The sequence below is a fragment of the Spinacia oleracea genome, chromosome 5 (genome assembly GCF_020520425.1).
Source record: "Spinacia oleracea cultivar Varoflay chromosome 5, BTI_SOV_V1, whole genome shotgun sequence".
Classification (NCBI taxonomy): domain Eukaryota; kingdom Viridiplantae; phylum Streptophyta; class Magnoliopsida; order Caryophyllales; family Amaranthaceae; genus Spinacia; species Spinacia oleracea.
The window spans coordinates 86,863,084-86,935,172 of NC_079491.1; the positions used below are offsets into that span (position 1 = coordinate 86,863,084).

General features: G+C 35.5%; 1 protein-coding gene and 4 long non-coding RNA genes across 11 annotated transcripts; 3 read left to right on the plus strand and 2 right to left on the minus strand.

Moving 5' to 3' along the window:
• Positions 1-5,594: 5,594 nt before the first annotated feature.
• On the minus strand, positions 5,595-36,481 carry LOC110800937 (potassium channel AKT2/3). 3 transcript variants are annotated; one of them, XM_022006256.2, is made up of 11 exons: positions 36,139-36,481; positions 15,831-16,049; positions 8,689-8,847; positions 8,539-8,596; positions 8,112-8,429; positions 7,772-8,011; positions 7,244-7,564; positions 6,963-7,151; positions 6,687-6,762; positions 6,079-6,612; positions 5,595-5,810 (listed from the first exon to the last, which is right to left on the minus strand). In XM_022006256.2, the coding sequence occupies exons 1-11, from the start codon at positions 36,351-36,353 to the stop codon at positions 5,692-5,694; spliced, it is 2,448 nt and encodes an 815-aa protein (XP_021861948.2). In that variant the 5' UTR covers positions 36,354-36,481; the 3' UTR covers positions 5,595-5,691. The 3 variants fall into 3 exon arrangements, with proteins under 3 accessions (XP_021861948.2, XP_056684371.1, XP_056684370.1); XM_056828393.1 differs by lacking the exon at positions 36,139-36,481 and adding an exon at positions 27,391-27,516; XM_056828392.1 differs by lacking the exon at positions 15,831-16,049.
• On the plus strand, positions 24,791-29,384 carry LOC110800938 (uncharacterized). 5 transcript variants are annotated; one of them, XR_002536801.2, is made up of 5 exons: positions 24,791-25,053; positions 26,522-26,853; positions 26,937-27,524; positions 28,825-28,875; positions 28,955-29,384. It is a non-coding gene; the product is annotated as an uncharacterized lncRNA (long non-coding RNA). The 5 variants fall into 5 exon arrangements; XR_002536800.2 differs by having other exon boundaries at positions 24,792-25,053; positions 26,522-26,657; positions 26,808-27,524; XR_002536799.2 differs by having other exon boundaries at positions 24,793-25,053; positions 26,522-27,203; positions 27,408-27,524.
• LOC110800939 (uncharacterized) lies at positions 36,325-37,246 on the plus strand. The gene is made up of 2 exons (XR_002536803.2): positions 36,325-36,906; positions 37,048-37,246. It is a non-coding gene; the product is annotated as an uncharacterized lncRNA (long non-coding RNA).
• Positions 37,247-65,105: 27,859 nt separating this feature from the next.
• Positions 65,106-70,783, minus strand: LOC110778984 (uncharacterized). Its single transcript, XR_002531002.2, has 3 exons — positions 70,448-70,783; positions 66,597-66,765; positions 65,106-66,030 (listed from the first exon to the last, which is right to left on the minus strand). It is a non-coding gene; the product is annotated as an uncharacterized lncRNA (long non-coding RNA).
• Positions 68,484-69,724, plus strand: LOC110778985 (uncharacterized). The gene is made up of 2 exons (XR_002531003.2): positions 68,484-69,350; positions 69,576-69,724. It is a non-coding gene; the product is annotated as an uncharacterized lncRNA (long non-coding RNA).
• Positions 70,784-72,089: the final 1,306 nt, after the last annotated feature.

The following is a 72,089-nucleotide window of genomic DNA, read 5'->3' on the forward strand; positions in this document are numbered from 1 at the left end:
AGCGCTCCCATTTAAACCAATAAATTCATATGCTTTACTAATTTTAAACATAAAAATGTATTTCTAGTCTAACCGGAAACATACAAATTTAATTAAAATTTAAAGCTCATATAAATTTATAATTGAATCCAAAAAGTTTAATTTAATTTCAGTCGTATTTAAATTAATTCATGATTTTAATTTTAGTAAAATAATTAGAATAAATAAAATTTATTATAATTACAATATTCAAAATTAAAATCCAAGAAAATAATTTAAATTATTAATTTTAAAATTAATTAAAATTACGTAAACTGAAAATTTCAAATTAAAATTTCAAAACGATCTAATCGCAAAGCAGCAACCCTACGCGATGTACGCCCATGGGCCACACGCACACAGCCATCGCTGGCCATGTGCGCGCCGCCCATGCGCTGCGTCGCATCGCTGCTGCTGCTTTCCTTCGCAAGCCATCGCGCGAGCTGGTGCTCGCTGCGCGCGCGCCAGTGCTCGATGCACGCGAGCCATCGCTCGCTGCGTTCGCTCGCCAGCGCTCGCTTGATGCGAGCCAGCGCTCGCTGCGCGCGCTCGCCAGCGCTCGCTTGATGCGAGCCAGCGCTCGCTGCGCGCGCTCGCTGCGCGAGGCATCGACGCTGGGCGCAGCACTCGTGGCACGCGAGCTTGCGCTCGCTGCGCGCGAGGCTGCGCGCGCTTGCGCGAGGCAGTGCGTGTTGTGGCGCAGCTCGCTTGCTGCCCACACGCGACTTCTGTGCCTTGCATTCGCCCTCGCCCATTCGTCCATTGCATATAGCCCACGACACAAGGCAGGGCTGCTGCCTTGTGCTCGTGCACCATGGCCTTGCTCATTGCATTCGTGCCGCATGGGCGACGAGCTCCCTTGCTCGTCGTCACATGCCCGCACTATACAACACCCCTTAAGGGTAACACGTAGCGTCCATTGCTTTGTGCGTGCAAGTTATATGAACGAATCGCATAAAATTTAAAAAATTTATATTTAAAATTAATGAAAAATTAATAAATAATATTAATTTCATAATTTTAGGGCGAAAAAATCGAAAATTTATTATTCAATTGATTTCCGATTAACATGGATTCAAGTCTAGGTCATAAAAATTTAAAATTTTATCATAAATTTACAATTTTTATGGTGGTTTTTAATCATAGGTATCTAATTAAATTATAATTAATTATGAAAATCAAATTAATTCTAAATTATTCTAATTTTCAACAAATTAATCATAATTACAAATTAGATTGCATAATTAACAAGGCTAGGCATTCAAACTTGTTAAACATATACAGTAGGTCAATCAAAAATTCAAGATTTATCAACAAGAATCGCAAATATTTAATTTAACATCTTAAATTTACGAAATTTTGCATTCGAAAAACTAAAACCTCCGAAAAGTCATAGTTAGGCTTCGAATTTGAGAATTCTGGGTTCGGCAGAAAAATACTAATTTTGTCAAAATTTTAGAATGCCTTTTACATGCGGAATTGACACAAAAATCATTCGATTTGGATGAGTAACGAAGAAACTGCCGAAAAACTGCGTACGTATAATTAAATAAACGCAATTTGCAATTAATTAACAATTACGAAAATTAATCACCCCTTTTAATTCTTGCAAATTTGTAATATTTAACCATGTTCATGCAATTTAGATTATGAAAATAATAAGAGGCTCGTGATACCACTGTTAGGTTATGATACATATGACAATTCATAAATCATGCGGAAAAACCATAAAGCCAGGAAAACATATTATTTACACATAATCATTTAGCATAGTTTAGATGCATACTCTTTGTTGCGTGCCTTCCCTAGCTGCGCCCGAACCGAACAAGAACAAGTCTTTAGGACTCCAAGTGTCGTCCCTCCGTAGATAGTCCACAGCACGTCCGGATCCGCCTTAAGATTGACCAACTAGAATCGCCCTTAAGGTACTATTATTTTCGGCGCTTTTAGGCAATTGTGTGACTGAATTTTTCTCTCAAAAACTCACTTTGAATACTTGAAAACTCGTTGTAAATATGTGACCCTAGGCACCTATTTATAGAGTTATGGAAAAGGATTTGGAATCCTATTAGGATACTAATTTATTTAATTATAATCCTACTAGGACTCTAATTAAATAAACTAAATCTTTTAGGATTAGATTTAATCATATGACGAATCCCGGTAGCCTTAGGATTCGAGTAACACACTTCGAGTAATACGCTAGCACCGCACGCAGGCCTTGCGGCCCACACAACAGCGCCAGCCCACTCGTCGCAGCCCCGCGCGCGCGCCCAAGCTTCGGCTGGGCCTGGCTTTTGCGCTGGGCCTGGTCGCATGCTTGGCGTGTGGTTGTTGCGCTTGGCTTGCTGGGCGATGGCCCGGCTTCGTGCTGGGCCTTCGTCTGGCAGGCCTCGTCCGATGCTAATTCGTACGATGCGCTTCCGATTAAATTCTCGATTCCGAAATTCATTTCCGATACGAACAATATTTAATATTTCCGATTCCGGAATTAATTTCCGTTTCGAACAAATATTTAATATTTCCGTTTCCGGAACTATTTTCCGATTCGAATAATATTTCCGATTCTGACAATATTTCCGTTTCCGGCAATATTTCCGATTCCGGTAATATTTCCATTTCCGATAATATTTTCCGATACGTACCATGTTTCCGTTTCCGGCAACATCTACGACTTGGATAATATTTATATTTCCGATACGATCCATATTTCCGTTTCCGGAAATATCATCGTTTCCGGAGTATTCATTTCTTGCCTGTGACGATCTCAGCTCCCACTGAAACCAAGATCCGTCGATTCCGAATATCCATAGATGGAGTATTTAATGCCATTAAATACTTGATCCGTTTACGTACTATTTGTGTGACCCTACGGGTTCAGTCAAGAGTAAGCTGTGGATTAATATCATTAATTCCACTTGAACTGAAGCGGCCTCTAGCTAGGCATTCAGCTCACTTGATCTCACTGAATTATTAACTTGTTAATTAATACTGAACCGCATTTATTAGACTTAACATTGAATGCATACTTGGACCAAGGGCATTATTTCCTTCAGCTCGTGCCCTCACTCACTCGCACACAGCACACACTGCTCAGGCCCATGGCCCTCGCGCGCGCGCTTGTGCCTTGCTCGCTGCCATAGCACCGCATGGGCGACGAGCTCCCTTGCTCGTCGTCGCATGCCCGCACCATTGCAACACCCCTTAAGGGTAACACTTAGCTTTCCATTTCTTCGTGCGTGCAAGATTGTGAACGATTTATATAAAAATCGAAACTTTTATATTAAGTTTAACAACAAATTAATAATCTATATTAATTTCATAAATTTAGGCGAAAAATCAAAAATTTATTAATCAAATCAATTTCCTATTACATGATTCCTAGGGATTAAAATCTAGGTCATAAAATTTTAAAATTTACAAACTTTAACAAATTTTATGGTTGTTTTAATCATAGGATCCCAATTAAATTATCAATTAATTATGAAAATCAAAACAAATTCTAAATTATTTGAAATTCAACAAATTAATTATAATTACAAATTAGGTTGTATAATTAACAAATTTAGACCTTAAATTGTTAAACATACACAGTAGGTCAATTATAAATTTAAGATTTACATACAAGATTCGCAAATATTTAATTTAACATCATAAAGATTACAAATTTTGTATTCGAAAAACTAAAACCTCAGAAAAGTCATAGTTAGGCTTCAAATTTGGGAATTCTGGTTTTGGCAACAAATCTTGGATTTTTGCCAAAATTTTAAAACGTCGTGTACATGCCAAATTCACTATAAAACATAAGATTTCGACCATTATTGACAAAACTGCCGAAAATCCTGCGAACATATAATCAAACAATCACAGAAATTTGCAATTAATTACAATCACGAAATTAATCACCCCTTTAATTCATTGTAAATTCAAAAAAAATTATCCATGTTAACTATAATTGATTATGGAATTAATTAGAGGCTCGTGATACTATTGTAAGGTTATGAACAATATAATTCATGTGGAAAAACCATAAAAGCCATGAGTCCAAATTAATTGTCATATAGTCAATTAGCATAATTTAATATAAATACTATGTGATGCGTGCCTTCCCTAGCTGCTCCCGAACCGAACAAGAACAAGTAAATGACTCCAAGTGTCGTCCCTCCGTAGCAAGTCCACAACACGTCCAGATCCGTCTTAGATTCAACCGACTAGAATATTATCTAAGGTTTTTATGTGCACTCGGGAAACTCACAATGGTGATAGGCAATTGTAATTGTGATGATATAAATTGTGATCATGAACCACATATTTATAGGGTGGAAATAGGGAATTAGAATTCTACTAGGAATCAATTAACTAATCCTATTAGGACTCTAGTTATTTAATAATATTAGAATTCTAGGGATAATCAAATACTAAGTATTTCCGATTACCCTTAGCATCTAATTATAGTAGATTTAGGAAACTAATAACTTGAGGCGCAAACTACTTGCCACGCAAGTAGCTTGGCGCCCAAGCTTTCTTAGCGTGCAAGCAACCGGCCGGCCAAGGCCTTGTGGCGTGTGGATCAAGCCCATATTGTTGCCCAAGCCTTGGTGCCAAGGCCCACAACACGCGGCCCATGAGTTGGGCGTTGCTGCACTTGGCTCGGCCCAAGCGAGCTGCTCTTGTGGGGGCTACTTGGTGCATGGCCTGGCGCTAGCGCTTGGCCTTGCGTCTCGCAGGTTCATTCGTCGAGCACTCGCACCTCGCGCTTCCATTTCCGGAATTTTTTTTCTGTTTCGAACAATATTTACGTTTCTGTTAATATTTCCGATTCCGATAATTTTTCCGATTTCGACAATATTTCCGATTCCGGTAAGATTTCCATTTCCGGCAATATTTCCGATTCCGGCAATATTTCTATTTTCGGTAATATTTTCCGATACGAACCATATTTCCGTTTCCAGAAATATCTTCGACTTGGATAATATTTATATTTCCGTCATGAACCATATTTCCATTTCCGACAATATCTTCATTTCCGGCAAATATTCCCTTTTGCCTTTTTGATGATTTCAGCTCTCAAACTGGAACCTAGATCCATCATTTTCGAATGACCATAAATATAGTACTTATGAATATTATATTCACTTAAATACTTGTCGTTCACGCACTATTTGTGTGATCCTACGGGATCAGTCAAGAGTAAGTTGTGGATGAATTCATTAAATCCACTTGAACTGAAGCGGCCTCTAGCTAGACATTCAGTTCACTTGATCTCACTGAATTATTAACTTGTTAATTAATATTGAACCACATTTGTTAGGCTTAGCATTAAATGCATTAAATGCAAACTTGCACCAATGACATTATTTCCTTCATTTTGTTCAAGGGTTCTGCTTGGGAGGTGGGTTCTTGAATGTCTATTTTGGTAGGTAAGGATAAATGGGTTAATGGTAAAACATCGGTGTTTAAGTCGAATGTTCGTTTGTCATATGCGAAAACTTAGAAGGTTAATAAGTTTATTTTACCTGGTACAGGCCTTTGGATACCTAGTTCAATACGGAAAAGTTCGAGCATGAGGATGCGTGTAATATCTTTGCGACAAATTGCCACAAACCTTTGAATTAGAAATACTTATATTTGGCAGGACACAAGTCTAGTATACGATTAAATCAGAGATTGATATCATTTTATTTCAACTACATATAATTTATCGTTGTCTCTAATCACTTGAAGGGAATCAATCTCTGCCCCTTCTTCATTAACAATTGTGATGTTATCTGCATCAACTTCAAACTTCAAGCCTGTCGATTATATGACAAAATTCAAATCACTTATTACAAATCAATTAAATTACATAAATTGTAGCATAACAATAATATATACTTCGTGTGTATATATATATATATATATATATATATATATATATATATATATATATATATATATATATATATATATATATATATATATATATATATATATATATATATATATATATATATATATATATATATAAAAGGTAAGAATAAAAAGGAACGGAGGGAGTGATATGTTAGTTAGATACCATACCTGCAATTCTTTTGAGTTCCTGGAATGAACTAGGCAACATAATAAGTCTTCCAGTTGCATTCTTATGAAATGCCTTGCTTAAAATTGGATGTCCCTTATATAAATTTATCCTTGCACAAAATTGCTCATTCTTCCAATTTGGTACGCTTACTTGTTTATTCCCAGGAAATATTTTTAGCATCTTATTTGCTTGTAACAAGTATTGATCACCAGCGGCGAAAATGGACGAAAAAGTATGACCATTAAGATGACTAGTTTTTGCACCATGGGCTATTAGTAGCTGTGCTACCTCAAGATGATTAGTTGCTAAGGCAACCTGGAGAGCTCTTAATCCATGAAGATTTTTTGAATCCGGGTTCAACCCAGATTGTAACATATCCTTGATCATTTCAATCTCGTTTCTTTGTATGGCTGTGGTTAGAAGATCGCCTGCTACATGTGGATCATAAATAGTAGCATAATTGTGTAGCATTTGGAAAATCTTGTAGTGTTTAGCAGTTATAGAATCCCATAAAGCAGTGTTTCCATTTACATCTGTAAAATAAAATCATGATATGTTAGATAAATTACCATGCTTTGGTTCATATACGTAATATGAATTACTGTACCTTGTAACAGTACATTGCATCCATGGTTTAGAAGCACTACAACACATTCTTCATGTCCTCTTGAAGCGGCTTCGTGCTAAGTAAACCCACAGTAATAAGGAACATGAAAAATACCATCAAGAATAGCATGAGTTCATATTTTCACTGGCTTATCATGGATCGATATTAAAGTTTATCTAAGACTTTATATTCATAGTGTTAAGATTTCGTACATACAATCCTTAAAACAAATGTTTGAGGGATAAAAATGAAGGAAACAATAAATAAATTAAATACCAATGGTGTTCTTCCTCGTGAGTCGCAAACATTTGGATCAAAGTTTGCATTGAGAAGCTTGTCAAGAAAAATGCTATTACCAGCAGCAGCAACATTCATTAAAATCAATGCTTTGACTAGTTCACCATCGCGTTCTGCATTCTCAATCAACCATTCTCCCACGCTCAGTATGTTAAGCTTCCTATTATGCTGTCAACATTCATTATAAAATCATGTACGTATAGAGATATTATATATACATATATCATATATGTCAATCACATAACAACATTATCGATCACCTGAAGAAAGTTGTTAACCATGACAATATTATCTTCTTGATGGATCTTGATTGCTTCAATAAGATTACAAGTTTTTAATCTGAGAAGTTGTGCAAGTGTTTTTGTGCGAAAAGTGAAGGCTTGTGGAGTAGAACAGATAGCAGCAACCTCTCCAAACATGTCTCCGGCTTGCAAATTTCCAACAATAATCTCTTTCTGATCACTTTCATAATCTATCTTTTCCACTTCCCCAGAAACTATTATGTATATGTCATCTGCTGCTTCGTTCTGCATTATTATGTCTTCTCTTGGAGGTAAGTATTCTGCCTTTGTTCTTGATACCTTTTTTTTTATAAAGCACACATGCATATTGTAAAATTATTAGTCGATTAGAGGAATCAAGTCCTTGAAAGTTGAAACACAATTTAGTGGTTGATCTTGTATTTGACTAGTACATACAATATCGACCAAAATCCAAATGCAAAAACGTACTCGATCGTGTTGGATATAAAAGTGTAGAATTGAAGCTAATATGAAAGAAATAGATACCAGTAGTAAGAGAGTTTTCCTTGTGACAGCGCGAAATAAATAGACATTTTCAACAGTTGGTAGAAATAAATGTTGGCAAATGCTCTTATAGATGGAGTTTGGTAATTGCTCAATGAGTTGGAATTGATTCAAATTTTCAGCCTTGAATCTCAAGCACATATAACCTAGTATTTGCTCCTTCAACCTTGTTGGTAAGCGGTTTCTACTTACGAAGTTAGACGCTGCTTCAATGCTACTTCTCTGCATATATTGAACAAGCTTAAGGAACAATAATATGTGTGTATAATATGTGTGCGTGTGTGTTTGGATGGATGGAAATTAAAAAGTAGATGAGACTTACGAATTCCATGGTACGACGAGTTCCTTCAACGACTAAATTGGTCATATTACCAATGAGATAGGCAGTGAGGCTTAAGTTAAAGAGCATATAAAAGATGATGAATATCATTTCAATAGTGTTATTGGCATGCAAGTCACCATAACCAACAGTTGTCATAGTGGTGATTGACCAATAAATGGCAGAAATGTAACGAACCCAAAGGCTTGTTTCCCTGAAGTTTGGATTCATTGCTCCTATCCATGTCTTCCCTTCGTGTGGGTATCGGTCTGCTAGCAAGTAGTATAGACATCCCGCGCAATGCACTAGAAACAACGTCACCTACATAACATAACATAACATAACATAACATAACATCCATCACTTTGGATTCATTTTAAATTGAAATTGACTTACAAACAGAAACCTCCAAATCAGCTAGCTGACTTACAAAGAGAAGCCTTGCACATCTGACCCAAAAGTAGCTGAACCTGATATCTTTCTCAAGCCTAAAATTTTCATTTTTATTTAAATTTCAATCAATAAATTATTAAAGCATTTGCCTGGGACTGGGTAACATTAAAGTCATCAGTGAGATTACCTTGTGAAGAATTGTTTGACTCGTCGGAGTCGCCAGAAACGAAACAATCCTAAAAGTGAATAAGAAAGTCCGACTTTGTATTTCCCAGTAAACATCAAACCTAATGCTTCATATGGTATTGTTGATGCCACATCCATTATCAACCATGTTGATATATACCTGCACTCATTTTTACTTTTTCTTTAGTCCTCATTTATTCTACTACCACATTTTTTTTAGTGTTACATTACTTTATACTTCGTCGTGATTTTTTACAAAAATTAAATTAAATTAAAATACTTCATTCCACAACTAACAAGTGTAAGAAAAGATAACTTGATAAGGTACAGTTGACAGTTGTATATGCTTTTAGTTATGAGAAGTTTGTTCGAGCACGTAACAATTTCAGTGGACCTTGTCTCTCGCTAATCCTTAATTACTCCACTCTTTACATGCTTTATTTTGTCTATTTCACCAAAGTGGGTGGACTAAGAAAACAACATCAAATAATCAACTAAGAATACATGTTGATTCAATATGAGCTTAATTAATAATGTGAATTATGTTTGATTTTTGAAAATAGCTCTAACTTAAAGTCACTATAAGAAATTGTACTATTAAGGACGGGAAATCCCGTCGCTAAAGGCCAATAATCATTGATTAATGACGGGATTTTCTGTCGCGAATCCCTCATAAAAGGAGGCCGTCGTAAATGGAAAATCTCGTCGTTAACCGTCGTAAAATATATTTGCGACGGTTGTTCCCGTAGTCGGCTTTTGCGACGGAATTTTTAACCCGTCGTTATTAGGTTGTCAATAAAAATACAAATTTTTGTAGTGAGTATTTACAAAAAATTACAAATGAAACCTAAGTTTCGATTTTGGAATTGATGAAAACCCGATCATCTATCTATATATTATACTAAAAGAGAGGAAATCAATGTGGTGATGACAAATGTCACTCATTGATTGGCCTCTCTTTTAGATATAAAAAAATTAAAAAAATAAAATAATTGATTGTAAATTATTTTGTTACCTTTTTACCCAATAAAGATTTGATTCTATTTTCCTAAAAAAAAGATATCATTCTATACATGAGGAATACTATATAAAATCTGTTTTTATATTTTGGTAACAAATATAACAATATATGCTTATGTTTTATTAAAAAAATTAATCCATTTTACGGATTACGTAATAGGATATTTACAAAAAATAATTAATGTAATCTACCGATTTGTACTTACATAATTAGAATACAAATAAATTAGAAAAACAACGAAGTATGAATATAGTATAAAAAAGATTACTATAATACTATATAATATTTTAACAACTAAATTTGATAATTATAAGTAATATTTTATTACTTTAAAAAAGAAAGTACGGAGTATTGTAACTTCCTTAAACACGAGAAAAACTTGCGTAACCTTATCTATCTACTACTCTACTATGTAACTCCTCAATTTTTAAAATTTTGCAACTCTTTTGTTTTTACACTAACTACTAAATTCACACATCTCTGTAATTTTAATGTTATTTGGTGAATTTTAATATAGATGATGAACGTAGTCATGTAATCCGTATCATTTTGTTGGATTTGTCTAAATATTTACATAATACTTTAATACCCATATCATAATAAAAATTTAATAAAATGACTAACTGTATGTATATATTGTCAATTTTTATTTAAAATATGTGTCTTATATTGACCGTGGATATGTATAACGAATATTTATCTTTGCTTTAATATTCAAAGTAGTATTTATCAAGGTTTTGTAAAAGATGCTTATTGAAAAAAGAAATTGTTCTATATAAAAATGTCTCTCTCTCTAACTCCCTATCTTATACTTTATTCTATATAAAAAATATTCACTATATCCCATCATACCTATTTTCCTATTAGATTATATAATATAATCTTACAATAACTTATCGCATAAAACTCCGTGAATATACTATTACAACAATTAAATCCGGACGGAGAGAGTATATATTATAATGTTTTGTTTATTTAATCAATTATTCTAATAAGATGCTGCAATTGAAGAAGACTCAGTAGTAGAATTTTAAAAATCAAAACTCTCTTACCAAAAAAAATTGAGTTATGGAGTGGGTTTGAGGCAAGTGTGGATACACGTGTAGGTGATAGATTGGGGATGAGTTTTACTTTTAACCCGTTAGAAGGAGATTGGGAGGGGTGAGTACTTTTCCCATCGTGGGTGACGGGAATAGAGATAAGAATTTTGGACGAGTACGAGTGTGGAGACTCCGACCAGCTTCAAAGTCATGAGTAGCTGAATAAATAAAATAGTGGAGTAGTTGTTAAGTGCTCGGATAATGATATAAATATGACTATCAAAGTAAAGATGGATGAGAATAACACTATGATTGACACATGTGACCATCAAAGTAAAGGATGGATGGGAATAACACTATGATTGACACATGTGATGAATAAAGATGAAAATAACTTTGTTTATGTACCTTTATTTGACTTTATTTTTATGATAAACAAGATACCGAATGGGGAAATAGAAAAAAATTTCATCATTATTTTTAATTAAGAGAATATCTATAAGGTTGTGTCCAAAGTATAGTGTAACCAGATAACTAAATTGAGATTTGAGTTTTAAAATTCAAAACTCTCTTACCAAAACATAATGTTGAGTTCAGCCGTTTAGGGCTAGGTTTGACACATGTGATGAGTGGGGATGAAAATAATTTGTTCTATGTACCTTTATTTGTTTTTATTTTTTAATAAGTAAGACCAAATGGGCAATAAAAATTTATCCATCATTAGTTTTAATTAGGAGAATGTCCATAAGCTATATGTGTCCAAATTATAATGTAATCAGACAACAATATTGTCAAATACTCTAGAATAGAGTTTTAAAATAAACTCTCCTACCAAAAAATAATGTCGGGTTCAGTCGTCTAGGGGTAGGTTTGACACGTGTGATGAATATGGAGGAAAATAATTTTGTCTATGTACCCTTATTTGGTTCTTTTTTTAAATAAATAAGACACCGAATAGTGAATAAAAAATTTATCCATCATTAATTTTAATTAATTAGGAAAATATCTATAAGTTTATTTGTGTCTAAAGTATAATGTAACCAGACAACCAAATTGTCTAATACTCTTAGAGTTTTAAAATTCAAAGCTCTCTTATCAAAAAATAATGTCGGGTCAAGCCGTCCAGGGCTTGGTTTGAGGCGGGTGTAGATACACGGACGGGGATGAAGCGGGGTTAATTTTATTTTTTGCTTACGAGGCGGGAATTAGGACTGGGATGAGTATGACACCTATCGTGGTGACGGGCATGTGAATGAGAATTTCAGGTTGTGTTGAGGGACCAGCATCACCCCGCTTCGAAGATATCTCTAGCTGAATAAAATATATGGTGGGGTAGGTGTTAAATGATCGGGTAATGATTTAGATGATTTATGAATTAAGTGGGTATGACTATCGAAGTAAAGAATGGATGCGAATAAATTTATGTTTGACATGGTTTGTTATGAAAGAGGAAGAACGTAAATCTATCTACGTGCCCTTATTTTATTATTTTGAATTTGTTAAATAAATAAGACATGGAATGAGCAGTAACATACCGAGCAATCATTAGTTTAAGAAGAAAATTATCTATAAGCTTTATTTCGATGATAATTGTCTATAGTTATAGTTTAGCTATGCAAATTTAATATTCATATCATAAATCGTGCATCGAATGGGGCGAGTTTGAATCGATTGGATTTGAGAACACTCACCTCCTAATTATGTATGTCACTTTTTTATATTTTCATCAATATTATAGCTAAAACAATCAATTTTAATACTTCATAATAAACTTATGTCAATATATTTATAAGTTAGTTGAAAGGAAAAGTGGATTATTTATCAAATATGGGGATGTCAGTGGTTTTTTGGGAGATCCCCCCGTGCATCCTTCCCAAGTGGGGCGGGGTTGAAGAAAGTTTGGTGGGTGACGGGGTTAAAAAATGAATTCGTCACATGTGACGACGGGGCGATGGTGGATTTTAGATTGGACCTGTCTGCGTCGTTAATCTTCATCTAATTGATTATATATATATTTTAAAAAAACTCTTATAAAAAAAGAGTTGAACCTAAGGATGGGTTTGAGGCGGGTGTGGGTATACCGGGGGGGGTGATGATTGGGGATGAAATTTATTTTGTACCTCCCGAGACGTGGATCGGGAGTGGTGGCTATCGTTCCTATTGTTGATGGAGAAGATGGGGAAGAGAATTGTTGGTGGATACGTGTCTGCAGAGCCAACTCCGCCTCAAGTCATCTCTAAATGAATAAAGTAAGTGGTGTGTGTAGGTGCTAAGTGATCAGGTAATGAGGTTGATGGGGTGACCGTGCGAGTATTAAGTAGGTATTACTATCCAATTAGTAAAGGGTAAACGAAATAATTTTATGCTTGACACAAGTGGGAATAATTTATTTTTGTATATATCTACCCTTATTTGTTTTAATAAATAAGAAATTGAATGAGCAACAACAAATTTATCCATCCTTAGTTTTAATTTGGTTAGTTTTAATTTGGAAAATATCCATAAGTACTATTTTGATGATATTGTCTACCAGATTTCATACAAATTTATATTTAGATGATTATATCGTGCATCGCACGAGTATTATACTAGTTATAACATAAATCACAATTATCTATACTAATATATTAAAAGGCGTTGTGGAAAACGTCTATGTGTCACGTAGTACTCTTTCCTTTGCGCCACATCATTCACTCACCAAGTGGTATGTCATGTGATGGATAACCAAAAATCAATACAATGAGGTTCGAACTTTAGACCTCATGTTTGAATGATAATTCTCATTACCATATTAACTAACCACCATTTGTGGTTTATTTCTTCATATTAATTTATAAATAAATGTTAACATGAAGTCTAAACCAACTAAATTTTTATTTAATTTTTATTTTCTATGGAATATTTGTAAAAAAAATAAAAATAAAGAATTAGGAAAAATATGAAGAAACATGATGTCATGAATCTCATAATCATCAACTATATAAATAGCTTGCATGGATGCTTATATCTAATTTTGTGTTATTAATTTGAAGCACTTAGTTCCACTAGAAAATAAATTATACAAATTATAAGATGATCTAATTGAAAAATTACTTGGCATGATAAATGACATAGTTTGTCTGTGTAGTTGACAAACTTTATTAATTGATGTTTTCACTTTATGGTATACATGCATTTCGTAAATATTGAGCATTTGAGCTCAAGAAAAATCTAAAATTTTAACTTTATATTCAATGTAGCGATCGGGGCATCGTCCGGGGCACACACTAGTTAATAAGTGCAATGAGAGTTTAACTATAACAATTCAGGCTCTGTTTCAATCATTAATATTAATTCTTAAATGGACATAGTTCATATTAAATTTATTATAGACCATGTCTAAAAACAAGTCAAAAACTTGAACCTAGTTTATTTTGGCATGTTTATTATCATTATTAATGAAAAAATATCAAATGGTGTACGTCGTTGGTACATGTTGTGCTTGAGTAATGTGATTTTAAATCAAAATTCACCTTTAAAAACAAAAGGTACTTTGATTCAAAAAATGGTTACTATATCTAAAAATTTAGTGTTTACTTTATTATAGTCACTATAAGTACAATAAAGGTCCATATGAATGTAAAAAGGGTGCTAGAGAAACTTATTGGTTTGGGTCCACCTAAAAATAAGTCAATTATAAAAACAATTTAAAAAATTCTCCATTTTTTGTGAACCATATAAATATAGATCAAAAGTATAACATTTTTAGATAATCTCCAATGCGGCTCAAATAGAATCTTAAAGTGAGAGTGTTCAGTGTTGCTTAAAAGGTTTTTTCTTAATAAAAGAAAAGTTTGTTTTTTTTTAAAAAAAAGTTTGAGAAATAATAAATGACAAAGTGATAAAGGTCTCAACTATTTTTTTAAATTACATAAAAATATATCATTAGATTGTAATTTTATTTTTTAATTTATAATTTACAAAATAAATGGAAATATATATTTACTATAACCATTATAAAAATTATTTCCTTCTTTTTTTATGGATTACCTTATTTTAATATTTTCATAGTAAAAATATGATATTGATAGTAAAAATAATTTGATGAATCGCGGTCTACGTGACCCCTTGTAGTACCATTGAAAGAGTGACGCGCAGGATTGCGACACATGTTATTTGTCGCAACTTACGGCATTTATCTTCACCCTAATAAATGATACTCCGTAAGTGAATATTTTTTTTAGAGTCTCACCAATGGAATTTGAATTTCAAAGTAAATCCCAAAAAAAAAAAAATTAAATTATAACTCACCATTGGAGAAATAAAAGTGCTCATGGAAGGTTTTTGAACTCGAACTAGTAGAAACTTACCAATGGTGATCCTCTTAGAAGCTTAACTAGGAGGTAAAGTATGTCTTTTTCAAAGCAATATCATGATCTCTATTATATAAGACACATCTTAACGTAGCATTTTCTTATTTTACCACCGTTTGGTTTATTTTTTTCATTAATATTTAAATGATTTATGTAAATTAGTTTCAGTGCGTAACTAATTAGTTTCATTGTTTAACTAATTAGTTATAACTAATTGATTTCATTACTTAATTTATATGACACCAATTGGATCTTTTGTGTAAAACCGCCTTATATAAAAGTTTATAAATCATGTATGCTATGTACCAATTGAAAACCAAAAAACGCTCCACCTACCAGTTATTATTTGTTTTTTTTTACAATTCACTTATTATTTGTGATCGACAAAAGAAGGTCTTTACATTTTGGATTAGAAACAATTGTCAATGTTATTAATATACCATTACTCCATATTAGCTTCAACTTATAATTTCCGAGCTAGATCTTCTTGGATTAACACCTATCGGATTGATGAAACTATCTACAGTATAAAATATTCATCCTGTCTTAATTAGAAATTTTTGAAAAATGTTCATTTACTTTACAATAAGAATTTAAAATTGGTAAGAAACTAAGAATTCACCGGAATCTAAGTGCGTGAAGGCAGTGAAATTTAACGGAACATAACAAAACATTAACTGTTAAGCAACATAGCAAATTGAACTTAGTTAAAAGGCAAAAGGAGACTAACCTTTTAGCAATCTTTTTGGAGTTATAAACAAGAAGTTGAGTTCTAGAATCAAAATAGGCAACAAAGAATGTCAAAATAATATCAATGGCGAAAAAGACGTTGGCGATGTTGTCAGCAATAAAAAGCTCTCTTTTTGGGTATGATTTCATAAATGCAACTTCAAACGGGTAAACCCATGCTGAGTATGCTACTAACCCAACCATCACCGTCTCCCAACATCTGCATTCATCATTTATGAATTATAGTATACTAAAAATTGAGAAATGGAATTGGAACCGAAATAATTAAGAACGAAAACTGGCCGGTAATGTTAGATTGTTAACTACTCCGTAATGACAGTTAAATAATTAATTTTCATCTCTATACCCAACGACCAATGTGCTTTTATGAATTCTGGTTTTTATTTGTTTTGTTTTTTTAAGCCATTTGCTGAATTCGCAATCGCAGCCTCGAAGGTGCCTGGATATCTCAAGCCAGTGGCGGATTTAGGGGTACAAGGGGTACGGTTACCCCCCATAACCCATTTCCTAGATCCGCGGAAAAATATAGAGTAGTAACAAGTTTTTTGTATATATTTAAAATTTCCTATTATGTATCAAAAAATGAGTTTGTCTTAGTTGGTCGAGTGTTAAGCCTCTTTGTGTTGGAGCAAAGAGATGCATGGTATGATTCCTATTAACTCTTATTTTCACCACTTTTTTTCCCATTTATTTAGCTCATTAATGTTTCACTTTCTCATTGTTTAGAACTTAATAGTTTTTCCACCGTTTAACATTTATTGATTTTAGTGTCCCCTTTTTTCAACTCTTTAATGATTTTTTTTTTTTTGGTGTACCATCCGGTTCACCCTTAGGGCTAATCCGGATTCGGGGCGAGTTCTGAGTGGATAGGTTCCATTCCCCTCCCAATTGTTGTTGCGGGGGATCGAACACAGGTCCTCCCTACCAAGTTCAGCCTCAATCACCACTGAACCAACAGTCAATTGGTACTCTTTAATGATTTTAACTATATCATTTGTGAGTTTCTTTTTCACTTGTTTAATTTCAATTACATAGATATATATCATTTTTTGTGATTTTCAATTTTATTGAAATTTAATATGATTTCAATTTCATAATGGTTTTTATATACATTAATGGTTTATATATACACAGTTCACTACTCCCTTTATTTTTCTAATTGTTCTATTGTTTATCGAATATACCGAAAGACTAGTAAATCGTTGATAATATAAATGAAGTGAATGGTGGGTTTAGATTTTAATTATTTGGACTAAAATATTACAACGAATGTAATTTTGACCCCTTTTTTAATTCCGTAAGTAGACCCTTGGATTTTTTTTTCCCGTTGGTAGACTATAAGAATTTTTATTCGTACCCCTATTTCTCAAATCCTGAATCCGCCACTGTCTCAAGCTTCTCTCATACGGGTATGAAACTCCCTTTCTCTTTAATTTGCAGAAAAATAAAGTTCTATTTTTCCTGTCAATTAATTTGTTTCTACAATGATTTTGAATAAAATGAGGTTTTTTTTATTGGGGTATAGGGAATCAATTAAATCATGTTCATATCAACTTAACTATGGTACGGGTTAAATTTCGATCAATAACCTTTTGGAATTAAGATGTTTAATACTTTTTCTTTTGTACATTGTTTGATAAGTATCCTATAATTGCATATTCTTTGTTTTGTAAAACAATTGGTATCTGCTAATTAACCAATTTTTTTTGCCTTCGCAAGAATTATTTCAACTAAGGATGTTGAGTACACTGTAAGCTTATTGTTTTGTTTTTGTTGCTTAAATTCTAGGGCACACTGTAATGCCTTAAAATTGTGTATGATTTTCGTAAATTAAACCAAAAGAATAGAAAAGTAGAGCTAATAGCAACAATTTTAAACATTGATGATTTGAAAAATTTGGAGAGATCTCTATGGTTATTCCAGAGTGCAATTTGTTTTATCGTGTCTTGGAAAATGCCGGCCCAACTAGACTCTTTGATAAATTGGCAGCTTAACATATGTTATTTTGGAAATAGTAAATCAATTTTACTCATCTACTGCTAATATCCTAAAAATTTGTCCTTAAATTTAACAAACTTGTATATATGTTAGCAGCTCAAACAGATGTACTAACTTTTCTTCTACAATACAAACTACAAACTACAAACATTACATAAATGTTAATTGTTTCAAAACTTGACCGTTGTCCTTTTTATAATCTGCAGGGACCGTTGATGGTGTTTATACTGGGATGGAGTAGGGAATAAGAATGGCTCGTGGCACAAGTGACTGGGTATGTTCTTCTCTGAATCAATCTACAAATAATTATCTTTGCAATCTATTAATTTGATGGAGGAAATGAAACTCTAATGCTGAGTAGGATGTAGAAATAATCGATTTGTCTTTTCAGAATAAGTTGCATTACATTCTGTCCATTGCATGTTAGTAACATGTGCGGACTAAGGCTTTTTCCACTTATCTAACAAAAACAAAGAGGCATAACAAATCACTTAAGGCTCTCTATTCAGGATATCTAAAAATGAATTTTCATGTTTTTCTTTCCCCACTTATGTTGGGTATCTTACTAAGTATCTCTTGTTGGAAATTCTCATTGGGAAACACAAAGGAAAAAAGGGTGAGTGAAAATTCAAGAGTCCCACATTGGAAAATTCAAGGGTGAGTAACGGACGTAATTAATGGTAATTAATCCAACAGTGGGTGTCCACGACGCAACAATTGTTCTTCGTTCAGTTCACCGAATCAGATAAGTTTGTTCTAATTTTCGCTTTAATCGCAACAATCTAAAAGACGATTATTATGGCTTTGACTTCCAAATTCATGATTCCTGATATGTCTAAGTTAGAACCTCTTGATGGCAAGAATTATAAACGTTGGGCTGTTAGGATGCGATTCTATTTAGAACAAATTGAGATTGCTTATGTGCTTGATGACGTTGTCGAACCTGATGATGAAACTGAATTGCATGCTTTTGAGTTGAAATTTGCTAAAGATGATAGGACATGTAAGGGCATGTTGCTGCATCATATGTCGAATACTTTGCTTGATATCTATATGGGGTTTAATCATGCTAGGGATATTTGGGATGCATTAGAAAAGAAATATGGAACTGATGATGCTGGTACTAAGCGTTATTGTGTCAGTAAGTGGTTAGCTTTTCAAGTCCAAGATGATAAACCAATTATTGATCAGATTCATGCTTATGAAAATATTTGCATTGCTATGGCTGCCGAGGGTTTGAGTATTTGTGATATTACCCTTGCTATAGTTTTAATTGAGAAACTCCCACCCTCTTGGAAAGATTTTCGTAATCAGTTAATGCATAAGAAAAAGGACCTTACCTTAGAGGAGCTTGTAGGTCACCTGAAAATTGAGGAGGAAAATCGTATTAAGGATAAGGGTCAATCTGTGTTTTCCGGGTCTGCTAAGGCTAACCTTGTAGAACCTAAGCCTCATGCATATTCTGAAAAGTTTAAGGGAAAAGGAAATCCTTTCAAGCCTCAAGGGAAACCAATGAAGTATAAGTTCAAGGGCAAGTGTTTTGAATGTGGGAAAACTGGTCACAAGTCTGTAGATTGCAGATCCAAGAAGAAGTCGGATCAGAACCAAGCCAACCTTGCTGAAGCTAATGAAGTTTCTAATCCTAACCATTTTGTTGCGGTTGTTTCAGAAGCTAACTTGACAGGTAATGTTGCTGAATGGATCGTTGATACTGGAGCAACGAGACATATCTGCACCAACAAAGACATGTTCACTACCTACGAAAAAACTGATGGTGAAAATGTCTTCATGGGTAATTCAGCTTCTGCAACTGTTCAAGGCAAAGGGAAGATCGTTCTCACTCTTACCTCTGGAAAACTTATTACTCTTACCAATGTGTTGCATGTTCCAGAAATGCGTAGGAACCTGATTTCTGGTAGCTTGCTAATGAAGGCTGGATTGAAGCTTTCATTTGATTCTGATAGGCTTGTTATTACTCATAATGGGGAGTTTGTGGGAAAGGGTTTCTGTAATGGGGGTTTATTTACTCTTGATGTCAAACTTGAAATTATGAATAAGAATGCTAGTACTTCTTCTGTTTATATTGCTGAGTCTATTGATTTATGGCATGCAAGGTTGGGTCATCTTAACATTGCTTCAATTAAAAGGCTTAAACAACTTAACTTGATTCCCAGTTTTTCTAAAACTGATTTTGCAAAATGTGAAGTATGTGTTGAGGCCAAGTTTGCAAAGAAGCCATTTAAATCAATAGATAGACAAACTAAAGTACTAGAGCTTGTTCATAGTGACTTGGGGGATTTTAAAAATTATGAGAGCAGGGGTGGTAAAAGGTATTATATTACTTTTGTTGATGACTGCTCAAGATTCACCATGGTTTATCTTCTCAGGTCAAAAGATGAGGCTGAGGAAATGTTCCTCAAATACAAGGCCGAAGTGGAGAACCAACTTGATAGGAAGATCAAGAGACTTAGGAGTGATAGGGGTGGTGAATATGACCCTAACACTCTTAAGGCATTTTGTGAGCAGAATGGGATCATTCATGAGACAACGGCTCCCTACACACCCGAGCAGAACGGGATTGCTGAAAGGAAGAACAGAACATTGAAGAACATGATGAATTCTATGCTTATTAGTTCTGGGTTTTCTGATAACATGTGGGGGGAAGCTATATTATCTGCTTGTCATGTTTTAAACAGGGTACCTCACAAGAAGCTAGACAAGACTCCATACGAAATATGGAAGGGTCGTGCACCTAACCTAAGTTATTTGAAAGTGTGGGGGTGTCTAGCAAAGGTGGCTATACCCAGCTTCAAAAGGGACAAGATTGGTCCTAAAACGGTTGATTGTATTTTTATTGGTTATGCTTACCAAAGTGCTGCATATCGTTTTCTTGTTAAAGGTGCTAACAATTCTTATGCAGGTGGTAACATCATTGAGGCAAGAGATGCCGAGTTTTTTGAAACAGTATTTCCTTTGAAAATATCTTGTATCAATGATGTGCCTTCTTCTAGCACTTCTTCTAGTATGCCTGTTGTTGCTCCTCCCACCTCTGATGTGAATTCTGAATTGGAGCCAAGGAGGAGCAAGAGGGCAAGAAAGGAAACCAGTTATGGTGATGATTTTATTACTGCTTTCTTAACTGAACCTTACTTGATTGATGATGACTTTGTTTATGTCTTTATTTTGGAAGATGATCCTAGGACCTATGAAGAGGCTATGAAATCTGTTGATGCAGTGTTTTGGAAAGAGGCAATAGATAGTGAACTTCAGTCAATCCTAAGTAACAATACTTGGGAGTTGGTTGATCTGCCTAGGGGTTGCAAGCCCATTACTTGTAAATGGATCTTTAGGAAAAAATTGAAATCCACTGGATCCATTGACAAGTATAAGGCTAGAATTGTGGTAAGGGGATTCACCCAAAGGCATGGTATTGATTATTTTGATACTTATTCTCCTGTCACTAAAATTGCTACTATTAGAACTTTGATTGCTCTTGCTTGCATTCATGATCTTGTTGTGCATCAAATGGATGTTAAAACTGCATTCTTAAATGGTGATTTGGATGAGGAAATTTACATGGTTCAACCGGAAGGGTTTGTTGTTCCTGGTCAAGAGAATAAGGTTTGTAAATTAGTCAAGTCCTTGTATGGGCTTAAGCAAGCTCCAAAGCAATGGCATGACAAATTTGACAAGACTATGACAGGTAATGGGTTCCATGTAAATGAAGGTGATTCTTGTGTTTACTCTAAGCATGATTCTGATGGTTGTGTGATTATTTGTCTTTATGTGGATGATATGTTAATTTTTGGGACTAATTTGGATCGAGTAAATGAGACAAAAAGTTTTCTAAGTTCTAAGTTTGAAATGAAAGATATGGGTGAGGCAGATGTGATTTTAGGAGTGAAAATCAAGAGAACTCCAAATGGCATTTGTCTTAGCCAAGCTCACTATGTTGAAAAGTTACTTAAAAAATTTAACTCTTTTGACGTCGATCCAGTTAGGACTCCCTATGATCCAAGCATCCACTTAAGGAAAAATAATGGTGATCCTGTTAGCCAATCTGAATATGCTAAGATTATTGGTAGTGTTATGTTTCTGATGAACTACACTAGACCTGACATTGCTTATTCTGTGAGTAGATTAAGCAGGTATACTCATAACCCAAGTCATGAACATTGGGATGCTTTGAAGAGATTGCTCAGGTACCTTAAGGGTACCATGGATTGGAGTTTGCACTACTCCAAGTTTCCAGGAGTTTTGGAAGGCTATTGTGATGCTAACTGGGTTTCTGGCAATGATGAAATTAACTCTACCAGTGGTTATGTTTTCACCCTAGGGGGTGGAGCTGTGTCTTGGAAATCTTGTAAACAATCTTGTACTGCTATGTCTACTATGGAATCTGAGTTTATTGCTCTTGAATTGGCAGGTCATGAGGCAGAATGGTTGAGAAATGTGCTTGCAGATATTCCGCTGTGGGGGAAGCCAGCTCCTTCAGTTGCACTTCATTGTGATTCGCAAGCGGCTATTGCTGTGGCAAACAACCATGCCTACAATGGGAAGAAAAGGCACATTCGTTTGAGGCACAAGGCCATCAAAGAATTGTTGTCAAGTGGGGTGATATCACTAGACTATGTAAAGTCTGAAATGAACATTGCGGATCCGTTAACGAAAGGCCTATGTAGAAAACTAGTTTTGGAAACATCGGAAGGGATGGGCCTGAAGCCCGTTGAATGAATTGTAAAATAATGAACTCCTACTCTCAGAGTTCAAAGGACGACATTATTGTTATAATTCGGAAGCACAAAATTTTATTTTTTGTCCATCCCCTAGATGTTATAATGTGCTTGCTACAATAGGAAAGAGGTTGAGCATACGGCTCTTAATGAACCCATACCATATGTTTGGTGGTGTGAATGTAGCTCACACTTGATGGGATTCACCTACGTAGGTGTGGAAGTGTGGCCGCTTCCTATGAGAATTGCGATATGGGCTATTCTCTAGAGCACCTATGAGCATATCCAGGTCGGACGTATGGCCAGTATAAGGCGTCACTTTATTCGCGGAGTCAGAATGTCATACATATTCAGTTGCGTGCTTTAAGTGACGGGTTTCTATCTCCCTATCAAGTTCAATACGAAAGTCACTTGGTAGGAAAGAGATCATAGCTTAAATGTCACTAAGTGTTAATTCAAGTCGAAAGACATTGACACCTATTCAATTGTTTTGTTTGCCCAAAACCAATATCCTTCTCCTTTCTTTTCTTTCTTTTCCGCATATTCGAACCTGTGGGGGATTGTTGGAAATTCTCATTGGGAAACACAAAGGAAAAAAGGGTGAGTGAAAATTCAAGAGTCCCACATTGGAAAAACTCTTCATATTCCTCTTGTTTATTAATTGGGGAATGAGTGTAACTCTTGTTTAAGAAAGTGTGAGAATGGTATGGGTGGACACATCACACACACGCGCGCGCGCGCCGGGCCGGGCGCGGGCCGCGGGCCGTGGGCCTTGGGCCTTGGGCCTTGGTACTTGGTACTTGGTACTTGGTACTTGGTACTTGGGAATGCGGTTCGCGGGCGTGGGGTGGGTTTTGTGGGTCAACCCTATTCTTTTTGGTAACTGGACCGTTTTGCTTAAGTCATTGTTACGGGAATCTGTATTGATTACGTAACCGTTGGATTAATTACCATTAATTACGTCCGTTACTACATTCAATGTCTCTGACCGTTTTTTGCTGTTGCAACATTCATTCCCTCAGCCGTTTTTGTCTGTTGCAATGCTTTCCTTCTAATTATTTAAATCAGAGTTTCAGTTCCCTTCTCACAGAAAATCATACACACAAAATACGAAAACACATTCTTACTCTCACACAAAATTGCTCTCGGTTTTGGGCATACGTTCTGACTCCATCCGGCTTTGTGAGTGCACACAACGTCGGAGTTGCGCTAATCCTGGAGGGCGACCGCATTCTGTTCTACTGCACCGGGAGGTAGCGCGGAATCGTCTTTTAGGACAGTGGGTGTCCACGACGCAACAATTGTTCTTCGTTCAGTTCATCGAATCAGATAAGTTTGTTCTAATTTTCGCTTTAATCGCAACATCTCTTTCTTAGATTAGTTTGTTGGACCCTAACTTTCTATATATTGTATTAGTGTTGGGGTTTGTACTAGAGAAATGGAGAGTTGATCTATCGTTTCTTCCAGTGATACACAACAAGTGCACTGCATTTGTATGCAATTTCTTTATTTTTCTTTTTAAAAAATGTGTATGGCTCAGTATATGTTAATTTTGTATGAACCTTTTGTAGATTGCTTTACCCCTTCTTGGCGCTAATGCATCAGCACAAGGTTTGTAGATTTTCTTTTATTTAATTTCAATTTTTTTTGTAGCTATCAAGAATTAACAATTTAACATGGTAAACTTATGGAAAGGAAAAATGGTTCCAATTGATCAGGGGCGTCTTGGAAAAATCACATGTTAGAACAAGTTGATTATATTTATTCAACTTGTAACGGTTGATGTAACAAAAATGAGAGTTGATCTATCATTCCTATGCAAATTGTAGGAAAATCAATTTATGATTTAAGTTTGAATTTGATGTACACTTTGTTGTAATATTAGCTAAAATATTTGAGACTTCACTTATGTTTATATCATATATGAATTATTCATCATTAGGCTGCGTTCTATATTCACCTGATTTCCACTTATTTTTCCTGAACTTATCTTATCTGAACTTATCTGAACTTAAATGAACTTATCTGAACTTATCTGAACTTATTAGAACTTATCAAAACTTATTTTACACTACTAAAAAGTGTACATTTAACGATCAAATAATAACGACGAGTTAAATATTTAATCGTTAACAGTATACCCGCGCAACAATAATACGACCAAAGGATCAGGTCATGTAATTGGTGAAATAAAATAAGGAAAAATAAAAAAGTAAAACACTGACCGTCGTTATTTCCCTTGTTCTATTTCATTCCTCCGCCTCCAACCTAAAACCCTCCAACCTAAAACCCTTCGCCTCCAATTGTGATTCTCAAATTCATATTCTCATATAAATTTTCTATTTCAAGTGATATATTACTTCTTAATGGGATCGAATATATGGCTCGATTTATCCTCTTGATTTAATTGATTGATGTAGTTGGGGTTCAAATCAACCTGTCAAATTCTTGAATCCTAACAATCGTATTCTGGTAAGTTCTTTATTTTCTTAGGTTTATAAAATAATTCCAAGCGTTAGTTGTTATGAATTGAGCTAATAGTTAATTCGAATCCTTATTTAGTTGTTATTGCGGTATGAAATTGTTTTGTTTATTAAAATTAAGGAGAAAACAGGTGATTTTTTATCAAATTGGTTATCTAATTTCTATTGTTTTGTGTTGTTAATTATTGAATATTGCTTGATCTTTATGGATTTTTGATTTCTTGTTAAGTTTCCCCCTTTTTGGTCTTATGAATGAAACAATTAGTTTTTGAATACATGTTATAATCGTGTGTAGTGCACGATGCCAATAGAAGTTTGTAAAAGTCGTAATCCTGCGTTTAACTGGGATGAAATTAGGATTCTCTGTTCAATGCAAAGGTAGAATCGAATTTCTTTTTTTAAAATAATCTCATATTAACTATTTTTATTTCTTTGCATTGCAATTTGAAAAGCTTGATCGAATTTGGACCGAAATTCCCCTCCAAATTCCTTTTCCAATGATGCTTATGGAAGATTTGCAGTTGTGGACAAATTCAAACTAAACCCCTTGAATATGATTCGTTGTAGTTGTAAACTTGAGCGTGAAAATTCAGCTTGTTTATCAAATGAACTAAGCTCAAAGTTATTGAAGTTTTACTGTAAAGCTTGTTAGTCTCAGTTAACAAGTTCATCTCAATTGTCCTTTAAGGTTTTAATATAATAAAGAAAAAATTGAATAATGATTCGTTGATTGGTGAGAGAAGACGTGTGAATGCATGATTGAAAAGTTTGAATTTGTTTTCCTGTGCTATAGAAGTTGCACATTGCGTAGCTTTTGATCTCTTTAAAGCTTGCATTTCTCCATATTTTTCCATTCTTACATTTTCCATTGTTTGTTTCTTATTTAAGCTTTTGGCTTTATATTAGATAAAAGGTTAAAATGACTTTACATCTGAATAAGTGTCATATTGTGAACTGGAAATTGTAGCTGGTTCAATCCATTGGAGAACCTCTGAAGTAATTTCTTCTGTTTTTCTTGTATTTGATATTTTTTACAAGGAAAGAATTGGGATGATATTTGAAGCTTTAGCAACATGTAACAGTAGAGCAACAATTGATAACTTAACCTTGATATGCTAGGTATTCTTTTTTTTTTCTTTTTCCTATGCTTGTGTAGAACGAGTTTCAAGTTCTCTTCATTTGCTATTGTTTTACTGCTTGCTTTGGATGATACTTCTTTCTCTCACTAGTATGCTGTCTGTGATATTTATGTGATATGAGTCACTGATACAATTTAGAGGAAGAACCTTGATATGCTCACTAGTACTTTTATATGGTAGTTACTGATACAAATTAGATCTTATAGTGCATAGTAATTTGTTCCTTGGTAGTATCATAAGCACTTGTTTTCAAATTGATTTAGTTAGCATTTGTTTCTCTGTAGACTAACAAACATCATTTTTCTTTTTCCTTTTTAGGAAATAGTCCGAAGACTTGTAGCTGTTATGTGAAACTATCATGGATATGTTATCCAGAGTCTGATTTGTTTATGCTGAGGAGTATTATTGGATTCAGATTCCATTCTACTAAACCATCTACAACTTTATCTCATCGGTTAGATCTTAGTTTTGATAAAGAGTACAAGAACATTGCAAGCAGACACATGTTAATGTTCACCTTTGTTTTCTGGTTCTAGATGATTTGGCTGCTTATCCTCTTCATAATAATGTGGAACCTTGTTTTTTATTGCGAAATGTGTTGCAGCTTTACCAGAATGGTATGCAGCATGCAGCAGGGGGCTTGTAGATTGGTTAATCTTTTAATCTTACTACTTTCAAATATTCACGAACTTGCAGTAAGACGTGTTTCTTTTAATCAAGTTTCCTTCTCTAGATGTGATTATATAGGTGGCTGCGGTGCTGAAAGATTGTGAGGGGGGTACTAGAGCCTGGCAGGTTTTCGTGCATGCAAGTATGTTGTTTGGCACCATTTTATACAGTTGCAATCAACATTGTACTGTTAGGTATGGATGCTGGTCAAGTGAGGCGATATTATTAGCCCGTATTTTTTGAGCTAGGCAAACTCAGAAACTTTTAGAGTCCTGATAACAAAGCTTTTGATAACAATTGTACTGAGTTTGTTGGTTTTTTAAGCTCATAAGTAAGTTGCCTTATCTTCTTATACACAGTTTTGATGATTTAGAATGATATAGTTGTTAGGCAGGTTATCATGTTAGACACATTTACTTGAATGAATGTTAAGCTTAGCTTCTTGAGAATTTGATCTTGTTTCTAGCTTCACTTGATTATTGGCTACTTCTATGAGTTGGATGGCATTTAGTACTTACCTTATGAAGACATGCAGTTGATGCAGGAGACAAACCAAAATCCGAATGAGTAGCCTAACTCACATGCACTCGTGATATATGCATTGAGTCGTTGTTCGTATCACTACCTTTCATCCATTGAAGAGGCTGCCGAGGTAAGTTTAAGTTACAATCCTAATTTAAACTTGTTGACATTTGTAATATATCTGATTATGTGTTAGCCTTAGGCAGTTATCATTTTATTTATTATAGAAGAATACACAGACTCCTAATTAAAATCTAAAAACACTAGCCGGTAATAATTTCCTGTCGTAGTATTATTGCTTAATTTCTTATCCTTTTATCTTATCTTGCACCTTGATCTTCTATTAACACAAGTTTCATTATTGATCATTGTTAGATGAATAAGTCGACAGAGAAGTATATTTTTCAATTCCCTGCAAAGCAAGTATGATAATATAATCATTGTGTAATCCTTACTATTTTGTGATAGACCATCTAACACATGTAATTCTTCATGAGCCTAAACTTTTTCATTGGTGTCAGTTGACTGATTGATCTTGAACCTGATGAAACCTTGGTGTTTAAATTTTCACTGTTTCTCTTTACTTTTTTCGTACTATGGATCGTTGGTGTGACATCATTTAAATTTATTCTATATTTTTCAGTATTGTAGTATTTAAAAACATTTATGTAGTCTGCATTGTGAGAATTTGTAGTGAACATAGTCTTGTAGATGATGGACAATTGTTGGTGGTAATGGCTGATAGTTGAATTTGTTCATAGTTTGTTGTTCCGTTGATTTTCGTAAAATGAGATTTGAAAAGTTTCTGCTGGATGAGAGAAAGATGAGTTCCATAGAGACTTAGAGAGTAGGGGAGAAATGAGTAGGGTTAACGAGATGGAGAATGAACGTTTATCAAGCTTTTAACTTTTGGGAATAAGAATGAGAAAATGAGTTGTAGATAGTTTTATTCAGAAGAGTCCGATAGACTTAAATGTTCAGGTGTCTGTAATCTGAGCGCTTGTTCTAGGGGGTAAAATTTTAATTATGGAAGCTACAACGTTTCTAAGGGAAAATTGCGGGATTTTTATCAGTGCTATGATGCAGGATAGTGTTCTTTTAGATTCTGAGTTCTGCTTGTTTTGCATACTTCATTCGAACATGCTTATAATAGCTGATCCCTAGGTTGTCCATCTCCTACGTTGGTCCTTTAATTTTCTCTCTAGAGAGGACCGGATTGTGTTCCGCAGAAAAGGAACTGGTTCAGATTATGTTCTTACAAATTGTCAAAATAGAATCTTTCAAAACAGAATATTGTTGGATCTTGAAACTTAACTAGAAGATTAGAACTTTAACTATTGGCCTTAATTAGAGCCACCCGTGTATGATACTAATTGACCTTAATTAGAGCCACCCTATGATACTAATTGAGATCGTTATATATGTTGTAGGAGGAAATTCAGAAAACAACAGAAGAAGAACCAACACTTTCCCATGTACAGGTACTTTTTCTTCATTTATATATTTTTTTGTTTTATTTTTTACTTTCCCATGCTTTAACTTTTTTTCTTCTTTATATAGGGAGCACAAAAAGTGTTTAAGTCGAAGTCTCGTTATTGGGTTTTGGAGGAGGAATAACAATTAAAAGAAATATCAGGACCAGAGGGTGGATCTTCAATCTAAGTTGAATCAAAATCATGTTCTTACCAATCACGTGGATACGGTACAAGAAGAAAACAATGCACTTAAGAGTCGCATGAGTTCAGTTGAAGATGAGCTTAAAGCATTTAAAGAAGTGTTCTTACAACGATTTTCAAGGGATGGCACTCCAAGAGAGAACACTTCAATTAGTTAGATTTTTATTTGTTCTTTTCGATTGAATAAGAATTACGTATCTTTTTAACTTTTTTAGAATTTGAAGACAAGCTAGGGGATGTGATTTTTGATTTTACATAACTTGAAATTCTATTGTCAAAAATCTTTTGAGTAATGAAATTTTCATTTGTTTTAATTGATTTATAGTTTTCTACATTGTTTCACAGGGGAAAAAATGTAGGTGCTTCGAAAAGGGCAAATTTAGTATTATGATTGCAATATTAACGACAAAATAGTTGGTCGTTATTGCCAAAATTCAAAATTTTGATCGTTGGGAAGGACATTTTACAAGGAATTTGCTGGTCGTTATTTCTTAATTGATCATCGTGAATAAGTATTTAACGACGAATTAATGTTTCGTCGTTAAGCATTAACGACGGAATATCAATTCGTCGTTAACAATTAACGACGGATTATTGTTTCGTCGTCAATAATTAACGACGAATTATGATTTCGTCGTTATTTGTTAACTACGAAAAAGTAATCCGCCGTTAATTGTTAACGACGAACTGATAATCCGTCGTTAATGCTTAACGAGGAAACATTAATTCGTCGTTAATAAACAACGTTAATTATTAACGACGAACATCGTCGTTAAAGCCAATAACGACGGAACCTGTTACAACGAACATCATGACCGTCGTTAAAGGTTTTAACGACAAAAATTGAGGCTTTTAACGACAAAATTGTTCGTCGTTAAATGTCCTTTTTCTAGTAGTGATAGTTATAAATTGTATTTGGCTAACCCTTATTTTTCCTGAACATATCTTATCTGAACTTATCTGAACTTAACTGAACTTATCTGAACTTATTTTTCCTGAAAGAAGTGGAAATAAGGTGAACAGAACAGGGTCTTAGTGTTATTTTATGGAGTAGAAGTTAGAACCAATGATATTTTTGCCATGTATTCCTTAATTCAATGGGACAAATTGTAGGAGAAGGAGAAATTTTACTATTCAATATGTATTACAAGGCTTTGAGGACACATATGGATTAAAAACAAAGGAAGAGAGGGGATGAGGGTTTGAGTTTCTTGTTTTTGTGCAAGAAAAAACATTCATAGAAAAGCCAGATACAATATAGTCATGTTGAGTTGTTCTATTTCAGTTGTTTATTAGCCTGCATCTATTCAAGATCTTTGCTGCTATTTGTTTTTGCTTCCTCTTTTCTGATGTGAGTTTGATTGATTATGTTTTCTGGTGAATCCTTTTATATATATTCTAAAAATGTTAATACTGCTGAGCTTGGTTGATATGGAGATGTGATTCTCGATACATGCTATCAAAATATTGTTTCTGATGATGAGATATGGAATCTTGCTGTTGAGATGTCAGTACGTCTTGTAACTTGTGTTGCAGAACAATAACGCTCGTAGCCCTTGGTATGTATTCCTTTAGTTTGCAACTTCTTGTATGAAATTATATGTTGTTTAGTTATAATATAATTTATAATAAAGGTAAGAAGCATGGAGAACAATGTGATCAGTGGACCTTGAGTCTTGTAATGTTTACTATCTGCTGATAGCTATGAAAGTTATCCTATCCCATCTACATGATAGTTTTTCTAGATTAATGTTCATTTAGATTAAATGCTATCAAGATTTCTGCTCAATTTGATGAAAAATACAATTTGTTTGCCTTTTGCTTTTGCCATAGGATTCTCAAGTTTTTGACACCTTTGTGCTTCAATTCTCTTTTACTTTTATTATCTTTTGTGCAGTTTCTGTTGTGAAATGGTTGTGCCTAGAGATCTGTATTTCAACTCCTGATTTATATAGTCAATTAGTTGCCTACTTGGCTATTTTCTCATACGGAGTACGTGTAAGAGCTTGAAAGTCCAAGTAAGCTGATCCTTTTGAGTTTTGTGTTAAGGGGAATTAACCAAAATTAGAACTTTGGATTTAGTGTATAGCTATGGCTTCAGTAGATGATGTGAAGTGTATAACCACTTTTGGTGTTGTTGCTTGCCTTATATCCAAAATGACAAATATATGTTATTTTTAAATTACTACTTAGTACTGATCGCGGCTGTTGTAGGATAACTAATTATTTTCCGGAATGTGCATTATTTCCCCTTCACGAAATAAGTTTTAAAGGTATGTAAATTAAAAATGGTTTATTTAATTTGAAAATTTTGGTATTTACTACCTTGAAATACACCGCTTTTGCATTTACTAACTTATGAAATTTTTATTTTAAATTACTACCTTAAACTTCCATTTTTTTTTATTTGCTACCACTTTACAGTTTTCTTATTTTAACATTAAGATATCTCTTTCGTTTCTTAATCGTTTAAAGTGATTCAAAGTTCATTATTTTTCTTTTTCTATTTGGATTTCATTGAAAATGATATTTCAAAATAATTCGTTGGATAATTCATAAACATTTTAAAATTTTACAAATAATATTTAATTCGTTTTACCTTGTACAAAATGTTAAAACTTAGAACCTTATGGAATCCTTACACATAAATGAGTAGAATGGATTTTGAAGCACTTAAAATGATTAAGAAACGAAAGAGATATCTCAATTTTAAAATGAGGAAACTGTAAAATGGTATTAAATAAAAAAATTGGAACTTTAATGTAGTAATTTAAAATAAAATTTTCACAAGGTAGTAAATACAAAAGTGGTGTAATTTTAAGGTAGTAAATACCAAAAAAATCCATTTAATTTCGATCATCATTTTGTATCATATTTAATTAAGTACATTAATGTACATAATTTAAGTAAAGAGGCCCTGAAACTAAAAATACTTTAAAGAGATCATTTTTAGAGTTTAAGAGAACCTCCAACTCAGAAAACCATCTCAAAAATGAGGAGTAAGATGGAAAGAGAGGAAGACATAGAGTCTTTTTATAGATTATTTTTAGAATATGAGTGATGAAGATATATAAAACACTTTTAGGAGACTATTTTCAGAGTTTGATTTGTTTATATAAAAATGAGAAACATGAACCAACTAGGAAGAAACTATCTAAACTTTGCAAAACCATAAAGATTAGCGAGAAAAAAGGAGAAAGGGAAATGGGGAGGGAGTAAGTCTTCACTGGACACTGTGACATCGATTCTTACAATGTTTTTAGAAACAAATGAAGCCTACGGTTTATAGTATGATTCGAAATGGAGGCGGGAGGGGGGGGGGATGATACTTGTTATATGGAGTTCTTGCAGCATGGTAGAGCTACTGGTTACGCCGTATAAATGTTGCATATTAGTCATTACATGCCATGCTAGGAGGTAGTGTTGGTACCTACCATTTGAGGGAGATTTATTGTTACGGTATATGCAATACGGGGTTTTACTTTTAATATCCGTGCTTTGGAGATATTCTGAAATAAAAACCATTTCATATAGAAATATGACCAAACTCATATTTGGACATGTTTGCTTAGCTAATTGATGCAATCTTGACAGCTGTAAATTCACCATCAAGAGCTCCTTCGTTTATGTGATAGGAAAAGACCCATAAACCTCAATATAAAGATAAGAAAAGGGAAAGAGCTTATCAGAATTGAGGTAATCACTATATATGTTGAGTTTTACTTGGGACCGTGATACAACATTATGTGACTGTGTGTACAGAGTATCTCATTTTAAAATGTATCCTTAAAAGAGAAAATTAATGTCTGCAAGATGTTTTCATGTTATTTCTTATTGTTGTTTTGCATTTTGGATCAGAATTATTTATCATTTGCTGATAAGTTTTCCCACTGTTAGTAAATTTATTTACATGCTTGCCATATAACGTTTTTCGCTTGTTTATGTGATTGATAGTTGATAGACGACATACAACGGGAAACATGTACAAGATAAAGTTATGGATGATAGGAAGACATAACGAGTTGGTTTAACACGTTCTTTGTAATTATTGTTGTGTAGAGGGGGGGTGGTTTAGGGGTAACATTTATATATACTCTTACTCAGAGTTGAGTCTAATATATTCAGCGCATTCTGTTCTGCTCATATCACTTAGCTTTTGGTTGTGTCAGTTGTTCTTAGTTATTGTTTCTAACTACTAGCAACACTGATGCCACCGATTCAGACATGCCACTTGATGTTATTATATTCTCCGAAGTGTGCTGTTGTTTTGTGTTTTGGCTTGCATGAAGTTTGCTGGTCCGAGGCAGTGCAAAAAGTTAGTTTGGGGTTGCTGGGTAGTCTGGTAGTCTGTTATTGGTTGTGTTTGTTGCTCCGTGAAGTTTTAACCAAAGTGGTCATGTTGAATTGGTGTGTTGTTGTTTGCTATAAAGGGCACATAGTCCCAGTGAGTTTGAATAATGGCCCCAAAATTCTTGTAACTGATTTCCTATTTATATACCTCCCGTGTTTGCATAATTGTAATTTTTTTATCATTTCAAATCATCATTTGCCGGAAATTGAGGTGTTGCAACATGATATATATCGACAAATTTTGTGTAAGACCGTTTTACCAAAAAGACCATTTGATTGCTTAACTAATTGGTTTCACTGCTTAAATAATTAGTTCTAGTGCTTAATTAATTGGTTCCATTGCTTATCTAATTGGTTTCAGTGATTAACTAATTAGTTCCCGCGTTTAACTGATTGGTTCCATTTATAAACTAATTGATTCCAATGTTCCATTACTTAACTAATTGGTTTCAGTGCTTAACTTATATGACACCAAGATGATTTTTTGTGTAAGATCGTCTACATAAAACTTATATATATATATATATATATATATATATGTTTCTTCCTACAAATACATGGTTATAATATTAATTACACATGCTTGATATAGTTTAATAAAAATAACCACGCCATACGTTTTTCCCTACTTTGGGGTATCACGCGACGGCCAACAACTAGTCGTATAAAAACTGAGATAATACTAGCCGTCTGGCTGCTGGTCAAAGTTAATAGTACCTCGATCATATTTTTAATAGTTACACCTTTGAATTGGACTGTTGTAAGCAAATCATTAGAAAGGCCTTGTTCTGTTCACCTTATTTCCACTTATTTCAGGAAAAATAAGTTCAGATAAGTTCAGTTAAGTTCAGATAAGTTCAGGAAAAATAAGGGTTGACCAAGTACAACTTATAACTAAAATAAGTTTTGATAAATTTTATTAAGTTCAGATAAGTTTAGTATAAGTTCAGATAAGTTCAGAAAAAATAAGTGAAAATCAGGTCAATAGAACGCGCCTTTAATGCGTACGTTCAAGATGTAAATTTTTTACCAAATATACTTTTAATGATGTATAAATAAATAAACCTTAATTAACCGTATATATCTATAGGAGTACTATCTTTGTTTCATTAAAATCTTTACGATTATTATTTTGTACAAATTAAATATTAGGACAAAACTGAAAAAATTGGTTGAATATGATAATATGAATAAAGTACAAAAAATATGTAAAAATGTGGTTGGGTGTTGTAAAGAAAAAAAAGAATAAAGTAAGAGAAAGTGAATAAAAAATTGTAAATATTACGAGGTAAGAAATATTCAAAAGTAGAATAAAACAAATTGTAAAGAATATTATAAAACGGATCAAAATAAAAGGTAGATCATTTTAAAACGGATGTAGTTCTTGGTAAATGGTCCTGATACATTCTACAAGTCTAAAGCATGGAAACCGTGTAACTTGATTAGGAAAGTCACACATCTTAAATGATTCATTAATATTCGTTGATACGTATATACAAGTATATGATATATTCTTCAATAATCTTTCCCTGTGGTAATATCTTAGAAGAAGACAATGATCAAGATGACAGTGTGAGGTGTGACGCTACTACTACAGATACATCATACATGTACAGGGAAAAAATTGAAATTTTAGTTATGGACAAAGAAAAGTGTGTTATTGGTACGGAGTACTTGAGATAAGATCATAAGAGTATCGTCTTCTACACCAGGGGAATGTGGGGGAGCTAGGCCCTGTCCTTTTATCACATTTTATGGTTTTAATTTAATTTATACTCCGTATACAGAGATATTATACTTTCTTGTTTTATTTGTGCCATTTATATTTTAAATACTTTTTTAGTATTTTTGTAGGCCCCATTATCCTGATCAAAGGTCGTAGCGTAGCCTCAGCGCACTTGCTGACACCTTTCAAAACACTTTTTAGTGTACATTTTAGTTTTTAGAATGTGTTTTTTAAGGATTAGACCCGCACGACTATGTTTTTTACTAAGAATAAATCACAGAAGGAAGTCAAATGATCTTGTGTGAATAGTGTTCAAAACTCAATTGTGTCGCAATTTGGATTATACACCCGGGTGCACAATGCTCATTGTGCACCCTGTTGAACATTTATTGAAAATCTAATGAACATTGAGAATGATTTCAATGTACATGTACTAGTGAAATATTTAAACTTTATGTTCTATGGATTTGAACTATATGTTCATTGACTATATGTTCTTTGGGTATGAACAATATGTTATATGTTCTTTGGGTATGAACTATATGTTCATTGACTATATGTTCTTTGGGTATGAACTATATGTTCATTGACTATATGTTCTTTGGGTATGAACTATATGTTCTTTGGATATGAACAATATCTTATTTGTATTTGAACTATATATTCTTTGTAAAACAGGGTGCGCAATGCTCATTGTGCACCCGGGTGTATAAATCATATTTTGTGTAACTTGTGTAATGTAGATAAGAATGGCCGGAGGAAGTATTTAATTTCTTAGATCGATGAGTATGTTCCATATCATAAAGAGTGAGGAATCCGGGACCATAACGTAAAAAGATGGATGCACTAGTTTTTGTCCTATCAATTTCATATATAGCTTAATTGTTATCTCTCCCCTAAACAAAACTACAAAAGTAATCATACTCCAATTAAACACAATCATGATTGAGATGGAAACAATTACAAAAATAAAAAAAGTAGAAGTAAAGTACCTGTACTTAGAATCAATAGGAGAAAGGATCCAAGCTTTAGAGGGAACATCATTGTGGTTATAACCAGAAACACCCAAAGGGGGAAGAACCATCTTTGATAAGTTTCTCAAAGTGTTTGAAGATATATTTGTTTCATTTTCTCCAATTTTATCATTTGTTTTTTGTGTTTTGGAAGTTGAAGTGCAAAGAAAACATGGAAATATTTCTGAATCCATTCTTGGTTGGATGATTGGAGGGAAGTAGAGGGGACGGAAGAGAGAAAAAGGGTGAGGGGGTATAAATGAGGTTTAAGTGGGATACATTATTTTTCTATTATTTTTCTTTTATTTTTCTGTGGCAAGGCCATACAGTCTCAAATTCTAAATAATGAAGTATATATACGGAGTACGTCGTATTGCGAAAATTCTTCAGTGCATGGAATTTATGGTGGGACCCAGTACATTCTCAGCCAGACAGATGGTGCTTGGACCCCCCTTTTATTTTCTACTCCGTAATATTTTGATAAATATAATTTCTGAAATTCATTTCTATGATACGGAGTACTTGTACGGAGTAATAATTTAGAAAATTCAGGAAAATTCTCTATAGAAATTCATGAAAAAAAAGTTACAGTGATCAAAAATTTCTGAGTAATAACCCAGATATCATTTCTACGAACAATGAGAGAGAAACACCATTGGCGATTTGGCGCCGCACAACACTCCAGGCCTCCGATTTCGTTCTCCGGCCATTACGCCCAACGGCGAGTGAAACCCTGAAATCCTGAAGGTAAGCATAATCGAAATTGTATTGTTTTTGATTAATCACAATCAAAACCTACGTTTTTCATTCTCTTTTATTACAATTGCTTGGATCAAAATTCCAGGGTTTCATTCTAGTAATTTCTTGGTGACTTGGTGAACCGATTAGGTTAGTCGAATATGAAGGTGGAGCGGATAATTTTTGCTGACGGATTCCGAAAAGTTCAAGACCATGATCGATGAAAAAGATTGATCATTGATTTCAACATTTAACTTCTAGTCATGGGTTTAGCTTTCATATGGTATTCTATTTTATTATTGTTATAAATGAATGACCTTTTAGGCTTTAATGTTGATTTGTATGACAATTTGATGTTTGAATAATGAGAAGAAATAATTAAAGAAAATTAAAACACACACAAAGATTTAAGGTGGTTCACTCTTCAATGAGCTACATCTACCATGGGGGAGGGTTTGGAGCTTGTATTACTCTTCAATGGAGAAAGGATTACAAAGAGAAATTCTCAAAGGTGAAGAGGAGAGAAATCTATGTATGCTTAGATCTAGGGTTTCAAGCTCACTTGTGTTTCTCTCTCTTAATTCTGAAAATCTCATTACATTTGGTATTTATAGTGTTAGACATCAAACCAATCTAAGGGACAAGAAAAGGCCACGTCGATTGAACCTTGCGGAGAAGAAAACAGTTTACCCGCAGAGTTCGGTCGAACCTTTAAAGGGTTCGGCCGAACCAAGGTCAGGTTCGGCCGAACTTACCCAAAGTTCGGGCGAACCTCCAAAATCAAAGCTACTGACTTCAGGTTCGGCCGAACCACCTAAGAATTCGGCCGAACTTCCAGCAGGTTCGGCTGAACTTCCCCTGCGGCATGACAGCTTCTCGTAAAATAGTCATAACTCCCTCATTTCTCATCCAAAATGAGCTTATGACCAGGCGTTGGAAAGCTATTGAGCCAAGCTTTCACCTCCAACTTGAATCAACTCAATCTAATGAGTAGATCATGAGATATGTCCATTTGAAGTCAGACCTTCCACTATAACACCCTAATATCCTTCAAGGAAGATTCGAGGCACACATAACAATTCTCCACCTTGACTTGAATCCTCCACACTTCCTCATAATGTAATACCAAACTATACTCCAAACACACTCCCAACAAGCCCTTATGGGCTTACAGCGACCATGGAGAAAGACCAACTAAGTCCGCACACAAAGTGAACTTAGTTGTCGGCAAAGGCTTTGTCAACATGTCGGTGGGATTCTCCTCGGTACCAATCTTCTTCAAGAGCAATTCTTTCTTAGCTATCACATCTCGAACAAAGTTGTACTTGATGTCAATGTGCTTGGTTCTCTTGTAGAATGTGTTTTGATTCTTAGCCAAATGTATGGCACTTTGACTATCACAAAACACGGACACCAAGATTGAACATGGACTAAACTCTCCCACAAGACCCTTGAGCCACTTTGCTTCTTTGAATGCATCGGTAATGTCCATAAACTCGGCCTCCGTAGTTGAAAGAGCTACAACATCTTGTAGCGTTGATTGCCAACTCACTGCCGTACCACCCAAAGTAAAGACATAGCCGGAAGTAGATTTCCGGTCATCCAAATCACCTCCATAATCCGAATCACAAAAGCCCTCAAGCCCGTTTGCATTTCTACCAAACTTAAGGAAAACGTTTGAGGTACCCTTCAAGTACCTCAACAACCACTTCACGGCTTCCCAATGGACCTTTCCCGGTCTTGACATATACCGACTAACCATACTCACCGCATGAGCTATATCCGGTCTTGAACACACCATGGCATACATCACACTTCCAACCGCACTAGTGTATGGAATGTGAGCCATGGACTTTTCTTCTTCCTTGGATTGAGGACTAAGCTCCTTTCAGAGCATAAAGTGAGAACTCAATGGAGTGGAAACCGGTTTTGCATGCACCATGGAGAAGCGCTCAAGCACCTTCTCAATGTATCTCTTTTGACTAAGATACAAAACACCTGCATTCCTATCACGAATAATCTCCATACCAAGAATCTTCTTGGCTTCACCAAGATCTTTCATATCAAACTCACTTGCCAACAACTTTTTCAAGTTGTCAATCTCAATCATACTCTTGCAAGCCACCAACATATCATCTTCATATAAGAGCAAGTAGATGAAGGAACCACTCACAAGTTCTTTGTAATATACACAACTATCATAAGAGCTCCTTGTGAAATCATGTGACAACATGAACGAATCAAATCGTTTATACCATTGCCTTGGAGATTGCTTCAAGCCATACAAGGACTTTAAAAGATGACACACATGATTTTCCTTCCCTTTCTCCTCAAAGACTTCCGGTTGCTTCATGTAGATCTCCTCTTCCAAATCCCCATGGAGGAATGCGGTCTTCACATCAAGTTGGTGTAACTCCAAATCTTCCATAGCTACCAAGGCAAGCAACACCCTTATGGATGAGTGTTTCACAAGCGGAGAAAATACTTAATGAAAGTCAACGCCTTCAATTTGTGTGAAACCTCTTGCAACAACTCTTGCCTTGTAGACGGGACTACCCGATTCTGGTGTACCTTCCTTCTTCTTGTACACCCACTTGCACCCAACAATTCTTATTCCTTTTGGTGCAATGCAAAGGCTCCAAGTATTGTTCTTGTGCAAGGACTCCATTTCTTGCTCCATGGCCATCAACCAATTGCCTGTTAGGTTATGATACATATGAATAAACATAAATCATGCGGAAAAACCATAAAGCCAGGAAACATATTATTTACACATAATCATTTAGCATAATTCAGATGCATACACTTTGTAGCGTGCCCTCCCTAGCTGCGCCCGAACCGAACAAGAACAAGTCTTTAGGACTCCAAGTGTCGTCCCTCCGTAGATAGTCCACAGTACGTCCGGATCCGCCTTAAGATTGACCAACTAGAATCGCCCTTAAGGTACTAGGATTTTCGGCTAAATAGGTGCAAGTGTTTGGCTGATTTTTTGCTTAAAATCTTACCTTGAATACTTCAATAATCGTCTGTTAAATATGTGACCCTAGGCCTATATTTATAGAGTTTATGGAAAGGAATTGGAATCCTACTAGGATACTAATTAGCTTAATTAGAATTATATTAAAACTCTTATTAACTATTTTATCCTATTAGGATTAGGAATTTAATCTTTGAACAAACCCCTTTAGATTTAGGATTTGTATCGGACACAAACACCCACGAGGACGACCCTCGCGAGCGCTCAGCCCACGCAAGCCTTGCGGCCCACGCGAGCAGCGGAGCTCGCAGCCCACTCGTGCGCGCGCCTTGGCCTGCTGGGCCTGGCCTTGCGCTGGGCCTGGCGTGGCCTTGGCTGCCTTGTGTGGCGCGCAGGCTTGCTGGACGCGGGCCTGGCTTCGTGCTGGGCCTTCGTCTAGCAAGTCTCGTCCGATGCTAATTCGTACGACGCGCTTCCGATTAATTTCCCGATTCCGGAATTCATTTCCGATACGAACAATATTTAACATTTCCGATTCCGGAATTAATTTCCGTTTCGAACAAATATTTAATATTTCCGTTTCCGGAATTTTTTCCGATTCCGATAATATTTCCGATTCAGACAATATTTCTGTTTCCGGCAATATTTCCGATTCCGGCAATATTTCCATTTCCATTAATATTTTCCGATACGTACCATTTTTCCGTTTCCGGCAACATCTACGACTTGGATAATATTCATATTTCCGATACGATCCATATTTCCGTTTCCGGCAATATCATGGTTTCCGGAGTATTCATTTCTTGCTTATGACGATCTCAGCTCCCACTGAAACCAAGATCCGTCGATTCCGAATATCCATAGATGGAGTATTTAATGCCATTAAATACTTGATCCGTTTACGTACTATTTGTGTGACCCTACGTGTTCAGTCAAGAGTAAGCTGTGGATTAATATAATTAATTCCACTTGAACTGAAGCGGCCTCTAGCTAGGCATTCAGCTCACTTGATCTCACTAAATTATTAACTTGTTAATTAATACTGAACCGCATTTATTAGACTTAATATTATATGCATACTTGGACCAAGGGCATTATTTCCTTTAGTCTCCCACTTGTCCTTAGGGACAAGTGTGCCTTTCCTAATTCCTTTGTCGCTCGATGCTTGCTCTTGAACATAAGGTAAGAGTTGTCATCCTTATTATGTCCAGAGGTGTTTCTTGGTTTCAGAGTTCAACTGATTAAATAAACAGATAATCATAGCCTATGATTTATCCGAGCACGGCCATGCATTTTACAGTTTCTAGCTCTCCGAGTGGCCTTGTACAACTTTTAAGCATCTCATCCCGATTTATGGGAGGACAATCCCAATCTTGCGATCTTGAGATTAGACTTCGTTTGATAAGTGATTACCTGAGCGTTGCCTTTATAGCCTCCTTTTACGGTGCGACGGTTGGTCAACGTCAAAGTAACCAGTTCTCAAACAAGTAATCTCAAATCACTCAGGTATTGAGGATTTAGTGTCTAATAATTTTAATGAAATTTATTTATGACAGATTTTCATCTCTTACAGTAAAGTTTCATAGGTTTGTCCGATACTAGTCTTCCCAAAGTAAGTATCTATGCAAATGATTACGACATTGCCATGTCCACATAGTTCAAGAAACAGAACTACTAGTCATCTTGCATTCTAGTCGTCTAACGTTTTCTATGCGTCCAATTTTATAGAAAACTCCGACCAGGGACCATTTTCAACTTTTGACATTCAAGTTCACTTGATAGACATTTCTTAGTCACAGGACTGGTCCTGACAGTCTATCTTGAATATTTCGTCAAATTTGAAGGGACTCATCATTTAATACTAAAACAAGATTAAATGGAATATGAAAATTTATTTCATATATGATGAATGTTCAACCCCAATGTTTTACAACCATGGGCCTCAAACCCATCTTTAAAACAGTTCATGGAATTCAAAGCTATGCTTGATTTCCGATGCCACAATGTGAGTGTTGTTTCTTACTTGTTGCATAGGTTTAGTTATCATGCTTTTCCAATCTTAATATCCTTTTCATCGAATGTTCTTCGAGATATGATGATAATATCTTTTGAGTATGTTTATTTTGTGATCTAGTCTTTCTTGCTACATTAGTGGTTATACGCATTTTGCAATGAAGAACCATTAAGTCAACAGACATGTGATTTACCCAAGTTCAATGAAGAACTCATTAATATAAACAACTCTGTTTTATTGCTTCTTAGGCAATAAGTACTTTTACTTCAACTGCTTAGGTTGCTAGTGATGCTTTGTTTGGATTTACTTATCCAAGCAGTTCATAGATATGCGGAAGACTTTCCGACTATATCTTAAAACATAGAAATTAATATTTAATTTCCCACGCAACAACTCATGGTCTCCAATCCATGTTTCCATTTCAAAACACGATGCTCTTTAGCTCGTCTTTGTCAATGGTTAACTCCAAAGGGTCTTGCTCGATCCTTTGCCAGTGTTTATGCGTGTAGCATCAATATTTAGCATATCTTTATTTCCTTGAATCAAGAACTATTCCTATGTACCTTTTTAAGTACCATAAGTATTCTTGAACTCAACCTAGTTGATCTTCACTTAGATTAATAGAGATTGGTATATGTTCGTCATGCCTAAAGTCATACGATACGTTTTTGGCGATCCTCATATTATATCATACATGTTAAATTCTTTTGCAGAATAATTCCCAATTGAATTCAATTCATGTAACTTTAGCTCATCTAGTTTCAGTAGATACTAAATCCAGCTAAATTCTTTGACATATAATATAGGTTAAGAATCTTACTTAGATCCTTTGATGTTTAACTTAGTAAACGCTTATACATAGTTCAAACATATTTTACTTAGATTTATTCATATGGGTCGAATATCTCCAATGGAGTATTTCGTGTTTGATTTAGTAAATGCCATTACTTAATCTAAAACAACATTATAAGATCTTTGTAAATAGATCTTAATACCCAGTATGTACTAAGTTTCGCCATGGTCCATCATTGATGAATAATTTCAAATCTAAGTCATTAGCATTTGAATGTTATTTCACAATAGAGAGATATGTGTGTGATACACATAGGACCAATTAAGTTTTACCTACTCCCACTAAACTTCTTATATATCTATAAGAATCATGTACATTTTATGAAACTAAAATACTTATTAGCTTCACTAAAATACAATTCCAATTCCCAATTGCTTGCTTAAATCTGTACTTAGATTTCATAAGCTAGCTTTCCTTTTCAAGCATTTATTTGGATCCACAAATCTTATGACATACCATGTACATAGTTTCTTCCAACATTTGATTGAGAAATACGTTTTGTCATCCAATTGCCATATGTATCAATATGCAATCATTGCTTGAATTATAGACTTGAGCATTACGATTATGCATGAGGTTTCAACACAATCCACGTCGTGAATTTGCTTGTAACCTTTAGCAACTAATCTAGCTTTGTGTGTGAACACAATTGCATGTTTGATGGTTTTTATCCTTAAAACCAATTCGCAACCAATAGGTGTTTAATCTATTCTTGCAAATCAACAAAATTTCAATTTTGTCATCAAAACATTGAGTATGTTTTATGGCCTCTAACCATTTAAAACATTGAGTCTATATATGGCCTCTAACCATTTTAGGGATTCTGGGTTTCGTCATAGCTTTCTTACAAGTCACAAACTCATTAATCTACGCGATAATAGTTTTACTGCAAGTTGTAAGTTTCTTCACTATCTAATAGAAGAATCGCATAGCTTCAGTGACCTGAACTCCATGTTTCTTCACTATCTAATAGGAGAATCTCATAGTTTCAGTGACTTGAACTCTATGCCTACTTGGGTATAGAACATCAAAGAATAGAATATCAAAAGGCACTTTGAGAGTCCTTTGAATATTCTGTTCTCCTTGAAGCACTTGTAAAGTCTTCTAAGAGATGTCTATTCTTTAAAGCCACTTCTAAAATCCTTAAAGAATAAGTTCAGATTTTCTGAAGCACTTCGAAAAGCCTCCGGAATGTCCGTTTATGTTTGTTGTTCGCCTTGAAGACTTTCGAGGTCTATTTTCTCCCACTTATCATTTTGGAAACGAATCTCCAAAAGGACATCATTTCGAGTAAACAAACATTATGTTCTCAAAAATTCGTGGTAGAAACAATACCCATGTGTCTCATTTGAATAAATCAAAATGAACCATATATCTATACTTGGGCCTTAGTTTGTCGAATAACAAACACTAAGCTCCCACTGAGTTTGGCAACTCTCTAGATATATATTATCGAAAAGATATTCTGAAATTACTTTTCAATATCTTTGACGAATTTGGTTTAGTTTGGTGGTAGTTGAGCATTTTGTTTTTTTTTTAGAAATTATAGGAAAAGTCTTTATGAATCATTATCGATCGAATCAAGTACTATTGACTTCGATCATTCCAACTTAGATATGCCATATCTTATGGAGCTAGATCGTGAAAATTACTACACACAATCATTAATGATCATTTTTTGTCTTCAAAGTAATCATCGTCATGATCTAACCTAGATCTTTATGATTTCTCCCAAGTGGTGATTTTATACTTTTGAATCTTAGAACTAGCCAAACAGATTCAAACTTATATCACTTTGAGTAAATAAATCCATATTCACTCAAAACCATGTGAAATAATAAAGTCATAAAATCTTTCTTTAGCTTTGAACTCTATTGTCTAGGTGTTCTAACAATAGTTCATATCTTTTGTTACTTTCAACAAGTAAGACTATCTTGTCTTGAATTGATCTAGAAATCAATCAACTTTCAAAAGTCCATCGAAAAATAGAGCTTATGAATGTTAACTTGTTGATATGGTCTAAGCAACAGTGCCAAAGATTAGTGGAACTCAAATCAAGGGGTTGATTTGAACTTAGTAAAGATTTTTATTGTTAAAGAGTTGTTTGTTTTAATCAAGCATATTGACTCAACCCATAATTGACCATTTCACTCAAATAAACAAACAAACATTGTTTTTGTTTTTCTTAAATGTGAGTCTTTCTGTGTTTGAAACAGAAATTTAGGTATGCTGATTATGGAACAATATAGCCATTAAGTTCCAGCCTTTGAAAGGACTTAAAACAAACTAGATGACCCTACAACTAATGTAGCATTGCCATGCTTCATTTCCCACTTGTAGGTCATTAGTGTATCCTAGCTTCCATTGTTTGAGTTATTACCGAAGTAAGAACCTCAAGCGGTATATGATACCAAGGAAATTTGATTTCTAGGTCACTTCTCTTTAAACATTAACTTTTAGGTAGAAACGGAATTGTAAATTCCTTTCCTTTGTTACTTGTTTTCCTATTTCTTGTACCCTTTCGAATAGCCTTAAGAATTGAATTCTCCAGTGTTGACTTTTATACTTTGTTTAGACATGTCCAATGTCACTCCAACAAAGTTCTTACCATTTTATGTTGAAAGTTCTGTTTCAACTAGATGATCTTACCAGAAGCTTCTAAAGTTCTCTAAGCATCGATCTATTCGAATGTCTAAGGACTAGACTCATTCGAGAAATAAATGAACAAAGATATTAGGTTGTTAACCATTGGTAAAGCTGAACGTTTAAACTCAATGCTTTATGATCTCAAAACTACATTGTATTTTGAATTCACAAGCACCAATCGGTTTGCCATTCGACTTTGATACTCGAAAACAACCATAAAAGCCGCTAAAAGAAACGTACATTTAAATTGCTCATTTTCTCTTTATTTCCGTGAATCGTTCTTGGATTCATTACCAATCGAGGAAATTTACTGTTACCTTTCTAAAAGGATTTACTGCAGTGCAAGATATTTAATTATAAACAATAATTAAAACATACATTGAAGCATGCAAAGTCTAAACATTTATCATGAGTAATAACTTGAAAATTAAAGCATTCATGCAATTTAAACAAGTTATTGGCATTTTATTCGAATTTATTGTTCCGGCAGGTGTGAATAAAATGATTCCAAGACCCTAAAACCATTGAAGAATTAAGCACATTATGTATTTTGACTCAATTCTAAAACATTTTAGGTAAGCAAAAGCCTTTTGCTAATAGTCTAGAAACTACTCTTGGTTGATAGGTACGTCTAAGAACTTATTTAGAAAAACCTATCGATTTTGCCACGACATAAAATGACTCCTTACTTATATCGTCGAGTTTCACCAAAACTAACATGTACTCACAATTATTTGTGTACCTTACCCCTTTAGTATCGATAAGTAACACCTCGCTATGGCGGAAACTATTACTAAGATCGATGTAAAGGATATCCAAGTAAGTGTTATTTTGGCATGGCACCTTTTAACTCAATTTTTAAGTTTGGAACTTAAGGCTCTTACTATGTTGGTTAGATTTTAAGTGAACTAAAATCCTTAATCATGCAACATAATCAAGCTTTGATCTCATGCATATTTAAGACATATTTAATAGCAATAAATAACTTAAAGCATGCATAAGATAAATGTGATCTAGTATGGCCCTACTTCATCTTGAAGCTTCAACTTCAATGTCCGTCTTGAAAATGGATTGGAAACTCCGTCTTGAATTTCACCGTGGGATGCGCCATTTTCTTCAAGTAGGATAAGCTATAATTAAACTAATTACAACTATTTTGATGGTACGCAGACCATATTTGAATTGAAAAACAAATTTGGTGCTTTAGACCAATTACATTCAAATTAATGGTACGCAGACCATATTTTCTATCCTATTTGGGTCATACTAGTCACTTCATAACCTGCAAAACAGTACATATACAATATATACCATTCATCCATTCATTATCATGAATGGTCCACATAATTGGTTAGTTAAAACACATTGTATGCATCACATAAATATTTGCAGCAATTATTTAAGGGCACCAATAATCTACCAATTATTCAGTCCTTATTAATTCTAATCAAGTTTTTTAACCTTAAAGGATTTGTAGACCTAATCAAGAGTTTATGACTAAAATTTCTCCCACTTAAACCAATAAATTCATATGCTTTACTAATTTTGAACATAAAAATGTATTTCTAGTCTAACCGAAAACATAAAAATTTAATTAAAATTTAAAGCTCATATAAATTTATAATTGAATCCACTTATTTAATTTATTTCAGTTGAATATAACGAATTTAAATTAATTCAAGGTTTAATTTTAGTAAAATAATTAGTATAAATTAACATTTATAATAATTATAATAATCAAAATTAAAATCCAAGAAAACAATTTAAATTATTAATTTTAAAATTAATTAAAATTACTCGAACTAAAAATCTCAAATTAAAAATTTAAAACGCAACAATCGTAACACGACGAGCACTTGGGCTTGCGCCCAAGCCCCGTCAAGTGTTCGTGTAGCAATACGCAAGCAGGCCACACGCAACGCAGCAGTGCTGGCCACGCTGCGCGCGCCCGCTTGCTCGTCGCGCCTGCTTGCCTCGCGTCTGCTTGCTTGCTGGGCGTGGCAGCACGCGCTGTGGCGCAGCACGCTTGCTGCCCACACGCGTCTGCCCGATGGCTTGCGCCTTGGCCCTTCGCCCTTGCCCACTCGCCCATATGCGCACAACACTCAACACAGGGCAGCGTGCTGCCTTGTGCTCGTGTGCCATGGCTCTTGCTCGTTGCATCGTACCGCATGGGCGACGAGCTCCCTTGCTCGTCGTCGCCTGCCCGCACTATACAACACCCCTTAAGGGTAACACGTAGCGTCCATTGCTTTGTGCGTGCAAGTTTTATGAGCGAATTGCATAAAAATTAAAACTTTTATTTCCAAAATTAATGACAAATTAATAAATCATATTAATTTCATAATTTTAGGGCGAAAAATCGAAAATTTTTTAATCACTTAATTTCCGATTAACATGGATTCAAATCTAGGTCATAAAAATTAAAAATTTAACATAAATTAACAATTTTTATGGTGGATTTTAATCATTGGTACCTAATTAAATTATTAATTAATCATGAAAATCAAATCAATTCTAAATTATTCGAATTTCAACAAATTAATCATAATTACAAATTAGGTTGTATAATTAATAAGTCTAGGCATTCATAATTGTTAAACATATACAGTAGGTCAATCAAAAACTCAAGATTTATCAACAAGAATCGCAAATATTCAATTTAACATCTTAAATTTACAAACTTTTGCGTTCGAAAAACTAAAACCTCCGAAAATCTATTTTTGTCAAAATTTTAGAATGCCTTTTACGTGCGGAGAATTGACACAAAAATCACTCGATTTGGATGAGTAACGAAGAAACTGCCGAAAAAATACGTACATATAATTAAATAAAATTAAATAAACGCAATTTGCAATTAATTAAGAAAATTAATCACCCCTTTAATTCTTTGCAAATTTGTAAAATTTAACCATGTTCATGCAATTTAGATTATGAAAATAATAAGAGGCTCGTGATACCACTGTTAGGTTATGATACATATGAATAAACATAAATCATGCCGAAAAACCATAAAGTCAGGAAACATATTATTTACACATAATCATTTAGCATAATTCAGATACATACACTTTGTAGCGTGCCCTCCCTAGCTGCGCCCGAACCGAACAAGAACAAGAACAAGTCTTTAGGACTCCAAGTGTCGTCCCTCCGTAGATAGTCCACAGTACGTCCGGATCCGCCTTAAGATTGACCAACTAGAATCGCCCTTAAGGTACTAGGATTTTCGGCTAAATAGGTGCAAGTGTTTGGCTGATTTTTTGCTTAAAATCTTACCTTGAATACTTCAATAATCGTCTGTTAAATATGTGACCCTAGGCCTATATTTATAGAGTTTATGGAAAGGAATTGGAATCCTACTAGGATACTAATTAGCTTAATTAGAATTATATTAAAACTCTTATTAACTATTTTATCTTATTAGGATTAGGAATTTAATCTTTGAACAAACCCCTTTAGATTTAGGATTTGTATCGGACACAAACACCCACGAGGACGACCCTCGCGAGCGCTCAGCCCACGCAAGCCTTGCGGCCCACGCGAGCACCGCAGCTCGCAGCCCACTCGTGCGCGCGCCTTGGCCTGCTGGGCCTGGCCTTGCGCTGGGCCTAGCGTGGCCTTAGCTGCCTTGTGTGGCGCGCATGCTTGCTGGACGCGGGCCTGGCTTCGTGCTGGGCCTTCGTCTAGCAAGTCTCGTCCGATGCTAATTCGTACGACGCGCTTCCGATTAATTTCCCGATTCCGGAATTCATTTCCGATACGAACAATATTTAATATTTCCGATTCCGGAATTAATTTCCGTTTCGAACAAATATTTAATACGGATTTTTCATGAAATACCCCTCAATTTTCACGAAATTCACCAAATGCCCCTCGACTTTCAGAAATTCACCAAATGCCCCTCACAAATGACTTAATACCCTAACTACCCTTACACTTAACGGACGTTAAGTCTCCGTTAGCACGACTTTACTAATTTGCCCTTATTTTGCTTTTGGGAGCCTTAACCTTTCCCTACCACTGCTGACTGCTACTCTCTTAATTAACTGCATCCTCAACTGCTCCTCTCTCTCTCCCCCTTGTTCTTCCTCATTCATCAACCTTATCTGCATCCATTAATCACCGGAAAACACCCAAAAACTTCTGAATATTTTTGATAAATTCGGCAGTCCGGTCTTCAATTATTCCTCAAAGCAAAATCAATTCATTTGAAACCCAAACCCAACAACAAACTTCTGTAAAACCCATCTTTAATCCCCCTATTTGCTTCAGAAATTATTTTATGATTCATGGCGATTTTCTTGGGGGTTTCAGGAATTGCGGTTGGAGGCTCAGAAATGGGTTTAGGGGTGACAAGAGGAGTGAGGAAGACGGTGTATGGGCCGATCTTACCTATCGACGGTGGCGGATGCGGTGGATTTGTTGGGTCTTTAGTGTTGGCCATTTCCCGGTCTTACCTATTCACAATGGTGAGATGGTGGTCGATCTTACAATTGCTGAATCCCAATTTTTACTTCTTATTTCACAAATCTGAACAACATTTGAACTAGGAGCATGTAAATTAAGACCTTCCCATTTTTTGGCTTTTGGTTCCTTGCACAACTCGAGGCAACTATGGATAAATAGGATTGAATCTACAGGTGTACTTTAATTTGCAGCGGAAAGATTTTAGTTGTGTATTTAGTTTTAGGAGCATAAATGAATTTTTATTTAGTCTGTAGGTACTTTGATCAAGATCCTGACTCATGGGTCTTGACAATTTTTTTTTATTTAATAATTTGTTCCTTTTATTCCATTAATCAAAGTCACACTAGCATTACAGTGATTGGTTTCATAACAACTAAAAACATGACAACACCTTAAAAGAAAAATGGAATATGGAGTTTAGCAGCTTGAGAGATGTTGAGGGGGGTTACTACATCCATGCGAAAATGTTGTGGTTGCTGGGCTATACATCTGGACCTCCCTAAACCTTCCGGCAATAGGATTTACATAGGTGCTATTGAGGGTGTATCATAAAGTAGCTTAAACTCTGTTTTAACATCTAGTGTATTTGGTTTGTAATTGAATGATCTTGGTTATTCACATCAATATAAGGCACTAATACTCTCTAGTCCAAGACAAAAAAAATGATATAGGTAATTGGGAGAGAAAGAGTTAGAACTTGGGCCTACACCATATAGGAGGAGAAACTTGGGCATAAATGATTGCGCATCATAATTGATCTTTAAAAATATAAGTATTTGGTGAATTATTTTTCAACTAAGGGGTATTTGGTGAAATTAGTATTATAAAAGGGGTATTTGGTGAATTTGAAAAGTTGGCTAACGGAGCACTAACAGCGCGTCATTAGTAAGGGTAGTTTGGGTATTATATTAAAGGTGAGGGGCATTTGGTGAATTTCTGAAAGTCGAGGGGCATTTGGTGAATTTCGTGAAAATTGAGGGGTATTTCATGAAAAATCCGTATTTAATATTTCCATTTCCGGAATTATTTTCCGATTCCGATAATATTTCCGATTCAGACAATATTTCCGTTTCCGGCAATATTTCCGATTCCGGCAATATTTCCATTTCCATTAATATTTTCCGATACGTACCATGTTTCCGTTTCCGGCAACATCTACGACTTGGATAATATTCATATTTCTGATACGATCCATATTTCCGTTTCCGGCAATATCATCGTTTCCGGAGTATTCATTTCTTGCTTATGACGATCTCAGCTCCCACTGAAACCAAGATCCGTCGATTCCGAATATCCATAGATGTTGTATTTAATGCCATTAAATACTTGATCCGTTTACGTACTATTTATGTGACCCTACGGGTTCAGTCAAGAGTAAGCTGTGGATTAATATAATTAATTCCACTTGAACTGAAGCGGCCTCTAGCTAGGCATTCAGCTCACTTGATCTCACTGAATTATTAACTTGTTAATTAATACTGAACCGCATTTATTAGACTTAATATTATATGCATACTTGGACCAAGGGCATTATTTCCTTCATTGCCGACATCATTTATAGACATTGCTTCCTTGAATGAACAAGGATCATCATTATCGGTCTCCACTTGACTTGCAACGGAGAGAGCATATTGGACATAATCACACTCCTCAATGTATCTACTTGGAGGCTTGATTGGTCTCTTTGCTCTTTCTTCGGAAATAGATTTCTTTTGAGCTTGTGGTGTCGCTTACCGAGGTCTCCTTGATGAGGGACCATCTTCATGTGAAAGCTCATCTAGCTCCACCTCCTCCTCGGTATCATGGTGTGAACCTACATCATTGCAAATAGAAATCTCCTTTCCCGGAGTGATAATACAATTTTCATCAAAAACAATATCTCTAGAAGTTATGACTCTTCTAGATTGGTTACACCATACTCTATAACCTTTAACTCCTAAATCATAGCCAACAAAAATACATTTTTTAGCTCTAGGTTCAAGTTTACCATCACTAACATGAATATAAGCCGGACAACCAAATAATCTCAAACTAGAATAATCAACGGGTTTTCCGTACCATACCTCAAGAGGTGACTTGAAGTCAAGAACCGAGTGAGGAGAGCGATTCACCAAGTAACAAGCCGTTGAAACGGCTTCCGCCCAAAAAGATTTCCCCAAATTTGCTTGTGAAAGCATACATCTAGCCCTCTCTAAGAGAGTTCTATTCATTCGCTCCGCAACCCCATTTTGTTGAGGTCTACCCGCACAAGTTCGATGCCGCACAATGCCATGCTTGAGACAATACTTCAAGAACTTCTTCTCTACAAACTCTAGACCATTATCGGTCCTCAAGGTTTTGATCTTTTTCTCGGTCTTCTTTTCAATCATGGTCTTCCAATCATGGAACACGTCAAAGACATCATCTTTATGCTTTATAAAGAACACCCAAACCTTCCTAGAGAAGTCATCAATTATAGTGAGCAAATAATTACAACCACCAATCGAAGGAACTCTAGAGGGACCCCACAAATCCGAATGGATGTATTCAAGTATCCCTTTGGTGTTGTGTACGGCGGGTTTGAAGCTAACCCTCTTGTGTTTACCAAACACACAATGCTCACAAAAGCCAAGGCTTCCAAGCTTCAAGCTTCCAAAACAACCTTGCTTGCTAAGCTCCGACATACCATGCTCCCCCATATGGCCAAGTCTCAAATGCCATAACTTGGTTTCACTATCACTCATAGTACCCGTGGAAACATTTGCCGAGCCTATCATGGTGGATCCTTGCAATGAGTACAAGCTACCCACTTTGGCACCCTTCATCAACACAAGAGCACCTTTCACAACCTTCATTATTCCACCTTCCGCTATGCACTTACAACCGTTAGTGTCAAGAGTGCCAAGAGAGATCAAATTCTTCTTTAGCTCCGGAACATGACGAACTTTAGTTAAGGTTCTCACAATACCATCAAACATTTTGATGGCTACCGTCCCAATTCCAATCACCTTGTACGTTGCATTGTTTCCCATGGCGACATTACCTCCATTATACTCCTCATAGGAGCTAAAGAGATCCTTGTTGGGGGTCATATGAAATGAGCAACCCGAATCCAAAATCCATTCATCCTTACCCTTGATTCTTCCATGAGTGGCAACCAATGCACCACTATCACTATCGGTATATACAAAGCTAGCCTCGGCGGTAGCATGAGGTTCTTTGCCCTTTCCGGACTTACCATCACCTCCCGATTGTTTCTTTTGCCACTTCCAACATTCCGACTTAATGTGGCCTTTAATGTGACAATAATTACAAGACTTGTTACGGTTAGGATTCAGTTTCTTTGACTTGGACCGACCCCTATTATTTCCCTCATTACCACCACTACTAGTAGAAGTCTTCTCATGATTTCTACTCCTCACAAACAAGCCATCATTGGAGTTATTTGATGATTTAGAAATTAATTGATTATCAATTAAGTCCCTTTGGGTCAAAGCATCTCTAACATCATCAATACTCAAATCATCTCTACCATACAAGATAGTTTCACGAAAATGTTTATAGGATGGTGGTAATGAACATAACAAGTAAATTGCAAGATCCTCATCATCTAAAACAACATCAATATTTTGAAGATCCATAACAATCGAAAAGAACTCATCTAAATGAGACTTAAGAGAATTACCTTCCTCAAGCCGAAGATCATAGAGTCTACTCTTGAGTAGTAGACGATTCGTGACACTTTTCGCCATATAAAGAGCCTCCAACTTCGACCATAGATCATTGGCGGTTTCCTCCTTGGCAACTTCCCTCAATACTTCATTCGAGAGGCAAAGTTGTATCGCCAACAAAGCCTTCAAATCAATCTCCCCCCACTTCTCTTCCGACATGGTAGTGGGTTTCTTATCCTTCCCTTCAAGAGCCTTGTGCACACCATTTTGTATCAAAATAGCTTTCATTTTCAATTGCCAAAGGCCAAAGTTAATTGACCTATCAAACTTCTCAATATCCAACTTCATTGTCGACATGAGTATTCAATACTCCCCAAGAAATCAAACAAACAACCCTAACACAACCTTAGATCTTGATACCAATTGTTATCAATGAAGGACCTTTTAGGCTTTAATGTTGATTTGTATGACAATTTGATGTTTGAATAATGAGAAGAAATAATTAAAGAAAACACACACAAAGATTTAAGGTGGTTCACTCTTCAATGAGCTACATCCACCATGGGGGAGGGTTTGGAGCTTGTATTACTCTTCAATGGAGAAAGCATTACAAAGAGGAATTCTCAAAGGTGAAGAGGAGAGAATTCTATGTATGCTTAGATCTAGGGTTTCAAGCTCACTTGTGTTTCTCTCTTTTAATTCTGAAAATCTCATTACATTTGGTATTTATAGTGTTAGACATTAAACCAATCTAAGGGACAAGAAAAGGCCACGTCGATTGAACCTTGCGGAGAAGAAAACATTTAACCCGCAGAGTTCGGTCGAACCTTTAAAGGGTTCGGCCGAACCAAGGTCAGGTTCGGCCGAACTTACCCAAAGTTCGGGCGAACCTCCAAAATCAAAGCTACTGACTTCAGGTTCGGCCGAACCACCTAAGAGTTCGGCCGAACCACCTAAGAGTTCGGCCGAACCTCCAGCAGGTTCGGCCGAACTTCCCCTGCGGCATGACAGCTTCTCGTAAAATAGTCATAACTCCCTCATTTCTCATCCAAAATGCGCTTATCACCAGGCGTTGGAAAGCTATTGAGCCAAGCTTTCACCTCCAACTTGAATCAACTCAATCTAATGAGTAGATCATGAGATATGTCCATTTGAAGTCAGACCTTCCACTATAACACCCTAATATCCTTCAAGGAAGATTCGAGGCACACATAATAATTATGAATATAATTGGTAGGAAACTTTAAATGGCTGAGGTAGCGATATAAATTAATATGCAAGTTCAATATTCGAAAGGCTCTTGAATGCTTATATATTTTTAGAATATGCATATAAAATCTCATACGAAGTAAAACAATTGTCATGAGTTGAGAGATAAGTTCTACATGCTGGAAGTGACAAATTAAAGAGATAATTGGGTTTGTAATATAACTAAGGATGGGTGTCATCGGGTTACCAACTTACCATCCAACAAATTCGGTCTATGCATGGTTAATTGAGGTTAGTAAGTGAATCGTGAACCAAAACTTGTAATACAGGCTGCTTTACTTTTTTCTAGCTCCTATGTTTTATGTAATTGCCAGAATTGGGTTTTAGATTTTGAGAAGAATAGCACTTAATAAGTTAGAATGTGGAATGATTTATGATGATGTGCATACTTGGGCAAATTAAGTACAAAGTAGGATTAAAAGATGACAATAGGGAAAGGATTAAATTAAGTACATTTTATCTTCTTAGTGACGCAATCTGCGACCGAGCTTGCAGAGTGCTATTGGAGTTATCAACGTCGTTTAAAACAATCAAAAGCTGAGAAAGAGAAGCTTCACGGTGACCTTGCTGAATCTGTCAGGACTGAAGGTGAATGCCGAAAGCAGATTGCGCAACTTGAGCTTGATGTTATTGCACTACAAGAAAATTGACTTCTTACAACAGGCTTGTATTTGTTGGGAAAGGACACTTATCTGTTGGTAAAAGTCTTTGCCAACAAATATATATCTGTTGGTCATCTGTTGGGAAAAACTCCGTTGCTAAAAGTATTACCAATAGATAATGTTGATCAGTTGGCAATAACTATTTGTAACAACGGTTTAACAACTGTTGGTACCTCTGTTTTGCCAACAATTTCATTTGTTGGAATACTTTCACCAATAAATGGAGTTAACATTGGTAATACTTTTACCAACATTAATTTTCTGTTGGCCTAGAAGTTTATTCACACACCTAATTAAAATTGTTTGTATACTTTTAACAACACTTAATATCTGTTGGACTTGATTTTTTAAGAACCTAAAATTGTTCGTAATTCATAAATAACATCTGCTTTAAAAATATATTTTAATACCTGTGTAAACAAATTAAGTTTTTCAATAAATTATACACAAAAATATAAGAACACAAATTCCATACATATAACGTTTATGATATTCCAGTAGGAACACACACAAGAGGGGGGGTGAATTGTATTTCGAACTTTAAGTGAATTTCTTGCGGAACTTAGAAATATTAAAGGAACGGAGTATTAAGAAGATAAAAGACAATGATTTAGAAAACTTCTTGACACTAATCAAGAAGAGAATTCCTTTATATTATAGTAATACCTCGATTACAATAACTCTCTGACTCGAGTTCCTCTCAAACTCGAGTTCCTCTCTGTAACCTACTCTGATTACAACTCTCTTTTCTTCTCTTTCTCTCAAACTTACACTCTAAGTCTTTACAGGATAACTCTATCCTTTCTAATCTGAAATACAATTTTGTTTCGAGAACTCTAGATATTAATAAGCTTAAGTATATATAAAGACTTTTAGGAACTTGGATTAACTAGGACACAAACTCGTTTTTAGAAAAACTCTTTAAAACGTTTTTAGCAAATGCAAATTAAGCTCTAGGAATGTTTGTGTATTTTTTCCAGAAAACTTCTTGGCCTTATATAGAGTTTTGTCCTTAGGGTTTGTTTCCTTCAAAAACTCAACTGCCAACAACTGACACTTTGATTGTCACGTCCCTAGACTTGAGGAACAAGGGGAGACCACTTCCCACACAACTTCCTCAACTGCTGGACGTGTTTAAGAATCACTGTTGTTTTCTAAAAAAATGTTTATTTATTTTGTCAAAATATTTAGGAAGTTTTAGGAAGATTAAAACTGTTTTTATTTAATTAACAGAATGTGATGAAAATCTAATTTTTATTAAACATGAAAAGATATTTTATTTAAAGTATTTTCCTTAAAACTGTGTTGCTTGATATTTTGACAAAAACACACGAGTAATCCAAGTTCCTCTAGTTCCTTATATACTACTTAACATATTAATATATTACATATAATCTAAGCAAGATAAACTACCTAGAGATATATGTCTTTCCTTTGGTGAGGCATTCAACTCTGAAGCTTCACTTGTTCCAGCTCAGGAACATTAATGAGTTCCTCTTATGTTTATATAGGAACTCGTGGCCATGAGCCTTCAGCTTTTCTTGTGACTTATGATGAACACTCGATTTGTGATATGTGTTGCTCCTTTGTTGACTTTGAAACTCTAGCTTGTACTGCTTCCAGCTCAGGAACTCTAGTAGCTGTTCCAAGTGCATTTCAGGAACTTCAACATCTATTTAAAGTTTTGTTTCTCTTAGGAACTCAAGCACTTACCTGTCTAAAGTCATTAGCAACCACAATCAGGAAATTTGCAATGTGTGTGTGTGTGTGTGTGTTTGTCATCAACCAAAACCTAGGAACAACAATATTTCCCCCTTTTTGGTGATGACAACACTTGCAAACTTTTTACAATGAGAGTAAACATAACCACTAACTTATGCAGACTACAATTGAAAAAAAAATAAAAAAATATATAAAAAATGAAAAACTTACAGAGATTACACAAGAAGGTGAGTTAGGAACTGGATGGATTTCACCTTGGAAGTTTGCACCCTGACTTCCCCCTGTTGACATTAACAAAAAGCATAGCACGAAATATAGCCATTCCAAACACAGTGCCCCACGATCAACGTTTGGCAAGTTAAGCTAGCCTCAAAGTGTTAGACTAACTCACACAACAAATTAGAAAGCAAGCAGTAAGTATCAAGACCAGAAAACACAAAGATACTAACCAAACAAGTCAAGATAAGATGGAACAAATACCCAAGTGTTTAAAAATTTATACAGACCAAAAGAAAAAGATTGTTCCATGGCAAAAAAAACTTAATCATAGGAGAGATGGATTAGGCTTGGGATGGGGAACCAGAACCAGCTGTTTCTTCGACCACTATCTCTTCAAAGGATTCCAGATTGTTGATTTTGGTGAGAATAGTGGCACGAGTGGCATTGGCTTGATCTGAGTAGTGTTGGAGGATTGGAGAGTCTTGACACTGTTAACAAATGCACCAATGTGAGCTTGCATTGAACTGATCCTGTGGTCTGTTCCGTCCTACAGTTCCACCAGACGAGCAACTGTTGCTTTGAGCTCCAATATCTGATCATCTTTTGTGTTCCAGGCACCCCCATGATCTTGAACATGTTCCTGTGCAGATGGAACACGACAAGCTTTGAATTTCTTGGAGGATCTTGGTGTCCTGTTCCTTGGCACAGCAACTTCAGGCAGTTCCTCCTGTTTGATGCGAACATCATCCTCCTCTATGGGCATCTCCTTGACCTCCCCTTCTTCATTAATTTCCATAAAGATAGGCCCTCTTTTCTTGTTTTCTTGCATAGCCACCCTCATGCTTTTCCTTTTCCCTTGGGATCCTACACTCTTCTTTTTCCCTTGAGGAACTCGAGACAAAGTCACCTCCAAGTGCTTGAGTTCCTCCTCCTCTTCTTCTTTAACTTCTTGGCCCTCTTGATCTTCTTCATCCTTTTTCTCTTCTTTGCCAGCCTTAATGACTTTGCCCTGAACCATTTTTGGTGTTCGAGGATCTCCATCAATTCATTGAACTTCGTAGCTTCACACCATGTTGAATTGATTGCAAACCCTTTGACCAGATTGCTCTCCTTTGCAGTGAGTTTCTTGGTGCTCTTTCCTTCCCCCTGAATGTGAGCACTCTCCTGTAGTTCCTCAGTTTCCTCGAGTTGTTCACCAGAAGTTTATACCCGACGCTTTTTGGATTTTCTTGTGGAAGATCTAGGGTTTGAAATTGGGGATTTCATTTCAATGTCAGTGCCAATTGGTTCCCTCTCGGTAATTGCGAGTATGGGGTTGTGAGATCGGAGGGGAATTGGTGATTGCATGGGTGATGTATCCATGGGAACTGGAGAAGATGGGTTTCTTTTTCGTTTGAGAGAAGTGAGATCGGTGTTGTTGCTGGTGAGAACCATGGTGAAGAGTTTTTATAGGTGGAAGGAGAGGTGGTGTCAGTGGAGAAAGCGTGTGAGAGAGGGAGAAAAGGGGGTTGCATGGATTGAATGCGGAAAATGAAGAGTTTCTCCTATTTATTGCCAATGGAACCGTTCCGAAAATTCTTTTAATGTAGGTATTTGATTTTGAGTTTTAAAAGTTTGTTAACAAAAAAATAAAAATAAAAAAATAAAAGTAAAAATAAAAAAAATTGTTTGGCTTGGTTTTGGCTTGCCTAATTTCGTATCTTGGAATTAACTGGTTTAAAAGGAACTGCTTACCTAGCACATTTGTAGTGTGTGTCTGTCTGCCACAATGGTAAGCTTTAACTACGTTTGCACCCAAAATTTTGTGCTTGTGATGGTCTATATTTACCACAATTTTTATCTCTGTCTTGAAGGAACTTCAATTTGCAATTACCTTAGCTTGATCATTCCGAGTTCCATCCTCATTTTCTCATGTTTCTCCCTGTTTAAAGGCTTAGTCAAAATGTCAGCAATTTGGTGATCAGTTAGGCAAAAATCTAATTTAATCAAACCTTTCTCAACATTATCTTTAAGGAAATGGTGTCTAATGTGGATGTGTTTGACCCGGGAATGATGAACCGGATCTTTTGAAATACAAATAGCACTAGTGTTATCACAATAGATAGGAACACAATCATAGATAATATCAAAATCTCTTAACTGTTGTTTTATCCATAGAATTTGTGAGCAACAAGCTGCAGCATTTACATACTCAGCTTCAGCTGTGAATAGAGCAACAATGTTTTGTTTCTTGGAACCCCAAGAAACCATGCATGGACCTAGGAACTGTACCATACCTGATGTGCTTTTTCTATTCACTAAGTCACCTGCATAATCAACATCAGCGTATCCTTTTAGCTCGAATGATCCACTTCTTGGATAGAATAGGCATAGGTCATCAGTTCCTTTGAGATATCTTAGTATTCTTTTCACAGCAGTTAAGTGGGACTCCTTTGGATTGGATTGAAACCTTGCACATAGTCCTACACTAAAAGAAATTTCAGGTCTACTAGCTGTTAAGTATAATAGTGATCCAATCATACCTCTATATTTTGTTTGATTCACACTTTTCCAATTTGGATCAGTGTCTAATCTGGTAGCTGTTCCCATGGGAGTGTGATTTACTTTGGCTGATTCTAGCTCATATTTCTTTAGGAGTTCCTTCACATACTTTTGTTGGTGTATCATGATTCCCTCCCCAGTTTGCTTGATTTGAAAACTAAGGAAAAAGTTGAGTTCCCCCATCATGCTCATTTCAAATTCACTGCTCATCAAGTTTGCAAAATCCTTGCACAAGTTCTCATTAATTGCTCCAAATAATATATCATCAACATAAATTTGAACTACTAACAAGTCAGTTCCTCTAGATTTTAAAAATAATGTTTTGTCTTTTCTACCTCTGTTAAAATCATTTTGTAGGAGGAACTTTGATAATATCTCATACCAAGATCTAGGGGCTTGTTTTAGTCCGTAGAGAGCCTTATCTAGTTTATAAATATGATTTGGAAATTCGAGATTTTCAAAGCCAGGAGGTTGTTCCACATAGACATCTTCTTCTAAGAAACCATTTAAGAAAGCACATTTAACATCCATTTGATAAAGTTTAAAACCAATAAAGGCAGCAAAAGCAATTAAAATTCTAATGGCTTCTAATCTAGCAACAGGTGCAAATGTTTCTTCGAAGTCAATACCTTCCTGTTGATTATAACCTTTGACCACTAACCTTGCCTTGTTCCTTATGATTGTTGCATGTTCATCTTTCTTGTTCCGCAACACCTATTTCAGCCCTATCACCTTCTGGTGCTTTGGTTTGGGTTCCAAGTGCCACACCTTGTTTCTTTTGAATTCATTCAATTCTTCTTACATGGCTATGATCCAGTCAGCATCCTCTAGAGCCTCAATGTGGTTTCTTGGCTTAAATATGGAGAGGAACGCGTGGAATGCACAAAAGTTCCTTAGCTATGACCTTGTCTGAGTTCCTTTTATAATGTCACTCATAATGAGTTCCATTGGATGAGACTTTTGATGTTTCCAAGGTCTAGGTTGAAACTGAGCTGCTGGTGTTGAGGCATTTCCGTCAGTTCCTTCTGTGACCTGAGTTCCTTGTTGGTCATTGTGGGGTTCCTCAGGTTCTGGTGTTGTTTCTAGATCTTCTTGGATCTCTTCGTGTTCCTCTTGTACATGAACTTCTTGATTTTGTTGAGCAGTTCCTCTGGCTGTGTGTCTGCTTGGTTGGAACTCCTCATCATTGTCTGCAGCACGAGATAAACCAATTTTGAAATGTTCTTGTTCCTGTACTATATCAGATTTGTTAGATTCATCAAATATTAAATGTACACTTTCCTCAACGCACATAGACCTTTTGTTATAGACTCTGTAAGCTTTGCTATTTAGTGCATATCCTAGGAACACTGCCTCATCGCTTCTTTCATCAAACTTCCCCAAGTTCCTTTTGCCATTGTTGTGGACAAAGCATTTACTACCAAAAGCTCTAAAGTAGGAGATGTTGGGTTTTATACCTTTTAACAATTCATAGGGGGTTTTGTTTAAGATTGCTCTAATCATAACTCTATTTACAATATAACAAGCTGTATTGACTACTTCAGCCCAGAAGTTCCTGGGCAAGGAACTGGCTATTAACATGGTTCTTGCCATGTCCTCTAAGATTCTGTTTTTCCTCTCAACAACTCCATTTTGTTGTGGAGTTCTGGGAGCTGAGAAACTGTGATCCATACCTTGTTCCTTGCAGTATTCATCGAATTTGTAGTTTTCAAACTCTGTTCCATGATCAGATCTTATATGGATCAATTGATGATCTGTAGTTTTCTGGATTTTCTTTGAAAATGCAACAAACTCTTCAGATGTTCATCTTTGCTTGTTAGAAATATAACCCAAGTAAAGCGAGAATAATCATCAACAATAACTAGAACATATTTTTTTCCACTTCTACTTTGGATTCGCATTGGTCCACACAAGTCCATATGGATGAGTTCCAAAGGTTTTGTTGTGCTTACCAATTTCTTAGGCTTAAAAGAACTTCGGACATGCTTGCCTTTTGCACATGCATCACAAACTTTATCATTTAGGAACTTGATTGAGGGGAGTCCTTGAACCAGTTCCTTTGATCTTAGTTTATCGAGCAATGAGAAACTAGCATGTCCAAACCTCCTGTGCCATAGTAGGGGATCTTCTTCGATGGCACTGAGGCAGGTTAAGTTGTTCCTTGGAACTGTATTGAGATCCACAGAATATGTGTTCCCTTTACGAGTTCCTTCCAAAATAACCTTCCCAGTGTTATTGTTAATAATTTGACAGTTTTCAGAGGTGAAACTTACAGAGTTTCCTTTGTCACAAAATTGGGAAATACTTAGTAGACTGTGCATTGAGCCCTCGACTAAAAATACATTTTCAATGGCATGGGAACTTGACCTTCCAACTTTTCCAATTCCAACAATTTCTCCTTTCATGTTGTCTCCAAAGGTCACAGTTCCTCCATTGTAGGCTTCTAGTGAGAGGAATTTAGATTTGTCTCCTGTCATGTGTTTGGAACACCCGCTGTCGAGATACCATGAGCTGTTCCCCTTCACTAAAACCTGTAAAGAGATCAAAGGTTAGTAATAGGAACTCGGGTTTCCTCGAGTTCCTTTTCAACTACAATATCTGACTTCTTAACCCATTTTTGCTTTACATAATTTATGTTTCTTTTATCCCGTTCCTTCATCTTGGAACATTCAGTACTTACATGACTTCCACTTCCACATGAGAAACAGACTTTCACACTTGGAAGATCTACATACTTTTTCTTATGACTGGTTTTATGTTTAAAACCTAAACCTTCTGTTCTCTTAGATTGAGCATTCTCAATCCACTTGGGAGGAACTTTTGGTGGTTGTTTCTGGGCTCTGGCCATGGCTAGTTCCCTTTCTAGTTTCTCTTTCTGTTCCTTTGTGGTAATCAGATCTTTGTTTAATCTTTCTAGGTCGACATTGAAAATACACATGTTAATTTCCAGGGACTTTGTAGGGTCTAGACTTAAATTAAACATCTTGTATTGACTGAGTTCCCCTTGTAGAAGGATGTTTTCATTTCTAGCTTTCTCGAACGATTCATTGATGGAGGTATTCCTATCTAGCAATTCAAAGAACCTACCCTGAACATCTGATCTAACATTATTTAGATAATTCATATGGTCTTTACTGAGTTCCAGTGCTCTATCACTTTGAGCTTTTAGCATACTTAGCTTTTTATAATCATCTAGAGTTTCTAGCAATAGTTCAATCAGCTTTGACTTTGAAAGACACTGAAGAGTGGAGGGACTTACTTCTTCTGGTGGAACTAGATCAGTTCCATCTGTTCTTGCCATAAGACAAAGATTTGTCGTTTCTTTATTTGGTTGTTCCTCATCCTCTTCTGATTCTGTTGCTTCGCCCCATGCAACTATCATAGCCTTTTTGAAGTTTGGCTTGTTGAAGGTTGACCTGTTGTAGCGTTCCTTGACTTGTTCCTTTCCTTTTCCTTTGGCTTTGTCATTTCCCACATAGGGAATTCACGAATTTGATGATCAGTTTCTCCACATTTGAAACAGCCTTGCTCAATCTTGGAACTGACAGTTTTCCTTCGAAACTTCCTTCCTTTCTGGTAGCCTGGTTTGAAGTTCCTATAGAGCTTTCTCACCCTTCTAACAAGCATGGCAGCCTCTTCCTCATCTGGTTCAGATTCATCGAGTTCCTCAGCTTTCATTGCAAGTCCTCGGTTTCTGGAGCTCTCAGGAACAGCAGCCCCAAGATGCAGCTCGTGAGTCATCAAGGAACCAGCAAGTTGTTCAATGTTGAACTTTGTAAAGTCCTTGGTCTCAAACAGTGCAGTGACCTTTGTTCTCCAACGATCATCTTGTGGCATACTCCTTAGTATCTTTCTTACTTGTTCATCAGTGGGAATGATTCTACCAAGAGAAACTAATTCATTTGTTATGTTAGTAAATCGAGTAAACATCTCTTGAATAGTTTCTTTTGGAAGCATTTCAAATCTTTCATATTTAGACATTAAAAGATCAATTTTGGAACGCTTAACTTCATTAGTTCCTTCGTGGGTTACTTGTAGTAAATGCCAAATCTGTTTTGCATTCTTGCACCCCATGACCCTATTGTGTTCATGGGGTCCAAGTCCACAATGTAAGATTTTAACAGCCATAGCATTTATCTCATATTTTTCAAAATCTTCTTTGGCAAATTCAGACATTGGTTTAGGAAGTACCTCATTATCTGCATTGGTTTTTGTTACCTCAAAATCTTCGACTTCTATCACACGCCATACTTGGTAGTTTTCAGCTTTGATGAATATCTCCATTCTGTTCTTCAAGTATGAGTATAACTTGCCATTGAACATAGGTGGCCTTTGCGTGGAATAGCCTTCTTCCAGTTTCTCTTGTGAGTTCATACTATCAGGAACTTGACTCAAACAAGGTTTCCTGTGATTCTAGTGAGTACTGGCTCTGATACCAATTGATATTCCAGTAGGAACACACACAAGAGGGGGGGGGGGGGGGTGAATTGTATTTTCGAACTTTAAGTGAATTTCTTGCGGAACTTAGAAATATTAAAGGAACTGAGTATTAAGAAGATAAAAGGCAATGATTTAGAAAACTTCTTGACACTAATCAAGAAGAGAATTCCTTTATATTATAGCAATACCTCGATTACAATAACTCTCTGACTCTAGTTCCTCTCTGTAACCTACTCCGATTACAACTCTCTTTTCTTCTCTTTCTCTCAGACTTACACTCTAAGTCTTTACAGGATAACTCTATCATTTCTAATCTGAAATACAATTTTGTTTCGAGAACTCTAGATATTAATAAGCTTAAGTATATATAAAGATTTTTAGGAACTTGGATTAACTAGGACACAAACTCGTTTTTAGAAAAACTCTTTAAAACGTTTATAGCAAATGCAAAGCTTTAGGAACGCTTGTGTATTTTTTCCCGAAAACTTCTTGGCCTTATATAGAGTTTTGTCCTTAGGGTTTGTTTCCTTCAAAAACTCAACTGCCAACAACTGACACTTTGATTGTCACGTCCCTAGACTTGAGGAACAAGGGGAGACCACTTCCCACACAACTTCCTCAACTGCTGGACGTGTTTAAGACTATGTCAATCACTGTTGTTTTCTAAAAAAATGTTTATTTATTTTGTCAAAATATTTAGGAGAAGTTTTAGGAAGATAAAAACTGTTTTTATTTAATTAACAGAATGTGATGAAAATCTTATTTTTATTAAACATGAAAAGATATTTTATTTAAAGTATTTTCCTTAAAACTGTGTTGCTTGATATTTTGACAAAAACACACGAGTAATCCAAGTTCCTCTAGTTCCTTATATACTACTTAACATATTAATATATTACATATAATCTAAGCAAGATAAACTACCTAGACATATATGTCTTTCCTTTGATGAGGCATTCAACTCTGAAGCTTCACTTGTTCCAGCTCAGGAACATTAATGAGTTCCTCTTATGTTTAAATAGGAACTCGTGGCCATGAGTCTGCAGCTTTTCTTGTGACTTATGATGAACACTCGATTTGTGATACGTGTTGCTCCTTTGTTGACTTTGAAACTCTAGCTTGTACTGCTTCCAGCTCAGGAACTCTAGTAGCTGTTCCAAGTGCATTTCAGAAACTTCAACATCTATTCAAAGTTTCGTTTCTCTTAGGAACTCAGGCACTTACCTGTCTAAAGTCATTAGCAACCACAATCAGGAAATTTGCAATGTGTGTGTGTGTCATCAACCAAAACCTAGGAACAACAGTTTACTTGTTCAACACAACCACACAAAACCTTGTACATTACAAGTTACTATGAACCATCCAAAATGTTAAGATCCAGTGCAACCATTTAAGTTCAATTCAAAAGAAATCTCATGGTCTAAAACATATAACACATGACAGGAGCAATGTTAAATTCCATCTACAAAAGACTTGAGGATGCATGATATCTTCCTTACTACTCATATTCATAATATTCCTCGCCTTCTTCATCTCGTGTCTGGTAGCCATCTTCCTCACCTACATCCGCATTGGCCTCTTCAAAATTTTCCTTCCCAGATCCATCATTGTATTCATCATCATTTATCCTCACCATCTGATAAAAGAGTAAGAATTTCCTTTTTCGACATACCCTGAAAAGATGCAATCATTTAACCAATAAACCAAACTAAAAACATTTTCTACCCTTTAAACCAAGTCCACCAGTTTTCACCATTTCTACCAACATTACCAACTTAACATTTTTATGTAGACTAGAGGCTAAAATATGTGCGATAAAGGTGGAAAAAGAAAAGTTCAATTAATTTTGAATTTACTTACCACCAAAGAAAATTAATCTGTAATTTGTTATGATGTTCTCTTTGAGGATTGAAAAGAGATCGACAAGGAAACAAATTTCTGTATATTTTTTTTCGAACTCTGTAATAATACAATATAGTGGTAATGAAGGACACTGAGACACCTTCTGCTACAAGGATAATGTTGATGGTATATGAAGTTTTCGAGCACCAAGGTTTTATAGATTCATTGGACTAATTTGAGGAGGATGGAGATCGACAATTCACCACAATTGAGCTACTTTAATGAAATTGAGAAGGGACATAAACAATATTTGACAATAAATTTTAAGGGGAGGAAAATTAGAGAAAAAAGAGAGTATAAATTTAACAAAAGGCAAAGGTGTACAAAAAAGTAGTACCTGGAGCTCCAAGACTTTTATCAGCACATTAGTCATCTTATCAAACTTCTTAACCAGTTTTTGAGCTTCCATCTCAACTTTAATTCTTTTGGCACGCTCCTCCTCCAAAGCACATCTCTTTGCGCGAGAACGGGGAACCTTAACCCCCAAACCATAATTCTTTGCATAACTAATGATACAAAATCTTAGATTTTAACTTACAGTTTATATATTTAAGTAATAAGGAAGACATATTTGAGACTTATTTAAACAAAAAAGCAGAGAATTAGACTATATATTTAACATTTTTTTTATAGTAACTATCCTTCCCTCAGCCCATTTGGATAAACCTTCAACTGTGCTAAACAGTAATCACCCTCTGGTGAGTAAATCGACTCAGCAGTATGATAGCAGTCACTCTAGTGTGCATTAGACAACATTCTTTATCTATAATTTATAGGACCCCGTCTTCCCTCATTGTCCCAGGTATAAAAGACGTTGAGTAACCAGTGATAAGAATTATGATCCCCATGAATTAATCAGGGCCCCTCCTTGTTTCCTGCTAAACCACAAAGTTTCCACAAACCCCCCCACCACTCTTTTTTATCCTTACACCTATACAAAATAAAGCCCGATAGCCTTCCCTTGTCTTTAAGGCTAACTTGAGTCTGGCAATGGATAAGTTGGCTAGAATAAAGATATCTACAGTAAATGCATCAGGATACCAACCTACAATGAGTCTTCCCCCTAATGCAAACCAATTTTTTAAGTAAAACACCAATATACCACTGTTGTGTGAAAAATAGACTGTAAAACGCCGTTAATAGATCACTGTAAGACAACTCTGAAAGTTCCAACTCGGGGAGCAAAAATACATTACTTCTTGGTTTTTCACACACAACTATAAACATAGCAAAGCCCCTTAACTCTCCTATGTTTGCTGCCGTGAGAGAGGAAGGTAAGTGTGTGTTTTTTCTTTAATTTTCTTATGTTGGGTATGGTTTAATTTTCCTATCCTACATGGACACTATAAAGGGGAATTACTTTTAGACAAACACTAGGCCTTAAATTTCTTTTATTTTCACACACAACTTTGGGAAACAGTTTTGATTTTGCTTCAAAATATGCAAAAATGACAAATTACAATGGACCGTGTTGGATTTTGGTTCTCCAATTATTCATAGAATTTTTTGTTTTTTAAATTCAGTTAATTCATAATTATTAAAAAAAACTACGTAACTAGTTAAATACATAATGTACGTCTTTTTAAGTATTCCGTAAAATATACAAGGGCCCAATTTCATATGAATAACACAGGGCCTCAATAATTGTTGAGATGACACTGGTTGTCGTTTTTGTGTTAGCTTACCATTTGACATATTCAATTTGATATTCACTTGGTTTATCAAACTTATAGGAGAAGCAGTTTTATATTGAGCTTATCCTGATGATAAAGCAGGCTAGACAGTCGACTCAATGTCAAAGCACTGCTCTCCTACAGAGTTTGTTCGACAATTTCCCATGCCTACACGGATTCAAGAAGATGCAAAGCTTGAAAATTATTGTTATGAAACGAGACCTACACTCGAGATAATGGTCCTAAACAACTTGATGTAGTTAAAGAGAATGAAGTCAACGTTTGCCTTCAACCCTCTCCATTTCAACGTTAAGACTTGATGTAGTTTTATTTTGAAGCCTTAGTATAAGACAATCATTAGATGTTTATAATGGAACTACCCCAACATTTGTTACTACTAAATATAACTCATATGAAGCCTTAACGACTTTTTTATATAAGCTAGCACCAAATCCTTTCCAATATCCTCTAGAATTACGTACTCAAGAGTACCACATAAAATTGCAGTCGAAGAATTGACACCCCGCTCCAACAGGAAGCACGGTAGAGGACAAGGTAGTAATATATCATCTCAAATTTCAGGGCCATAAGCTAGATAAAGAGGATAAATTAAGGATTTGCATCAACCCAAATTCATATAAAGACTCAATTAAGTACACCTTGTAATATAATTTTGGAAAATTTGTAAAAAATAATCCCACCTTTATCCGTCCTTCTAAAAATAGTACCACATTTAACATATTTATGAATAATCCAAGCTTTAGAGGGTATCTTCCATAAACAGTATGGTTTACCTACAACCTAAACAATCGGTTACTTTTATATTACAAGTCAAATAAGCTACGTGTTGCTTCCTGATTGGTCTATTATTAATTTTATTATTAAGATAATCATATCCTCTTATCGCCCATTTATACAGTCTCTCACCTCCTCCCCTTGTCACCCAAACACCACCCCCTTGTCTCTGACTCTCCCCCCACCACCTCACCGCCATGCATCATTTTATCTCCTCCCCCCACCTTTTCTCTCTCCTCTCCAACTCCATCGATACCACCCGACCACCGACCGTAGACCAGCCAAGCCCACACAACTTTCATCATCTCTCTCCTTGTTTCTCTCTCGTTCTCCACCACCAACCTAACGCCATGGGCGCCGACCATAACCCAACCTCCCTACTACTTTTCCCTTGCTCTCACTCTATTTCCTCTCTTTACTCCCTTTTCTATCTCTAAAACTCACCCAACATTTAATCGTTTGAAAAATTGATCTGCCATGGATGACAATTCAAAAAGGATGAACAAGGAGGTCGACAAATTGCTATTCAATTCTGCCGCCCTTTGCCGCTGCCGTCTCCAAGTCTTCTTAGAAAGACTGTTTCTGACCATGTTACACTCTTGCCTGATTCCTCCATTCCTAAGGTATACTCAATTGCTATTTTGTACTTTAATTTTCATTGCAATGTTATTGGGTATTTTTCTGGGATTTTCTATTAAATTTTTCCGGAAGTATGTTCATTCTTCTTCTTCTTCAATTTTTTTGTTAATTAAATCGAAATTTACATGTTTTGGTGGGTATTGTATTTCTCTGAGTGAATTGCATTGAGCTGACCAAGAAGTCTGGAATCCTTCAAATTATTTTTGCAGGGAGATCGATGATTCGAAGGAGAAAATTGCAACTAATGGGATCGGACAATGATAAAATTCAGTTGTGGATGTTATGTCTCTGACTTGCAATTTATCTTATGTGTATTTAACTGTAAATATTACATGATAGTCTGAATTTAAGATTTCAATGGCGTGTCAGTTGTAAAATTAGGCTGATTTGAAAATAGGTTTCATTTTTAATTGGAATTGTGAGAGAAAAAATGTGAGATTATGGAGGAGAAAGGAGGGTGGCCCAAACATGGAAGGAGACTTGGTAGGCTGCCATGGAAGATGAGAGGAGAGTGAATGTCAGCTATAGGAGATGGAGATGGAGATGGAGGAAGAGAAAGAGAAAGAGAATGTTTTCAAAAAAAAATTAAAACTAAAATTTAATGTATTCAGACCAATTATAGCGAGACACGTGTCATGTTAACTCATTAAACCGGTTACCAACAGGTGAATGACTGTTTTTGGAAGATACCCTCCATAGCTTGGATTATTTATAAATATGTTAAATATGGTACTGTTTTTAGAAGAACATAAAAAGGTTGGATTATTTTTTACAAATTTTCCAATAATTTTTAAAATTAGGAGAAACAAACTAAATTCATAGTTCAAACATCACCTTCAACTGCAAAGTAAAACAATAACACATACAATTAGGGAAATTGATTTCTAATTAACAAGTGTCTCTCCAAACCAACTTTCCAAACCCTAAGAATCGAAAATGAAAATTACCCACCTTGACAACATGAAATTGTCCCATAACTAACAAGCAATTTTATTAAAAAAAAATGCATTTTTTCCAGAAATATCGAAAGTATAATATGAATTCCAATTAGCAACTTTTGCAATTGCAAAGAAAACTTTACCTTAGCAACTTGAAGAGGAAGCATGTGAAGCACCGAGCAATTAAAGAACCGGGCTAGGGCTCTAGATGCGTAACAGTGAGATATAGGGTTGTGCCTCCGCTTGCTTTCTATCAGACTAGCTAGCTGAAAACCCTCGATCTCTTATTGTACTTTTGTCACCAGATATTGGGTTACGCCGTTCCCACGAGTAGAATTCAGTTCGAGGAAACAAGAAAATGGTGTTGACTCACCATTTCTCTATTAGGTTTTTGGCAGAGAAGCATATCTACTTTTCCATTAGAAAGATGGCGAGTGTTAGACCAGATGAAGCAAATGATGGTTCTAGAATACTTTTACTTTTTGATTTTATCTTTTAATCCTACATTAGCTGTCACACACAAGCTTTGAAACAGATAAATATATTATTTTTTAAGTTTTTAATTGTTAGGAATTGCGCTGAAGCGAGAAACGACAAAAAATGAGCGGGCAACAAAAGCTTTTACCAATAATAAAAAAAAGTTGGTGAAAAATATTGTCGGTAAAAAGAACTTTTTGCCAACAAATTTGAAACGTTTGTTGGTATAAGATGACTTTTTTTGGACCCCGTGAACTGAAGCCAACAAATAATATATTTGTAGGTAATATTAACTTTTCCGGTGTTGAAGCGAATAGAACAATGGGCTTCGAATGAAGGCCCTTTTGAGTGTGTTGAAGATCTTGTTAGCTTGAGTGAGTAATGTCCGAATTCACCTGCGCAAAGACAATGTTACTAGCCTCGGGGGTGTTTCCGAGGAAAGTCTCTCCGATGCCTAAGTAAGAACAATGCTCGGATTCTAGAGAGAGAAGTTATCTAGAGAGTAGTCTTAAGACAATAAATTGGACATACCTTGAGGTGTGAGCCTTGGCGGCCTATTTATAGTGTTTGTATAATAAATGTCCACATAGGTCATTTATTGTTTGGTGGGCCTTGGGCCTTGCTGGATAGACAGCCTTTTTGGAGTGTTTGTGGGTTTGATGTTGTTGTATTGAGCCATTGGGCTTTGGACTTAAGGGCCCAATTGGTAGCCAATTGGGAGCCTGTGAGGGGGTCGAAAAAGCACGAGGCTAATGCGTGACCTCGTCCCTCGTTGGTGTGACGATTCTTTTTATTCAATCAAATGTAATTGGATTTCCCGTGAGTTTACACCCAATTGACTAGTAATATAGGAGTCGCCATTCAGTTTTTAACGACAATGAGAAAAACTGACAAAACCCGGTTATCGTGACATAAAGGGAGTGCAATTATGTTTGACCACGACGGCCGTAGGTTCCCTTGTGATCCCTGGTGGTGGGGATCGCTCAACGTACACCCGCAGGGTAGAGATTGAGGGTTCGGGGGACTGTAACTACCGAGAGGAGTACTCGCTCTTCGATAACTCTAGAGGCAGGATATCCTTACTAGCTCAACATAAATAATTGAAGGGACATGTGTTAACTATTAAACTAATCTGAGTCGATTTTAGCAATATGCAACATATAATACTAGATCGATCGCGATTATCTGATTTAAATAGCATTAAGGGACCTAGCATGATAATCCAATTTCCCAAAAATATTATATTTGTTAGGCGTGGTAGGACAATCAGATTTAGTTAGTTTAACAGTTCATAAAAAGGGCGAGGAA

Excerpts from the sequence above, each read along its gene's own strand:
- LOC110800937 (XM_022006256.2), bottom strand. The coding sequence starts at position 36,353 with ATGGATTCAGAAATATTTCCATGTTTTCTTTGCACTTCAACTTCCAAA. Across the intron at positions 8,848-15,830 it reads TCCAAAAAGATTGCTAAAAG|GTATATATCAACATGGTTGA; the intron begins GTTAGTCTCCTT and ends AAATGAGTGCAG. Across the intron at positions 5,811-6,078 it reads GGAACTCAAAAGAATTGCAG|GCTTGAAGTTTGAAGTTGAT; the intron begins GTATGGTATCTA and ends TATAATCGACAG.